The sequence below is a fragment of the Pseudorasbora parva genome, chromosome 16, assembly GCF_024679245.1.
Source record: "Pseudorasbora parva isolate DD20220531a chromosome 16, ASM2467924v1, whole genome shotgun sequence".
NCBI lineage: Eukaryota > Metazoa > Chordata > Actinopteri > Cypriniformes > Gobionidae > Pseudorasbora > Pseudorasbora parva.
The window spans coordinates 16,194,796-16,266,884 of record NC_090187.1 but is presented as its reverse complement, the minus strand read 5'-3'; the positions used below and the strand labels follow the sequence as shown (position 1 = coordinate 16,266,884).

The 72,089-nt window shown below is 40.2% G+C and overlaps 2 protein-coding genes across 2 annotated transcripts; one reads left to right on the top strand and one right to left on the bottom strand.

Moving 5' to 3' along the window:
* Positions 1-28,167: 28,167 nt before the first annotated feature.
* Positions 28,168-32,309, top strand: LOC137043216 (extracellular calcium-sensing receptor-like). The gene is made up of 6 exons (XM_067419404.1): positions 28,168-28,388; positions 28,707-28,998; positions 29,890-30,717; positions 30,839-31,066; positions 31,202-31,325; positions 31,402-32,309. The coding sequence occupies exons 1-6, from the start codon at positions 28,168-28,170 to the stop codon at positions 32,307-32,309; spliced, it is 2,601 nt and encodes an 866-aa protein (XP_067275505.1).
* A 22,393-nt stretch (positions 32,310-54,702) lies between these two features.
* On the bottom strand, positions 54,703-58,168 carry LOC137043306 (extracellular calcium-sensing receptor-like). Its single transcript, XM_067419528.1, has 6 exons — positions 57,948-58,168; positions 57,408-57,699; positions 56,318-57,145; positions 55,961-56,188; positions 55,698-55,821; positions 54,703-55,616 (listed from the first exon to the last, which is right to left on the bottom strand). Exons 1-6 carry the CDS (start codon positions 58,166-58,168, stop codon positions 54,703-54,705), a joined length of 2,607 nt encoding a protein of 868 aa, XP_067275629.1.
* Positions 58,169-72,089: the final 13,921 nt, after the last annotated feature.

The following is a 72,089-nucleotide window of genomic DNA, read 5'->3' as shown; positions in this document are numbered from 1 at the left end:
TGGATGCAATGGTAATCTGAGTGAAACTTACAATCTATAGATGAGTATTGCCAGTACAATTTACTTGTGTATTTGACATAAAAAATAAGTGGTCCTAGTAAGTAAATATTACTTAGAATAGCCCGAGTAAATATTACAAGCACTTTTTGTGTGGAAAAAGTTGCCTAGCTTTTTTTAAGTAAATGTCACTCCAAATTTTTTTCAGTGTAGGAAATGTATGTTTTTTAAAGCTTTTTCACAGTTATGGTGCTACCTATAGTCCGATCTCTTTAAAAACTGCATGCTTCATCAGCATGTTATGCCACATATACTCAACAATTTTCGTGAAGTTTTGAGTTTCCCCTTAGGATTTATAGGCTTTTGAGTGTATTTTGCCATGCCTCTTTGTGAAATGGCCCTGTTATAGCCATTTAAATGCAAAAGTTCAACTTTTTTTGATAGTTATTGATCCAAAGAGTCCAAAGAAATGTCCTAGACTGGTTTGGTTCTGATAGGGAAAAAAACCAGGGACAAGTTCACAAAAGTAGGTTTTTAACATAATTACAAATATTTAATTAACGATTTGATTGACAGCAATGGCCCAAGAGGCAAAGTTGTTCAGCATGAGGAGACCTGTCATATGATATGCAATATTTTGCGGATGTGTGCAACACCACGTGATTACAGACCCATAAACATAATAGGTGCTCAAATTTCATTGGCCTATGGCGGCCATGTTTTTTGAGATACGCCAATGTCCTCATAGGTCTAAATGGTAGCTTGGGCCAAGACACCGCACACCAATTTTCAAGTCAATCGGACTAGCGGTCGTGTGGTTATAGCCGTTTTTGTGTTTTTTTCATGTTATAGCGCCACCAAGTGGACAATCATCACAATTTTTTTCAAGTGACCGAAGTATGAGCTCATAGACATGTGACCCAACTTTTGCGAAAATATCTCTTTCCATTCACAAGATATAGTAATTTTCGTAAAAGTGGCCCCCGACCAGTTGAACATTTTGGTTCCGCTTAGCGACCATGAATTGGAAAATTGAATTTTTTTCATAATTATTAAAAGTCTTTCTCCAAAGAACATTTCTGAAGTGGTTTGGTTCCAATCAGGGAAAATATGTGGGAGAAGTTTACAAAAGTAGGTTTTTCAAAAAACCCAAAATATCTCGAAATTGGCGCCTGAAAGGCGAGGCAATCAGAGGCATGCGTTTTGTCCGTCCCGAGCCAAGGATTCCAACAATATAAGACACTTGAGCCCACGCCTAACGGTTAAGGAGTTATGAGCCGTTTCGTACTTTTGCTCGATGTAGCGCCCCCGTCAGGCCGATCGGGGCGTGCCTCGGTGGCGTAGGTAGTCGGTGTGAGTACCACCAGCCCTGAAAGTTTCAAGTCTCTGCGACTTACGGTTTGGTCTGCCCGATCAGTTTTAGATGGAGAATGATGCATCATGGGAAAATTAACAATAACAATAGGGTTTCAGCCCTTCAGGCTTGAACCCCTAATAAAAAGGGCATAAAAAGAGCCTTAAAAAGCCTATAAAAAAACAACGATAGGGTCTGAGAACTTGATTTTCGGGCTGCTGTTTACAAAAACTTTATCAAGCGTTTTGACATGCCCATCGGGGGGGAAAAATGTCGATTTTCATATTTTCAGCTCATTTATCATGCGAATGTGGTGCTTTTTTTAACCTTTAAAACTGTAAAACCTCTACCGATGGCCCGATCTCTGTAAAAGTTTGCACGCTTCTTTGGGATAGTATGGCGCACGTCCTCAGCCGATTTGGTGAAGTTTTGCGCAGAGCAGACCCTTTTTCGGTCATTTAAAGGTCGTTTTGCACAGAATAATATGGAGCATTTTTCCCCTTTATAAGAGTTGAAGCACCATTAAAGTCTGCCAGCTTCTTAAGCATCACGTGACGCATGCGCACGCTTGATTTGGTGACGCTGTATGCAAATCAGGCAGGAAGAGGGCCGCTTTAAGCCATTGAATGGGATTTTCCATAGAAATGCATAATTTTGACAGCTTTTTAGTTGCTATAGCGCCACCGAGTGGCAGTCCACCGTGTCCTTTTTCACGCAGCCACAGAGTGAGCTCTTACATAGGCGTGCTGAGTTTGGTGACAATATCTCGTTCCGTTGACGAGTAATAGCCAATTGAGTAAAAGGGGCCCCTCCCACCTCAAACGTTTTGGCGGCCCTTAGGGACCGTGAACCCAAATTTGCACTTTTTTTTAATAATTATTGACATTCAGACTCCAGAGAATCTGGCTGCGCTGGTTTGGTTCCGGTCGGGCCAAAAACCAGGGACTAGTTCGCAAAAGTAGGTTTTTGGAAAATGCCAAAATTCCCGAAATTTTTCCCAGGGTGACGAGGCAATCCGAGGCATGCGTTTTGTCCGTCCCGAGCCAAGGATTCCAACGATATAAGACACTTGAGCCCACGCCTAACGGTTAAGGAGTTATGAGCCGTTTCGTACTTTTGCTCGATGTAGCGCCCCCGTCAGGCCGATCGGGGCGTGCCTCGGTGGCGTAGGTAGTCGGTGTGAGTACCACCAGCCCTGAAAGTTTCAAGTCTCTGCGACTTACGGTTTGGTCTGCCCGATCAGTTTTAGATGGAGAATGATGCATCATGGGAAAATTAACAATAACAATAGGGTTTCAGCCCTTCAGGCTTGAACCCCTAATAAAAAGGGCATAAAAAGAGCCTTAAAAAGCCTATAAAAAAACAACGATAGGGTCTGAGAACTTGATTTTCGGGCTGCTGTTTACAAAAACTTTATCAAGCGTTTTGACATGCCCATCGGGGGGGAAAAATGTCGATTTTCATATTTTCAGCTCATTTATCATGCGAATGTGGTGCTTTTTTTAACCTTTAAAACTGTAAAACCTCTACCGATGGCCCGATCTCTGTAAAAGTTTGCACGCTTCTTTGGGATAGTATGGCGCACGTCCTCAGCCGATTTGGTGAAGTTTTGCGCAGAGCAGACCCTTTTTCGGTCATTTAAAGGTCGTTTTGCACAGAATAATATGGAGCATTTTTCCCCTTTATAAGAGTTGAAGCACCATTAAAGTCTGCCAGCTTCTTAAGCATCACGTGACGCATGCGCACGCTTGATTTGGTGACGCTGTATGCAAATCAGGCAGGAAGAGGGCCGCTTTAAGCCATTGAATGGGATTTTCCATAGAAATGCATAATTTTGACAGCTTTTTAGTTGCTATAGCGCCACCGAGTGGCAGTCCACCGTGTCCTTTTTCACGCAGCCACAGAGTGAGCTCCTACATAGGCGTGCTGAGTTTGGTGACAATATCTCGTTCCGTTGACGAGTAATAGCCAATTGAGTAAAAGGGGCCCCTCCCACCTCAAACGTTTTGGCGGCCCTTAGGGACCGTGAACCCAAATTTGCACTTTTTTTTAATAATTATTGACATTCAGACTCCAGAGAATCTGGCTGCGCTGGTTTGGTTCCGGTCGGGCCAAAAACCAGGGACTAGTTCGCAAAAGTAGGTTTTTGGAAAATGCCAAAATTCCCGAAATTTTTCCCAGGGTGACGAGGCAATCCGAGGCATGCGTTTTGTCCGTCCCGAGCCAAGGATTCCAACGATATAAGACACTTGAGCCCACGCCTAACGGTTAAGGAGTTATGAGCCGTTTCGTACTTTTGCTCGATGTAGCGCCCCCGTCAGGCCGATCGGGGCGTGCCTCGGTGGCGTAGGTAGTCGGTGTGAGTACCACCAGCCCTGAAAGTTTCAAGTCTCTGCGACTTACGGTTTGGTCTGCCCGATCAGTTTTAGATGGAGAATGATGCATCATGGGAAAATTAACAATAACAATAGGGTTTCAGCCCTTCAGGCTTGAACCCCTAATCAGTACAATTACAATAGGGTTTCAGCACTTCGTGCTTGAACCCCTAATTAAAGCTGCAAGCAGCATTTAGCGGGGTTCAAGCCTTTAAGGCCTTTAAAGCACCTAGGCATTAAAGACATTAAGTTTTATTTAGCAAGATTTTAAACACTGAAATAATAGATGGAAAAGTCAATTCACAGCCAATATAGGCAATTTACCATAGGAAATGCATGGTTTTTAAAGCTTTTTAACAGTTATAGCGCCACCTATAGTCCGATCTCTTTAAAACTTTGCATGCTTCATCAGCATGTCATGCCACATATACCCAACAATTTTCGTTATTTTTTGAGCTTCCCTTTTTGGTTAGCGCCAACTAGTGGCCGATTTCTTTCAAAATTCTTACAGACCTCTAGGACCATGAGTCAAACATGCCCACCGAGTTTCGTTCCGATCGACCTCCGTTAACCCCATCTAATAGGTGCTCAAAATTCATTGGCTGATGGCGGCCATGTTTTTTGAGATACACCAATGTCCTCATAGACTTATATAGTAACTTGGGCCAAGACACTGCATACCAATTTTCAGGTCAATCGGACTAGCGGTCGTTGTTTTTTTCACATTATAGCGCCACCAACTGGTCAAACGTCGCAATTTTTTTATCGAGACCAAAAAATTAGCCCATGCACATGTGTACCAAGTTTGGTGAAGATATCTCATTTCCTTCTTAAGTTATAGCCTTTTTAGTAAAATAGGCTCCGCCCACAACATTCTTTTTCCACCCCTTAGCAACCGTGAATCGAAATTTCTACTTTTCTCAATGAATATTGATATTCAGACTACAGAGAACATTTTGGCACTGGTTTGGTTCCGATTGGGCAAAAAACCAGGGACTAGTTTGCAAAAGTAGGTATTTAAAGCATTTGACGCCTTTTGCATGAAAGGTTTTTAAGCACTGAATGAATTTGAGAGATATCAGGTGAAATGAAGTGATAAACTGACAAAATGTGATTTTTAAATGTTATAATAGTGACTTTACAAAGTCTAAATATGAATTATAGAACAAAATGACTAATTTAACCAGTAGGGTGGCAGCAGAGAAACATTCATTGGCTCAGTTTCATTTACCATGATTCTATTATGATTTACCATAGTTTACCACAATTTACCACATTCTAGTATGATTAACCATGATTATTTTGTGATTTACTATAGTTTACCACAATCTAGTATGATTTACCATGATTTTATTGTGATTTACCATAGTTTACCATGTTGTATTATGATTTACCATGATTCTAGCATATTTTACCATGATTTACCATGTTCTAGCATGGTTTACCATGATTTACCACGTTTTAGTATGATTTACTATGATTCTATTGTGATTTACCATAGTTTACCATGATTTACCACGTTCTAGAATGATGTACCATGATTCTATTGTGATTTACCATAGTTTACCATGATTTACCACGTTGTATTATGATTTACCATGATTCTAGCATATATTACCATGATTTACCACATTATAGCATGGTTTACCATGATTTACCACGTTCTAGAATGATGTACTATGATTCTATTGTGATTTACCATAGTTTACCATGATTTACCATGATTTTATTGTGATTTACCATAGTTTACCATGGTGTATTATGATTTACCATGATTCTAGCATATTTTACCATGATTTACCATGTTCTAGCATGGTTTACCGTGATTTACCATAGTTTACCATGATTTACCATGATTTTATTGTGATTTACCATAGTTTACCATGATTTACCATGATTTTATTGTGATTTACCATAGTTTACCATGATTTACCATGATTTTATTGTGATTTACCATAGTTTACCATGGTGTATTATGATTTACCATGATTCTAGCATATTTTACCATGATTTACCATGTTCTAGCATGGTTTACCGTGATTTACCATAGTTTACCATGATTTACCACGTTGTATTATGATTTACCATGATTCTAGCATATATTACCATGATTTACCATGTTTTATTATGATTTACCATGATTCTAGAATATATTACCATGATTTACCACATTCTAGAATGATTTCCCATGATTCTATTGTGATTTACCATAGTTTACCATGATTTACCACGTTCTAGAATGATTTACCATGATTCTAGCATATATTACTATGATTTACCATGTTCTAGTATGATTTACCATCATTCTAGCATATATTACCATGATTTACCACGTTCTAGTATGATTTACCATGATTCTAGCATATATTACTATGATTTACCATGTTCTAGTATGATTTACCATGATTCTAGCATGGTTTACCATAGTTTAACATGATTTACCATGTTCTGGCACGGTTTACCATGATTTACCACATTGTAGTATGATTTACCATGATTCTATTGTGATTTACCACGTTCTAGTATGAACAAATTAATTGGTCAACATTGTCAAAATGTCATTTGCAATGTAGTTATAATGATTTTCTAAACTGGCTTACTGACCAGAATGAACCAATGAGTGGTCTTCTGCTGCCCTCTGGTGGCCGTTTATTATAGCAATTTTTGGGAACACACCATTTAAAGCAATGGTACCTCATCACATTTCTCACTTTTATAGAGGCATATATTGCCCGATCTCCATGAAATTTTTCATGCTTCTTTAGAGTAATATTCTGCACGTGCCCACCTATTTTTGTGAAGTTTGTAGTTTTCATTCAGGATTAATAGGTTTTTGAGCATGCTTTGCCAGGCCCCCTCTTTTTAAATGACCCTGTTATAGTCATCCAAATTCAAAAGTTCAACTTTTTTTTCAATGAATATTTATCGAGAGAGTCAAGAGAATTGTCCTAGATTGGTTTGGTTCCGATCGGGGAAAAAACCAGGGACTAGTTTGCAAAAGTATGTTTTTAACATAGTTGCAAATATTTAATTAATGATATGATTGACAGCAATAGTTCTAGAGGCAAAGTTGTTCAACATGAGGAGATCTATCAGGTGATATGCATATTTTGTGGATGGGTGCCACACCACGTGATTACAGCGCCATAAAACTCGTTAGCGCCAACTAGTGGCCGATTTCTTTCAAAATTCTTACAGACCTCTAGGGCCATGAGTCAAACATGCCCATCAAGTTTTGTTCCGATCAGCCTTCGTTACCCTTGTCTTATAGGTGCTCAAATTTCATTGGCCGAGAGCGGCCATATTTTTTGAGATACGCCAATGTCCTCATAGACATACATGGTACCTTGGGCCAAGACACTGCATACCAATTTTCAGGTCAATCAGACTAGCGACCGTGTGGTTATAGCTATTTTCATGTTTTTTTAACATTATAGCGCCACCAAGTGGTCAATCGTCGCGATTTTTTTATCGAGACCAGAGAATGAGCCCATACACATGTGATCCAAGTTTGGTGAAGATATCTCATTTCATTTTTGAGTTATAGTCTTTTTAGTAAAATAGGCTCCGCCCTCAGCGTCCATTTTGATCCCCTTATCTTCCGTGAATCGAAATTTCAACTTTTTCTCAATGAATGTTCATATTCAGACTATAGACAACATTTTGGCACTGGTTTGGTTCTGATCGGTCAAAAAACCAGGGACTAGTTCGTAAAAGTAGGTTTTCAACAAAATTCAAAATGGCGGAAAATTTTTAATGACGGAAATGAAATCGGAGATATACGTTTTGTTTGCCAAGGTCTCAGCTTTCCAATGATATAAGACACTTGAGTGTGGACCAAACGGTTTAGGAGTTATGAGCCATTTTGCGCAATTGATTGCTATAGCGCCACCTATAGGCCAATCTGGCTCATAATTTGATAACCTTTCCTCGATTTTTGTACTACCTATTGACAAAGTTTCAAGTTTCCAGCCCTTACGGTTTGGTCTGCACGATGCGTTTTTCGGCTGAATAATAATAATAATAAAAATCAGTACAAATACAATAGGTGTTCAGCACTTCGTGCTTGAACCCCTAATAAAAATCCTTACAATAACAATAGGTTTTCAAGCACTTCGTGCTTGAACCCCTAATAAAGAGATAAGATAGGGTGCGATCAGTGGGACATACAGTGCTCAGAGCTCATTCAGTAAACGCACAGCTGAACAGATGTGTTTTTAGTCTGGATTTGAATGTGGCTACTGTTGGAGCACATCTGATCTGTTCAGGAAGTTGGTTCCAACTGCGGCTGGCATAATAGCTAAAGGCAGACTCTCCTTGCTTTGAGTGAACTCTTGGTATTTCTAACTGACTTGATCCTGCTGATCTGAGTGATCTGTTGGGTTTGTATTTAATCAGCATATCTGCGATGTATTGAGGTCCTAGCTCATTGAGTGATTTATAAACAAGTAATAGTACTTTAAAGTCGATCCTAAATGTAACTGGAAGCCAGTGTAAAGACCTGAGGACTGGTGTGATATGGTCATATTTTCTGTTTCTGCTCACAATCCTGGCAGCAGCGTTCTGTATGAGATGCAGCTGTCTAATGGTCTTTTTAGGAAGGCCGATGAGAAGGCCATTACAATAGTCCACCCTACTGGTGATGAAAGCATGAACGAGTTTCTCTAAGTCTTGCCTGGAGACAAAACATCTAATCCTTGCAATATTTTTCAGATGATAGTATGCTGATTTGGTTATTGCTTTGACATGACTACTGAAACTCAGGTCTGACTCCAAAATCACTCCAAGATTCCTGACTTGATTTTTTGTTATCAGGCCTTTAGCCTCAAGATATGCGTTCATCTTGAGAATTTCATCTTTGTTTCCAAATGTAATGATTTCAGTTTTGTCTTTGTTTAACTGAAGATAGTTTTGGCACATCCAGTTGTTAACTTCATCAATGCATTTGCACAGGGAGTCAATGGGGCTGTAGTCATTAGGTGATAGTGCTAAGTAGAGCTGGGTGTCATCAGCATAGCTGTGGTAAGCAATATTGTTCTTTTTCATTATTTGGCTCAGTGGCAGCATATACAGGTTAAACAGGAGTGGTGCAAGAATGGACCCTTGTGGGACTCCGCATGTCATGGATGTCCACTCAGACTTATGGTCTCCTATACTCACATAATAACCTCTCCCTTCTAAGTATGATCTGAACCATTTGAGGACCATTCCAGAAAGCCCAACCTAGTTTTCCAGCCTGTCTAGAAGTATGGTGTGTGTCGAATGCGGCACTGAGATCCAGTTGTACCAGAATTGATGTTTTGCCTGTATCAGTGTTTAAGCGAATATCATTTATAATCTTTATGAGCGCTGTCTCTGTACTGTGATGTGGACGGAAACCAGATTGAAAATTGTCAAAGTATCCATTTGAGTGTAAGAATTTGTTCAACTGATTGAAAACAACTTTTTCAATGATTTTGCCTATGAAGGGGAGATTTGAGATTGGTCTGTAGTTGCTCAGTATGGAGTTATCCAGATTTCTCTTTTTCAGAAGAGGCTTAACTATTGCAGTTTTAAGGGCGGTTGGAAAAGTCCCATAGAGAAGTGAGGAGTTTACCACTTCTAGGAGATCTGCTTCTAAACAGTTAAACACACTTTTGAAGAAAGAAGTGGGGAGTGTGTCTAGGGCACAGGTTGATGTTTTAAGATGCTGTACTGTGTCTTCTAAAATTTTGCAGTCAATAGCGTCGAAATCTGACATGGTAATTTTCCGAGGGTTTGGTATGATCTGACTGACCCCAGAGCAACTAGAGGATGTGCTGATCACCTTTCTGATATTATTGATTTTCTCTGAGAAGTAGGAAGCAAACTCACTGCACTTACTGTCTGAGAGCATTTCACTAGGAGTCTGACTCGGGGGGTTTGTTAGTCTCTCGACAGTAGCAAAAAGAGTGCGCGTGTTGTTTATGTTTCTGTTTATAATATTTGAGAAGAAGGTCTGTCTAGCTTTGCCTAGTTCAACATTGAAAGCATGAAGGGTGTCTTTATAGATGTTATAATGGACTACAAGTTTTGTCTTCCGCCACATGCGTTCAGATTTTCTGCATTGTCTTTTCATTATTTGAACTGCTGTTGAGTTTCTCCATGGTGCTTTTTGTTTGGTACTCTTTTTCCTGACTTTTAGAGTAGCAATATCATCAATTACACTCTTAACTTTTGAGTTAAAGGAGTCAAGGAGAAAATCAACAGAGTCTGCAGATATGCTTGGTGTTAGAGATAAAGCCTTCATAAACAGCACAATAGTGTTCTCATTTAAAGGGGGGGTGAAACACTCAGTTTCAGTCAATCTCATGTCAATCTTGAGTACCTATAGAGTAGTATTGCATCCTTCATATCTCCGAAAAGTCTTTAGTTTTATCATATTTATAAAAGAAATATAGGCTGTACCGAGTCTTTCCAGAAAAAACCGAGCGCCTGGAGAAGTATCGTGTGGGCGGAGCTAAAGAATGACAAGCGCGCAAAGCGGTGACGTCATCAAGCGTGGAGAAACCCATCTATCTCAGCTAATACAGATAATGATCCACAATCAAATCTGAGGGAGAAATAAATTGAACAGGAGAAATGGCAACAGCAGGACGTCCGTCTCTGTGGTATGTAAGTTACTGTATTTAATGGCCTCTCCACATTTCTGTGTGTTTACTCGCAGAGTATGAGGACATGATTCGGTTTATGGACTATTGTATGCGACTAGACCTTAGAAGTAGCAAGCAAAACGGTTTTGCACGTCAGAATACTGTAACGTTATACAGAGAACAACAATGGAGTAACCGTTAGCGCATTTGAATGACGAAGCACGCGATCGTGTCGTTTACTGATGTTTACTCATGCGACGGTAGCCAATAGCAGAGACATTTGAAGCAGTTTAAGTTAACTCACCGTCGAAGCTTTATCGCTGGGACCGCTCCGTCAGAAACACACTTCTTTGGTATGATTTGGTAAAGTCCTGTGACAGCAGTGGCGTGTAAATCCATTTTGAGACGCAACTGAAACGATGTTGCCAAGCTTCCCGTCATTTCTGCGTTCAAATCGGTTCAAATGCAGCGCTGCCTTCCCGGAATGCTGTGCTGAAGAGTTGAAGTCGCTCGACGTCACCCATAGGAATAAAGTGGAGCGCGGCGCCGTTCACGGACGACTGGATCTGCAGCTGAGAGACTGTTTACAGCGTGCTCTAGTCACGCGCGCGCGCACCCTACCGGGAGAAGAGCCCGTACGGCCCATACAAGGACCTTCCGCTCTTATTAACGTCAAATAGACCCATACTCGAAAAAAACTCGCCGAAACTTGTGAGAAACCGGAAGGAGTATTTTTGACACAGAAATACTCCATCAAACGTCCAACATTAGTTTTTGAAACTTTGTCTATGTTTAGGATGGGAATCCAAGTCTTTAACAGTGTAAAAAGCTCAGTATGCATGAAACAGCATTTCACCCCCCCTTTAAGCATCTCTTTTTGACAGAGACAGATCTAGCTTCAATGGCAGGAGAGATTGATATGTCAAAGAAAATACAGAAATGATCAGACAGTGCCACATCCTTAATAACAATTGATGAAATGTTTAGACCCTTACTGATAAGTAAATCTAGAGTGTGTCCACGATTGTGTGTGGGTCCATTTACATGCTGTGTCAAATCAAAAGTGTTAAGAACAGTCATGAGCTCTTTTGTTTTACTGGATTCAATATTGTCTATGTGAATGTTAAAATCCCCAGCAATAGCAAAACAGTCAAACTCTGAGGAAATTATTGATAACAGTTCTGTAAAGTCCTCAGTGAAGCCTGCAGAGTATTTCGGAGGCCTATAAATAATGATAAGCAGGATGCGTGGAGAACCTTTTAACACAATACCCAGATATTCTAGAGACAAATAGTCACCAAATGATACTTGCTTACATTGATAGAAATCTTTAAAAAGAGCAGCAACACCCCCACCTCTCCTAACAGATCTGCAAACACTCATAAAAGTAAAGTTAGGAGGGGCTGCTTCATTGAGGACTGTTGCACTACAGTTTTCTTCTAGCCACGTTTCATTTAGAAGCAGAAAATCTAGGTTGTTAGTGGTTATTAAGTCATTGACTAGAAATGATTTGTTCTTAAGTGAACGGATGTTTAAAAGCGCTAACTTAACAGTAATAATTTTTTTCTCCACATTAATCCTATTTTGGCAGGTAACAGGCAGCAGATTATATTGGTTTATTAAACGGCCTAACAAGGCCTTAGACTTTCTTTCACGTAACAGAACAGAGATAGAGAAAGAGGCAGGCACACTGGGTTCCCCCTTGTTTTGTAAACATTTGATAAAGTTACTGTTATCATAGCGGGGACCCAAAACACATCACTGAGAGCTGGAATCAGTTGTTTTTGGTTCACCTACAACAGATGGAGGCGGGTGTGGGCCCTGACGTTGTGACCGAAGAAATCTCACAGGAGGAGGGCGAGGACGAGCTGGGCCCACAGGCTTTGGTGTTTGTGGGGCTCCACGATTTTTGGTCGATATTTGGGGGCTCATAGCGATCGAGTGTGATAGTCTGATTCCAGCATGAACCAAGTCCTCCATTTTCTCTGAGAAGCTCAGATGCGGGGATGCTGGAGAGAGGAATGACATGTCTGGTGAGAGGGGCTGTTTCTCTGGTGTTATCGGAAGTTGAAATATGTTGTCCTGGCTTCCCTGTCCATTTTCCAGAAAATCATCCTTGGGTGCTGAATCTTGGAGCAGATCTAATCCTTCACAGTCAGTCTGTGGTGAGCTCTGTGGGCAGGGCTCAGCTGGGAGTGTGTCCGTGAGCAATTGTTGTTGTGGGGGCGTGGTCTTATCATTGTCCTTGTGGGATGTGTCAGCCACATGTCCATTCAGCTGCTGAAATGAAGTCCTGTGGTCATCCATACTCTGTATCAGGTTGAGTGGGTTAAAACACACAGCTGAAGGATGATGAAGGGAAAAATAAATATTGTCCTTTAACACTCTTGCCCCAAGTTTGTTTGGGTGGTGGCCATTTGATGTAAACAATTGTCTCTGGCTCCAGAAGAGATTAAAGTTGTCGATGAAATTCACTCCCTTCATCATGCAGGTTTTTTGCAGCCATGTATTAAGCCCAAGCAACCGTGAGAATCTATTTGTTCCTCTTGCTGGCAGTGGTCCACTGATGAACGGCTGAACTTTCAGTTTGCTAAGTGTTTCAAAAAGTTCATTGAAATCCCTTTTAATGAGTTCTGACTGCTCTCTCTGAATATCGTTCTTTCCTACATGAATGATAAGTCGATTTGCGGTCTTATGTTTTATCAGGATGTTCTGAATTTCCCTGTTTACATCAGAAATGGTTGCTTGTGGAAGGCAGCATGTAGTTGTATCTCTGCTGCTAATGTTTCTGACTGTGGAATCACCCACTATCAGAGTCCTTGGCTCGGCTGCGCTCTGAGCTGAGGGCCGCTGTCAGCTCGACCTTGAGCGCCTGTTAGCATTAGTGTTAGCTGTGGGCTGATGCAATCCGTGTTCGATCACATTCATCACGTTTGGGGATTCATCACCCTCATTCATTAATACTTCAAATCTGTTTTCGAGATGTATCGATCGTGGTCGGAAAGTAGTGTTTGCAATTCTTGTGTCTGGGGTAGAGCATGCTACTGCAGCAATATATGAAGCTCGACGACAATCTGACGTCTCGAGTGCGTTTGGGTCTTGCCCCCTGTTTGTGCCATCGATTAATGTGTTGATCAGTTTCTTGTTTCTCTATCTGTTGAGTAGCACTAAATTTATGGGACTCACCAGCTGTGTGCAGAGGACGTTCGTGATGAAGCTCTGCTGTGTGATTCGTCCGGTTCGGCAGTTCCGCAAATAACTTTGTTTCAAGAACTGCAATCCGTTGTGAAAGTCTGTGGCAGTTTGTGCAGCAAGTAGATTCTTGAACTAAAAGAGGCATTTTCTTATCCTTTCGATAGTAGGCAGCTGTGTTTTCCCTTCCGGAATGTAAGCTGATGGCAGGGAGAGGCTGGTCAGATGAAGTGTTCGCTTTTTTGTAGTAATCCAGTCTCCAGAGTTTCAAGTTTTATCAAAAAAGTTAAGCTTTGTTGTTTGAGCGCTGTGTTGATTTGTTGAAGTTATGAGATAAAATATAGAAGCGATAGAGCAAAGCGCGGAGCAGTAAGCAAGAGCGTCCGAACAGTAGCGAAGCAGGAAGCAGCAGGAAGCAGGAAGCATACTAACAACAAAGATTTCATCTCAACAGGCAATGCGAGAGCAGACGCAGAGGCAACAAAGCCAAAAGAGCCAGAGTGTCTTTTGGTATCTGAAGTAAAAACAAATGCTTTGTCTTCCTTACAGAGTATGCAGACTTTCGCCACGACAGCGGAAAAACAACTGTCCGCACCGCCCAAAATGATGTGTGGTTGAGTGAAGATGGCAAGCCTTGTTTACCTCGACATTTCTTTCGTCATTATTTTAAGTGGCTACATGGGAACGACCATGCAGCCAAAGGGGGGATGATATTGCAAATGAAAGACATGTGGTTCACAAAGGGGTTTACAATGTACGCTGTGAATTTTTGTAACAGATGCGTGATTTGTAACACACACAATGTGGCAAGGGGAGTAAAATGCCTTTGGCATCACACCCACCGACAGAAGAGCCATTCGAGTACCTAATGATGGATTTCATTGAGTTGAGTCCGTGTGAAGGTAAGAAATACTGCCTGGTAATAGTTGACATGTGGTCAAAATGAGTAGTGGTATTCCCAACCTCCAAACAAGACGCAGCAGCAGTGGCAAAGGCCTTGCTGACTGAGATCATTCCCATATGGGGAATTCCAAAAAAGATCAGCTCAGATAACAGAACACATTTCTTGAATGAGGCAATAAAACAAGTGGGTCAGTTTTTGGGAATAGACATGAGAACACACTGCAGTTACCATGCGGCCTCAGGGGGAGCCGTAGAATGAGAAAACGCAACGATAAAGAACAAATTGGCAAAATGTTGTGAGGACACTGGACTCACATGGGTTAAGGCTCTACCAATTGTGTTAATGTACATGAGAATGCGAAACAGCCCAAAGAAAATTTAAGTCCATTCGAAATTGTCTTTGGAAGACCGCCTTTTATGGGCATGGAAGGGGGTAAACAACAGCTTCCATCAACAGAAGTGTGTGAACATGACATGTTGAATTACTGCATGGAAATGTCGTCTCTGTTATCTAACATTTGTGTGCAGGTAAAGGCGACCCAAGGGAAGCCAGCAGAAACCTCTCTCCACAACATCAAACCAGGCAATTTCGTGGTGATACAAGACCTGAGGAGAAAGAGCTGGAAGGCTAAAAGGTGGCTAGGACCTTTTGTGGTACTGCTGACGACACACATTGCCGTCAAGGTCGCAGAAAGAGCTACGTGGGTACATGCAAGCCATTGCAGAAAGGTCCCTGTGGTGACCGAAGAGGAGGAATCGAGAGGAGAGTAGCATGAGCAACAGGAAGCACATGTCGGTGCAGGAGAGTAGGAGGGATATACGACCATCATTGTGCAATCAAGAGAGGGGTAGCGCCCGTTCATCAACAGAGCTGAAAAGACTATAAGCGCAGCAGAAACAAAACTGTGAGATTCGACACGCCAATTGAGCAAAGACCATGGCATCCATTTTGCATACCTGGGCTATGCGGATTAAGGGGAACCACGTTTATATTGACTTTATTGACAATACTGGTCTGCTCAATGATTTTCCTCATGACAGAGGAGATGCTGAGGACGAGAACACTTGATGCCAACTACACTGCAGATTTCACATCCAACGAAACTACCTCCGACGAAGGTACCTCTAACCAGATCACCTCGAACGAAACTACTGTGCTAAGCGTAAGGAGAACAACGCTGAAAAGGGTGGTGGCAACGTGCGGACTAGAGGCGGACATCATGTCAGTGGTGAGAGGAGAAAGCATGGTTTTTGAATGCAACCCTTACAAAAAGAACTGTAAAAACTGTAATGATGGGAAATTAGAGGTAGGCGGTGCAGAGTTTGGACAAGCGTATTTATGTCAACACCCATGCAAAGGGGCACAAGTGAAAGCCTACACCAAACCTTTACTCTACGGGACAGATCCAAGATTCAGAGTGAGAAAGATAAGTGGTTATGGAAGCAACAACGATGGACTGAGCGTAGAAATGTGAGACATCAGGACGGATGCCAACGGCAGATACTACTGTGGCATCGACAGAGATGGAACAGACTGATACCAAGAAATTGACACAGTGGTAAGCGAACCAACAGCGCCACCACTGACGCAGACAACACAAGAACATTCTACTCCTGACTTCAGACCTGTTCCCGGCTGGGACGAAACGGCGTGGATGGAAAGGGAAGGAGTAGGAAAAGGGGGAGGGAACCCCAAGGTGAGAAAGGCGATGGGGAAGTGTCAGGGAAACAAAGCCTGCACTCTGGCCCTCCTTCAGAGACGAGAACCACAGATAAACACCAGCTGCTGGCTGTGTCTGCAAATGTCCCACAACTGGAAAGTAGTGCCATTGACTGTGGCAGTAGCGAAAAAGACTGAATGTTTGATTCCAGGACAAATGACGGGTGCTCAGAGCAGCAAGAGACCTTGAGAAAGGGAAGATTCCAGCAAAATATCAAGAGACTGATTGTAAAGAGACACTTCAGTACAATCACACTGAAATGCTGATTCCACCGTTGAAAGTGACATACGTGCAGGGAGGTGTGTGTGTGTGTGTGTGTGTGTGTGTGTGTGTGTGTGTGTGTGTGTGTGTGTGTGTGTGTGTGTATGTGTTTGTGCTCAAAGAGACAGAAATTAAGGGTCAGTACCTGATGGTCTGACTGTCGAATCAGAATTGACTATGATGACCAGTTAACAGAGAACTGTACTGCAACGATTAGGGGCATCACAACGAACTTTACTTGCCCATTCAGTAAACTAGTGGAAACCTAACCAGCAGCGGTTTGGGTTTGTGGTGATAAAGCGTATCACTACCTGCCAACTAGAGAGTGGGCAGGCTACTGTTACCCAGCTTTGATGAATGTGGGGACTTCTGTGTATTTACCAGGTGAAATTGAGAAAAGGGAGGCAGAAAAGAGATGTAGATTCAATGATAGGCACACTGCCAGATAGATACAAGGGATATGTGTTATCTGATCCATGGACATCACCTGGGGACCAACATGGGTTGGTCTCTTTTATTAGGGGCGGGAACAGCAGTAAGCATTAATAAGATCAATGGGTTAGCATGGACCATACTAGCCATAGCAAACATGCAATAACAATGATAAATGAGGAAGTAAAACAGATCAGAGAAGCGGTAATTCAGAACAGATTAGTCCTGGATATGTTAACAGCAGAGAAAGGAGGAGTATGCAAAATATTGGGATTGTCAGGTTGTTTTCACATTCCAGATTACAGCAGCAATGTAACAAGCATCATTGATCACATGAGAATGGCAGTGAGGGAGCCTGAGAAAGCCGATGACACATGGTTTGGGTGGATAGCAAGCCTAGGGGGATGGAAACACTGGTTAGAATACACGGTATTACCAGTTATGATTGTAATCATCCTGAAATTGATGTGTTTACCATGTGTTATTCAATGTGTAGCAGGACTGGTGAGGAGACTGGTGACATCAATAATATCACCTCAAATGGCTAAGGTGACGGTACATGACGAAATTGAGGAATTGAGGAACATGACTAATGACTTAGATAGGCCTAATGACAAGAACCCTAAGGATTAGGGAATTACTTAAATTAAGGGGGGGTGAAACACTCAGTTTCAGTCAATCTCATGTCAATCTTGAGTACCTATAGAGTAGTATTCTATCCTTCATATCTCCGAAAAGTCTTTAGTTTTATCATATTTATAAAAGAAATATAGGCTGTACCGAGTCTTTCCGGAAAAAAACGAGCGCCTGGAGGCGTATCGTGTGGGCGGAGCTAAAGAATGACGATCGCAAACAAAGCGGTGACGTCCTCAAGCGTGGAGAAACCATAGACCGTAAAAAAATATGGACGACTCGACATCATCCGTTTCCGCTTGCCATATTTGAAGCTTTCAGGTGGGGGTGCACGGCGCTGACATCTTGGGTCCGAGTCTGCGCAGTAGCGATTTCGGGACCGGAGTTGCGCAGTAGAGCGCAGGAAGTAGAGCAGGAAGTACAGCTGCGATATCAAAAGCCCGCCCACACTCTCGCAGATGCAGAACAATTAATTATGTTGGTGTGAAATAAACAGTTATGGAAATGTAGAAATTAAGGCTAAAGCACCAATCTGCTCCCAAAAATTTCGAAAAAAGTCAGTTAGTGCCTCAGTGACAACTTCACTCAGAGAAGCCGTCAGTCTCAGCTGTCAATCATGACGTCACACCCCCCGTTTTTATAGCATCAAATAACTAACTCAAACTAAACTTATTTTTAAAACGAACAACTGAAATGAAATCATCGTGATGATAACTGCCTTCAGTGACATAAACTAACTTTGGGGAAAAAAATTTAAAGTGTACTTTTATTATTTAGTTTGCCTCGCGTCCATTAGAAAACACAGAGGGGCGGCTATATTGGGACCGGTCACCGGGGGGCGATCGAGGCGCGAAAGCTTCAGTAAATGAGAGGGAGACTGCAGGCTTGGGAGAAACCCATCGCTATCTCAGCTAATACAGATAATGATCCAGAATAAAATCTGAGGCAGAAATAAATTGAACAGGAGAAACGGCAACTTCAGGACGTCCGTCTCTGTGGTATGTAACGTTACTGTATTTAGGGGCCTGTCAACATTTCTGTGTCTTTACAAGCAGTTTATGAGGACATGATTCAGTTTATGGACTATTGTGTGCGACTAAACCTTAGAAGTAGCAAGCAAAACGGTTTTGCACGTCAGAGTCAGACTAGTGTAACGTTATACAGAACAACAATGGAGTAACGTTAACCGTTAGCGCATTTGAATGACGAAGCACGCTATCGTGTCGTTTACTAATTTTAACTCACGCGACGAGCCAATAGCAGAGACATTTGAAGCAGATTTACTCACCGGCTGCTTCCAAAGCAGGACCGAACCTTTATCACTGGGACCGCTCTGTCAAAAACACACTTCTTTGGTATGATTTGTTGAAGTCCTGTGACAGCAGTGACCGTGGAAATCCACTTTGAGACGTGACTGAAGCGATGCTTTGAAGCTTCCCGTAATTTCTGCGTTCAAATCGGTTCAAATGTAGCACTGCCTTCCCGGAATGCTGTGCTGAAGTGTTGAAGTCGCTCGACGTCACCCATAGGAATAAAGTGGAGCACGGCGCGAGAGCAGTGTTTACGGCGTGCATATCCTCTCTCTCGCTCTAGTGACGCACGCGCGCACCCTACCGGGAGAAGAGCCCGTACGGCCCATACAAGGACCTTCCGTTTTATTAACGTCAAGTGGACCCATACTCGAAAAAAACTCTCCGAAAATTGTGAGAAACCGGAAGGAGTATTTTTAACACAGAAATACTCCATCAAACGTCCAACATTAGTTTTTGAAACTTTGTTTAGGATGGGAATCCAAGTCTTTAACAGTGTAAAAAGCTCAGTATGCATGAAACAGCATTTCACCCCCCCCCCCCTTTAAATTAATTTTTCTTCTGACTTTAGACTACACTATGCTTGCTACAATATAGAGACTATACCTCGCACTGGGCTGAAGAAAACAGAGTTAAGTGTTTGAAGCATTCCTTTTGAAGTAATTGTGTTGATATGTATTATTATTACCTTGAAGAGATTTTTTACACTGAGAAGTCACCGGAAACGTCACAGGGGCAGGCCCGGGGAAAGTTCGGGGGACTTCCGGGTGGAGCTTTCGGATCTCGAGCACCATCCAGGGGTGTGGAATCATCCGATCCCATCAAAGGGTACAACTAAATCTAAAAAAAAAATGGAAATTTTCTTACTTTTTTGTGGGGGTTTTGACCCAAGACACTCAAGTCCAAACAAGATACAACTCAGTTGTTAGTTCCAATTAGCCGTCGGGAAATGCTTTTCCAGGCAGCTCATTCTAATCCAATCTTATCCATTTGGGGCAAGCTGCAACACTAAATCTTTTAATGGTCCGGTTCTTTTGGCCGGGCATTCACGAGAACGTGTGCGGGTGGTGCGCGTCTTGTCGTGAATGTAAACTGGTAAATCCACCGGCCTGCCCAAAAGCGCCATTGCGCCCTCTACCGCTTATGCCTGTCCCCTTTGAGAGAATTGGCATGGCCCTAATCAGACCATTAGAGCGATCCGCACGAGGGCATCATTTTGCATTGTTATTGGCGGATTATGCAACACGATCCCCAGAAGCAATTGCCCTCCGTAGCATTTCAGCGAAGAGTGTTGTGGAGGCATTGTTTAGTTTAATCTCCCGAGTGGGGATCCCGAAAGAGATCCTCACTGATCAAGGCTGTTCATGTCATGGACTTTACATGCAGTTGTTGGGCATTAAATCAGTCCGCATCAGCGTCTATCACCCACAGACAGATGTTTTGGTGGAACAATTTAATCGCGCTTTGAAGACAGTGATCTGAAGTTTGTACATGAAGAAGCCAAAAATTGGGATAGATGGTTGGAACCCACTGGGTTTTCCCCGTTCAAGCTTCTCTATGGACGTCAGCCCCGTGGGGTGTTGGACGCTCTCAGATAGGCTTGGGAAGACGGACCTTCGCTAGGCAAAAACAAAATTCAGTGTGTAAGGGACCTGAGAGCAAAACTCGACACATTGGGGCGGCTATCCATGGAGAATTTTTTAAAGGCTCAAGACAAACAAAGCTGGCTGTACAATAGGGGAATAAAACTGCTTGAATTTACACCGGGAGATAAAGTGCTTGTATTACTCCCAACTTCTAGCTCAAAATTACTCAACAAGTGGCAAGGAACCAAAATTCCATCAGGGCATGATGGAGAAAAATATACCTTGGGAGAAACCAGACTCAGTCGGGGTACCAGTTCTCCTCTGGCCTATTATTAGACAGTGTACAGTCCCTGACAAAAGTCTTGTCGCTTGTGTACAAATTGACCTAAAGTGCCGCTGAAATATATTTCTAATCAAGATATTTTTAAAAGAAATGGCTTATTTTAATCCCACCAGCTTTTGTGATAATGTTTCAGTGAAAAACTAAACTTTCAAAAAGTATTCTAATATTCACAGCTTGGTAAAGCCCATTGAGTCAATTTTTGCAAAGACATAAGTGTTGCCACCTTGTCATATGAGCTTCACCTGTGACTAATAATGGATCAATTAGGTCTCAAGTGTGTATAAAAAGAACCCCAGTACGCTAGACCTTCACATCAACTGCAACTAGACCTCTGCAAACATGCCTAAGATTCACCCTGAGACTAAAGTTTTGATTATCAAGAGGCTGAAGACCAGATCCACTGCTGATGTGGCAGACACCTTCAATGTTTCTCAGCATCAAGTACAGAGAATTAAAAAAGATTTGAAGAGACTGGAGACGTTTTTGACAAGCCCAGGTCATGCAGACCCCGCAAGACAACTGCTCGAGAGGAGTTTGTTGGCTCGAAAATCTAAGGCCAGCCCATTTTCCACTGCAGCAGAGCTCCATGAGACCTGGTCACCTGAAGTCACTGTGTCAACCAGAAAAGTTTGTCGGATTCTGTCTCGAAATGGCCTCCATGGTCGAATCAGTGCGCAGAAGCCAGCACTAAATAAAAGACAATTGAAAAACCGTGTGGCATTTGCCAAGGCCCACAGCCTGCTAAAAGGATGGACGCTGGAAAAGTGGCAGAAGGTGTATTTTTCAGATGAATCTTCTGTTGAATTACACCACAGTCGCCGCAAATATTGCAGGAGACCTACTGGAGCCAGAATGGATCCGAGATTCACCCAGAAAACAGTGAAGTTTGGTGGTGGAAAAATCATCGTCTGGGGTTACATCCAGTATAGGGGTGTGCGAGAGATCTGCAGGGTGGAAGGCAACATCAATAGTCTAAAATACCAAGAAATCTTAGCTACCTCTTATTCCCAACCATAAAAGAGGCCAAATTCTGCAGCAGGACGGTGCTCCATCGCATACTTCCATCTCCACATCAAAGTCCCTCAGGCGAAGAAGATCAAGATGCTCCAGGATTGGCCAGCCCAGTCACCAGACATGAACATCATTGAGCATATGTGGGGTAGGATGAAAAAGGACGCATGGAAGACGAAACCAAAGAATATTGATGAACTCTGCAAGACTGCTTTCTTAGCTATTCGTGATGACTTCATCAATAAATTGTATGAATCCTTGCCAAACCGCATTGATGCAGTCCTTCAAGCTCATGGAAGTCATACAAGATATTAAATTTGGATCTCACAGCACCACAACTTAATTTGCTGACATATTTTTGTATTTGCAGTAAATTTGTTCCATTTCTGTATAGGCGACAAAACTTTTGTCTTGCCAAAATTTGACCTTTCTGTCTTAATTAAATGATAAATATTTTTTCTGTGAAAATAATTTATTTCAGTGCATTAAACATCATTTGGGAGGGTTTTAGCTTTTCATATGAGCTATTTCTAACACCAATTAATTAATTAAAAGTCAGGTTAATATCAGGTATTTCTAGAAAATAGATAAGCGACAAGACTTTTGTCAGGGACTGTATAATTATTATTCTGGCAACCTTGCAGGTCATAAATCATATTAGATAGGAATATTCAAAATTTTGTAAAAACCATACTAACAATATAAGTACACCTCAGGTAACATTATAAAATAATAAAACAATCCATGCCATGGGACCTTTAACTATAAAAAATTATGCAATCTTTGTTCATGGGCTTTTTTTTTATCTCCACGTTTCCTCAAAATTTAAATTTGTACTATTTTTTACAAAAATTTACTTTCATTCTGTTGGCAAGGGTCCAATTTTTTTTTTTTTTAATTCAAGATGATGCAATTTTTTTTCCAGGTTTGGCATATAAAGCAAATACTCACTTTGATCCTGTTTTGTTAAGAGTTTGGTGTGTATGTATGTAATAAAGAAAACTGTTTGTGCGTGTTTGGGCTTGTAATATTTGAGAGAGAGAAAAACAACTGCAAATAACAAATCCAAACACTGCATGTATCAGTGGAGTTTTGCTGGAATCTAATGGGGAAAAGTTGGCACTGTGCCCAAACAAAATCTTACAGAGAGCTTTTTTTTTATTGAGATATCAACCTCAAATTTGGAACAATGCTTTTTTAGATTTATGACAAAAAATTAATGACATCATGTATGACATTAAAAATATATGTTTTTATAAAATATTATTCATAAATCATTTTCATAAACTTATATTTATTTTTATATATTTATTATTTATTTACTTGTTTAACTTCAACAATAATTTGCCAAATGTCTTCTTTAAAATGAGAACAAACTTAAGTCTGTGAACCCAAGCTAATTTTTTATGACAGCTTTTCGACATGGACATTTTTGTCCTCTTTGGACCTATGTGTAACTTTTAAAAATTGATGCACAAGGGTTACCAACAACACAAACACCTAGCATATGATTATACTGCAATAATTTAGAATTGTTGTATAAATAGTAACAGTATTTTAAGTTGCTTGTGAGTGCCCATGATCACCACCAGACAAGTAGAGGTAACTGCAGACTGGAGCAATGGGCGTGCCATGAGGTCGGAAAGGAATGGGGCGTACCGCGAGGTATGGGGAGTGCCGTGAGGTCTTCTCGTCTTTTTACAGTCTATGACCAGGACGCGAAAAGCTTCCTGATCCGCATAAAAGCGAGCCATAAACTGAATCACTATAATTACACAAATAATTATACAAGACAAAATACATTTCTTTCACTCTAGAGAACTAGGGAGCTGATTGAAGTTGCAGGGTATGTTACCTTCGGAACCTTCTGTATGGCGGGGGTTACGTGACGCCATCACCGCCGCAACTTTTTTAGGATCAATCACTAAAAAAACATTCATACTGTTTGTGATAAATGCACTTTTTTAAGACATCACTTGAATATATTAAACATTTATTTTTGTATTGCCCTTTTTCCATTTCATTTTGGACTGACTTTAAAATAGATATTCCTAAAATAGAAATTCTTAGTATCAGAATTTAGAACTTCATGGCATCTTAATTTGTTTCAAAAACCCATATTTTTCTGAAAAACACTATATTACTTTTATAAGACTGATCTCACAGTATACTTTGAAACCCTTTCAAACATCACAAAACATCACAAGACAAAACATTTTCTACCTTGATTTATAAACTTAGATTTTTGTATTTATTTGTATTGTTCATTTTATACTTGTTATTGTTATTCTCTGATTTACACATTTTGAGCTGTATTTACAATGCTTTGTATTCATCGTTTTTTTTTTTATTGTATTATACTTGAAATGTCTGTACTTGAACTAAATAATAAAATAAAAAATAATTAAAAAACAAATTATTATTTTAAAGATAAAAATGTCTCCTGACACTATTAAAGTCATACTAATTTTGTACTTTCATTTAAAGTAGGCTACATACAAACTAAAAGAAATATTATTTTTATAATAATGGTACAGCAAATGTTTTTGCTGTATAAAGGCATACATATATATATACGTGTTTGATCAAACACTCATCATATAATATAAAATGAAGTAAAACCAGTTTAATAAACTACTTTTAAGTGACATTAATGAAGTAAGCAAAACAAACAACATTTTATCCAAAAAAAACCATTTATTCAATAGTCATTTTTACAATTAAGTTTTTTAAAACGTCACTTGAATTTGTCATCAAAGGCTTGTGTTCAAGTCAAACCCAAGCGGCAACCTCCCGCGATCTCTCTTGAAGCCAATACGGAAGTAATGTAAACTGTAATTCCTTAACTGGCCACTAGGGACAGGCTCCAGAAGGGAGCAGAATCTCATTGAGCCCCATGTTAATATTCTCAACTTTACAGCAGAAAAAAACATGTTTACAGCCTGGTACAAATTTTGGTTTTGGCCTATAAGGCTCATTTCGATCTTCATGACAACTGTGAGGGGGGTGAATTTTTTTATAACTCATTCGTTTACGTTATATAAAGGCTTAAAGTTCTGCATAATTAAGGGCGTGGTGGATAGCCATTTATCTGCCGTCTATAGTCATTGCGTCACCTCAGCTCCGCGCACATCCCGCCTTTTTGCCCATTTTCTGTTATCCGGGAGTGACACGGGATGACTTGCTCACAAGATGGCAACGCCCAGCTCGCCCCTACTTTACACTTCAGAATGGCTTATCGGAATCCTATGGGTGACGTCACGAACACTACGTCCATATTTTTTTACAGTCTATAGTCAAAACTCATTCCTCCACTGATTCATACGATAGTAAAACTAAGGTTACTACTGATTGGCCAACGGAGTCGCCAGGAGGAAGCACCTTTGACCAATGAGAAACCTCTCACCACGCCCCTACTGGGGACTCCACCCTGGACTGTCACTCCATCACAAACTACATTACACGTAATCCTCATTAGCACTCACTGTTTACACCTGTGTCTCATCACCTCATTACCTCTGCCTATATATACCTTGTTCACTAAGTAATTCAGGGCGAAGTCTTGTTTAGTGTCACAACTGCATTTTTGAGTGTTTCCCTGGTTTCATGTATCTTGGTCTTTGATTTCTTGCCTTCTCTGTGGATTACTCTTTTGCCTGTTCCTTCTGTTTTGTTTGCTTTTTCGGACTGCTTGCCTGCGTATGACCTTTTGCGTGTTTTATGGACTACGGCTTTGGCTTACCCTTCAATAAATACTGCGTTTGGATCTCCAACCTTTCTGTCTCAGAGCAGTTTGTTACAATACAAAACAAAGTTTGCCCTAACGAGCATTTCCTGTGTTGTGCAGAATTTTGACTCCTTTCCAGGTTATGACTCCACTTTTAGTGGTTTCTACCTCAATATCTGTTGGAAATTGACCCATTTTTATCCTTTTCTCCCCTTTAATTTTCTTATGTTTTTCACAAAGTAATTGACATTATCATATGGTGTACTACATTACCCATAATCCCCAATCAAGGTCTATAAATAGACCTCACTTCCTCCTTTTGTTCTTTTGCGTTGGTGAGGTGTGGGTGTTTGAAAGGACACCCAACCATGTCCTTTGAGTCCTTTCCTTAGGATGCGTTATGTAAGTTTGTTTGACAATTGTATGATTTGAATTTGTTTCTATTAATTGGGTTTAATAATTATTTGGATTGAATATATATATATTGTTTATTTATGAATTGGTTGTATGAGTCTGATCATCTTTTTGTATGGTTTGTAGTGACTAAAGACCATCACATTCATCCTATCCCTCCTGTTTATTCCATCCTGATAATCCTGTCCTATTAACATCCGTCATGTGCACTTGCTCCCAGTATCCCCATGTGCTTTGGGTTGTTTAAGGAATTCAAGATTTAAGCATCATGAACATAATAAACTAAAGACTAATGACAAGAACTTTTTCCAGTGTTTTAATCAGACACACCACCAAGTCTCTACAATTCTGACGAACTTTGGATACTCAACAACTGACATCCAACAATATCCGATCCTAACTCCACTCTAAAACTACACTCTAAAAAATAATTCAGTGGCTTAGTAAATATCACAGTAATAATTAACTTTATTAACTTAATAAAATCTCTCAATATCATTTACTTGATGGTTTTAGTTAAACATACCAAAATAATTGACTAAAAATCCAACAGTTAATTTTGTCTAAAATTTATAGTTATATTTAAGTTTTTTTCACTAAAATAATTTAGTATTCAAATAACCAATTATTTATTTTAAATATACTTAATACATTTGTGAAATTTATTTCAAAATATTTGAGAATGGAGAATTAAACCGATCTGTTTCAAGAACCACAAATATTACTTAATTAAAATCAAGATTATTAATGTTTAACACACACTGAAGAAATTGAGTAAATTTACTCGATTAAAACTATGCACCCCTCCCCCACCCTCTGACGCGACTACAGCTCGACGGTTGAGTGAGTGCGGATATTTGAATTCTCCTCAGTCACCAGAGCAGTTTCTTCTTCTCAGCGTCGCAGAATTGGGGCATTTCCTCTGTGAAATTCAGGTTTGTATGTTTTGTTTTATCTATATAATCATTACTGTGCTAAAAGGCATTTTGTTTAATTCAAAACAACATCTAGGGACGCAGTGTGAGTCACCTTAAGTTAACGTGTGGCGTTGGTCTTTGAAACGCCTGCTGTGTTGCTCAAAACACACAACTTTATTCGTAAAGATAATGAATATAATGAATTTGGATGATAAAATCTTATTAAAACTGGGCACTGTTTGTTTATTGTCAGGTTATGGAGTCTGGCGCCTCGCAGCATCTTTCAGCTACGAATGAAACCGGTCTCGAGTTCAAAGTCCACCAGTCCATCTCAGGCTGGAGAAACAGCGCTGATAAGGTGGAAATGGGGTAACAGACCGGTTGATTACACTTGAATTACTTTTAAATGTTTAATTTTTAATTCTAAAATGTTTGTTACATGAGTTTATATGTTGTAAAATAACTGTTATTCTTTACATGTCAAAACAGTAATATATGCTGTAACGTTATTGCTGTACTCGTCGACAATAAAGGCCATGTCATGTATAAGTGTGTTTGTGTGGACTGTGTATTTTACAAAGGTTTAGAGGAAATTAAAGTTATACTATACAAGTCAGTAATACTCATAAGTAAAAACAGTTCATATTAGTCATAAATATTGGTTTTTAAATGCTTTTTACCCAATTTTTTCTAGTCAATTGAATTTGTTAATGTAACAAATGCAGTTACTCAGATCTACTTAATTTTTTTACTTACATTTATTCAGTTCATATGGTGTCTATAATTGATTTCACTACTTTAAAATTTACTCAATTTTTTTAGTGTAAAAATGTTTCACCAAAAAAATTTAGTAAATCATAGTATTAGTTTTTAGAGTGTAACCATACAGGGTAATGAGGGGAACAGTTGATAAATAACATTCCTCAAACCTTAGTTAATTCATTAATCCATTAGAACTTGATAGCATCTCTATACCATGGCAACACCAGTGTATGTTTCTGGCACAGTCAAATGCATGACTGACATCTACAGAACATAAAATAAAACTAGTAAAAAAACTTAATTGATCCTTAGTATAAGCCTTTTTTTCATCTGGTCAGCATATATATATATATATATATATATATATATATATATATATATATATATATATATATATATATATATATAAAGCATTTAGACTGTTTATCTTAACAGTAGTTCTCTGTGCATGCATACGATTATTATTTATCCAAACATTTGTCTATGTTGGGAGGATGCCATCCTTTTTTTCTTTTTTTCTTTTTGGGGGATGCTCACTTGGCATCATCTGCTCTTTTAAGGCAACACCCCATACAACCTTCATCATAAATTTGTAGAGTGGGTCAGAGAGAGCGAGATATGTGGATCACTCTGTATATTACTCTTTACCTGTTCTTTAACTTTATCTCTGCAGCTTCAATCCTCAGATCAGGCACCTGTCAGCTCCAGGGACGCTTCAAATTAAATGGAATGTACCAGGATGGAGATGTTATACTTGGAGGCCTGTTTCATGTTCACTTTTTTACAGTGTTCCCAGAACTGAGCTTCAGAAATGAGCCAGAATCGCCATATTGTGAAAAGTGAGTCTTGGGACAGAATGACTACCTACCTACCTAAAATACACTAAATTATGTGAATGTTAAGTTCTCGTTGCCCTTTTCTACCTCAGCTATCTTGTTTACATGATGTTTTGACAGCAGTGATTCTGCTTTGTCAAAATAATTGACAATAATTTAAACCATTGTAAATTTACCCAGCATGCACAACAGGAGGGCTCCATGAGTGATGCTTGTGCCCAGATTAATTTTCTTTGCATTGATGCTTTTACTTAATCTTTTAATTATTAATCTCTTTAATATCACTTCATGTCATAATTAATCTTGTTTTTTTTCTTTCAGATTTAGTATGGAAATCTTCCAGCAGGCACAGACAATGGCTTTTGCAGTGAATGAGATAAATAATAATCCAAACCTGCTGCCTAACATCACTCTTGGTTATCATCTTTATGACAACTGTGTGAGACTGGGAATAGCGTTCCGGGCTGCCATATCCCTGGCTAGTGGGACAGAGGAGTCATTCTCAAACCTAAACTGCACTGGCCCTCCTCCAGTGATTGGGATTGTGGGGGATCCAAGTTCTACTCCTTCCATTGCAATTTCCAGTATTCTGGGGCTGTTCCAAGTACCACTAGTAAGATGGAGTGAAAAAAGGAAAAAAAATACACTGTGTATATTTTTGCACCTTTGGTTACATTTTGTATTGTTAACAATATGTCCTCAGTTTATTTTTTACAGAACTTTTTTCTCATTTGTGTCGGGAACTTTTTTTTTTTTTTTAATAATACAAACACTGTTAATTATGTATGTGGAGTTTGTATGATAAATTATATGAAATGAGGTAATACCATTGTGGTGTGGCAAGCAGCTGGCACTCGTGAACGTTAATCACCGGCCCGCTCTCGCGGTCCCTCACCCCGCTGCTTGCCACACCACAACCATTTATCGATATGTTATTAATTTTGAACAGGCTTCAGAATAACTGGTAAGATTTAATTACTGGTACAGTTTAAGCATCTTTCCCTGTCAGATGCTCTGATTGATAGCCTACATATATTCTCCATCTGTAAATGTTAGGAGGTCATGCAAATATATCCATTTTTGCTGTCAAGAGTAATATTGCATATTTACTTCAGTGAATGAGTGCTGATGCATGCCAAACAGACAGAGCCCATTAGAAAAGGAGGACAATAATTCTGACTAAAAATATACCAACTTTTTGTTAAAATATTAGTTTTTTGGCATTAAATATGCCATATGTTGAATGTGTCAGTATTATTTATGATCAGTATTGTAATGAGGTAATAAAATGTGAGCTAATATTATTAATAAGCTCAGATGAGTAAATGTGTTTTCCTTTTGTTTTTATTTATTTTCAATTTTGTTTAGTAAATTTAACATCTGCTTTAAAAGCATAAAGTGCATTACCATTAAGCCAAAAAAAAAAAAAAAAAAATATAAGGTTTATATTGTCCAGCCCTACTTCACTCTGTCTCCTCTCTCTCCATTTTCCTTGACTAATTAGGTTAGTCACTACGCCACCTGCTCCTGTTTGAGTGACAGGAAAAAGTACCCCTCTTTCTTCAGAACTATCCCTAGTGATGCCTTCCAGGTACAGGCTATGGTTCAGATCTTGAGGCATTTTGGATGGACCTGGGTTGGTCTTGTCTACAGTGATGATGACTATGGCATCAATGCTGCTCAGTCCTTCCAGCAGGAAATGCAGTTGTTTGGACATTGTGTTGCTTTTTCTGAAATCCTTCCAAATGATAACAACCACAGAGACATTCAACGTATAACTAGAGTGATCCAGGCCTCTACAGCTAGAGTGGTGGTTGTTTTTCCCACTGCATCCTTTCTGATACCTTTGATGGATGAGGTGGTGTTGCAGAACATAACAGACAGACAGTGGATTGCGAGTGAAGCTTGGGCAACCTCACCTGTATACCATACTCCACGTTTCCTGCCCTTCCTGGGGGGCACACTAGGCATTGCTATAAGGCGTGGAGAAATTAAGGGGCTTCATGATTTTCTGCTACGTCTCCGTCCTAACAATGATGAAAGAAATAATATAGTGAGGATTTTCTGGGAAAACATGTTCAGGTGTAGTTTTGGAAATGGGGGAAGAGTGATAGATGGAGAGCAAGTGAAAAGGGTATGTACAGGACAGGAGGATCTGAGCACCACAAACACAGCATACACTGATGTTTCAGGTTTGAGAGCAGGTTATAATGTCTATAAGGCAGTTTATGCCCTTGCACATGCACTTCATGACTTGATGCAGTGTGAGGAGGGGAGCGGTCCATTCGATGGGAACAGATGTGGTGACATAATCAACCTGAAACCCTGGCAGGTAAGAAATACAGGTATATTGCAAATTCTCTTCAGGAGTATAAAAAAAAAAACCTGAGATGGAAAATCGAAATAAATGCTGTATATTAATGCAATACACTCTCTGTCTACAAACTGTACAGCTGGTTCACTACCTACAGAAAGTGAACTTCACCACGGGCTTTGGGGATCATGTGTCATTCGACAAGAATGGAGATGCTCTGCCTATCTATGATGTGCTAAACTGGCAGCCGAGCTCTGATGGATCAATAAGGATTTACACTGTTGGTGTAGTAGATAAAGGGGCAGCAACAGAGGTGGTGCTTACATTAGATGAGGATGCAATATATTGGAACTTTGAGACAAAAAAAGTAATAAACATTGCATGTTAATGTCATCTTTTTTTTTGCCTATATGCAAAAATTTTGAATGCTAGTCAAAGCTATGCTAAAACAAATCAATAAATAAATGGAAAGGCTGAAAATAGCCGATAATAACTCTTTCAGCCTCCAAGGTCTGTGTGCAGTGAGAGTTGCCCTCCAGGCACGAGGCAAGCCCGGAGGAAGGGTCTTCCTGTCTGCTGTTTTGACTGCCTGCCATGCAGAGATGGAGAGATTTCTAATACAACAGGTCAGTAGATTATTGTTAGTAAAAATCTGAATATAATTTCCTCTTTAGTTTGCAACTCTCTTATTCTTATTTACAGATGCTATTGAGTGCACAGTGTGTCCAGATGAGTTCTGGTCCAATCCAGATAAGGATCAGTGTGTGCCCAAAGAAGTTGAGTTTCTGTCCTATGATGATCCTTTAGGCATCTCTCTGACCACTGCGTCTCTGATTGGCACCTGCTTCTGTGCTCTTGTGATGGTCATTTTCTCTCTTCACCGAAACACTCCCATAGTACGCGCCAACAATTCAGAGCTTAGCTTCCTGCTGCTGTTGTCATTGAAAATGTGTTTCTTGTGTGTGCTGCTTTTCATTGGCCGGCCTCAGCTGTGGACTTGTCAGTTAAGACATGCTGTGTTTGGCATAAGCTTTGTCCTATGCATCTCCAGCATCCTGGTCAAGACTGTGGTGGTAATAGCTGTGTTCAAAGCATCTCGACCAGAGGGCAAAGGAGCAATGAAATGGTTTGGAGCAGTTCAACAAAGATGCACAGTTCTGGTCCTAACAGCCCTCCAGGTTGTAATATGTGCAGTCTGGCTCTCAACTGCCTCTCCAACACCCCATAAAAATAACCAGTATATCCGTTCTAAAATAGTCTATGAATGTGCTATTGGCTCAGTGGCTGGTTTTTCTATGCTGCTGGGATACATTGGCATGTTGGCAGCAGTAAGTTTCTTGCTAGCCTTCCTGGCAAGAAATCTTCCAGATAATTTTAATGAAGCGAAGTTCATAACTTTTAGCATGCTGATCTTCTGTGCTGTGTGGATTGCATTTGTTCCAGCATATGTCAGCTCACCAGGGAAATATGCAGTGGCTGTGGAGATATTTGCCATTTTAGCTTCTAGTTTTGGTTTACTGGTATCCATATTTGCCCCAAAGTGCTACATCATTATTTTACATCCAGAGAGAAACACTAAAAATGCCATAATGGGAAGAGAATCTAAATAAAGTAAATGTGAATAGTTTTACATTATGGTTTAAAATTGTGAATGCACATTTGACACAACTTCATAATTTTGAGATTTAACTTTGTAATCATATCATCATCATCATCATCATCATCCATATGTTTGTACTGAGGTAGCACTGTTTATTAATTTATTTGTCATGAATTTTACTTTCCAGATTTACCTCCTTTACATGTTTATGTTTGTGAAATTGTTTAAGGAAATAAAGAATAAGAAGTAAATACAGTTTGTCAGAGCTTTTTAGACATTTTTACATGATAATTTGCTAGTTGCCTAGGGCCTTGTCTTGGCTGATCTCTGGTGTACGATCAAGTCAAGGTCAAGTTTATTTATATAGCCCTATAAAACAGCATAAATGCTGACCAAAGTGCTGCACAATATACCAAACAAAAAACCCTCATGCAATACAATTTAAGCACTAATAATAAAATATCAAAAGAAACAAAACAAAAGTAATACAATTAAGACAAGAACATCATACAATATAAAACAATATTTAAAACTTAAATATAAGTATCAAATTAAACATATGCCTGAGACAAAAATATGTTTTGAGAGAAGATTTAAAATGTAGAAAGAGTAGGGGAAAGTCTAATAGACACCGGTAGGGAATTCCAGAGCTTAGGACCATGAACTGAGAAAGCTCTGTCACCTTTAGATTTAAGTCTGGATTTTGGAATATTTAATATCATCTGGGTGGAAGATCTGAGCGTTCTCACTGGGGAATATGAATGTATAAGTTCTGAAATATAAGAATGCGCAAGACCATGAATGGATTTAAATACAAATACTAAAACCTTAAAATCAACTCTGAAATGAGCGGGTAGCCAATGAAGTGATGGCAGCACAGGTTTAATCCCAGATAGCATTGTGACATTGAGTCAATGTTGAAATTACATCAGAATTATCATTTTGGTTGAGGTTGAAATTTCAATGCTAAGTAATATTGGATCAATGCAGGGTTGCAAATTCTCTCACACATTTGGCGTGTCACACGCTTTCGTTTTGTGTCACGCTGCCCAACTTCATCTCACGCCAAATTGCCAAACCTGCTTTTGATATTAAACAAAGCTAGGCCTCTAGATTTTTTATTATTATTATTATTAAGTTTTAATGCGAAATTTCAAAAAAAATAAATAGCGTTTTGGCATTAATGTTCAAGCCAGAGGCGTTGAAAAGCAGGTTGCAACATGCTCTCATCTCCCGGCGGCGCACAGTGACGTGGCTCATAAGCGGTCAATACTTCTAGTGCTGTGCCAATGTATTTGAATGGCTTAAAAGGATACACAACAGTTTCACTATACAAATGTTTGCAGCAAGTTTTAGTAAACAGTACAGCTTGTACATTGACTATTAAGTCAGCCATATTTACAGGATTGTTTTATTATGGAGAGTGATAGAGATGCAACATTGTTAACATTAACTTTATTCTTGTATTTAGCCCTCAGGTATTCCTTACTAATTGGTCACACTAATACTCATTGATGGTCAAATGTGACCATACACCGTTACTATTTTTCAATTAAATAAGTGTTCTACATTTTAGTTTAATAATATTTATTGAATATTTTGAAGAGTTTTGGTACTAAATACTATTTGTGGAATAATTATTGTCAAGTAATGACCACTTAAAATATATTTCTTCTAATATTTTTATTATTTATATTACAATTTGTGTAGTATTTAAGGTTAAAATAGAGAATTCCAATTCAAATAGGTAAATTAGAGTAATTTTGTGGCTAAAAAATAATAATGTTAATTTGTAATGCCATTACCTAGTAGGTGCCTTATAGCTCTTTAATAAGTATACATGTATCTAATCTAGTTGCTCAAAAAAAGTCTTGCATTTTAATAAATATTTAGATATGATCAAACACTAGATTTCTTTAAATGTGAAATTTTAAAATGTTAATAACTTATGCATCATATTTAGCATCCTAATATTTGTTATAGGGCTGTCAAAGTTAACGCGTTAATAACGCATTAACGCAAATTCATTTTAACGGCACTAAATGTATTAACGCACGTTAACACTCTAAATAATGCTGGGTTGTTTTTTAACCCAAAATGCTGGGTTGAGAATGTTGGGCAATTGTCGTTGGTTTATTTTGATCACATTTTAAACACTATTGGGTAGTTTCAAATTTTCAGATGCTGGGTTAAATCTGCTGGGTCGCAACATTTGGTTGTTTCTACCCAGCGCTAGTTGTTTCTACCCAGTGGTTGGTTGTTTCACGTGCCTTGAAGATATTTAAATTCGCTCCCAAACTGTCATTTTGAAAGGACAAAGGGGCAAGCCACTGGTTGCAGATATTTGAAGGTGAGTTCATATAATTTTTCATTATTAATCATTTTATTTAGCATAATTGTTGGTGTATTTTTGTTTGTTTGTTTTTTGCGGCAGCTTAAGCTTACACTAAAGTAGCCTAATGCGTTAAACACATTTTTTTTTTACCTCAGAATCTGATATTGACTCGCATTACCCTAACACACAGTCGTCTTCATTTAAAAATAGCGAAACTAAATGATCACCAGTGCTGATTCCGATCTCACTTTCTCGCATTGCGGTCTTTGACCTCGATATGAGCTGAAAACAAAAGTTAAAGAACGACACACACTCATTGCGTTTTATCGTGATATGAGAGTTCCGCGTCTTTATTAAAATCAACACATTAATAATTTCTCTCATCCACCCGCATTTTTTGGGATGTTTACCCACCTGACCCCACTGGATATAACCGCAATCAGCTCATATTCCGAGTCCTTACACAAAAATGTCTTTCTGCAACATCCGTGTGTCGTTAAATGGACTAAAAGTAGCATCGAGGCAGATGATTTTGCCTCAAGGATTTTTTGAATTTGAGTAACTCGAGTTACTCAATGAATTGTTTCAGCCCTAGTTGACATGTTGTGTTTTGGCCTGAAGCTCCACCCTCCACCTATCGACCAATCACAAAGTCACAGAAACACAGAAGTGTTTCGGTATCCGGGTTGCCAGATCTGCACTAGTTACCACAGCTTCAGCTACAAATGTTCCTGCAGCCTATCTGGCAACTTTGAGTCAGGGAGGGGGAGAGGGGATACACCGCTCTACAGTCAATTGAAAGTGACTGCAGTACAGGTTTTGGCCACAATCTTACATACACTTCCTTTAAATATTTGTATTTTCCCATGCACACCTATTGTTTTGCTTCAGAAGACATCGAATCACCAACTGGGGTCAAATAGATTACCACCATGTTCATTTTGTGTGGTTTACAATGCGTCAATTTTGAGGGGCCCATCCACTTGTGTTATTTGGACTCAGAGAAACTAAATGTTTTAAACAAACTCCCATTTGTGTTACACTAGTCATATTTAGCACCTTGATTTACTTCTAATAATACAGGAATGCCATTTTTTAATTCTGCCTGGAGCAGCTTGACAATTCTGGTCGCTGTATACCTTATAATTTAGCAGAATATCAAGATTGCTCTTTTCCATATATTTTGTTCCATGCAAGGGTGAGTAAATTATGGCAGAAATTGTATTTTTGTAAAAACAATCCTTTCCTAAAAAAAGTGTTTATTTTGTGATTTTTCAGAGGAGGAAATTGATGAGGCTGCCATTGTAAATCTCATACCAAAAATTGGTCTTCGGTAGCCTAGAAATCTAGACGCACCCTAGCGGCAGCAAATTTAATCTGCCCGCAAGTGTCGTCTAGGAACTCTCAAAACCCTTCTGAGCTGTATTCCTCTCAATCTGGATGGGCCAATCACATCGTGTATAGAGTCAGCGGGCAGGGCCATAATGACGACGGCCGAGTTGCGTTTGCATGCTTCTAGTAAACAAAGAAACTGGCGAACGACGGCGGACTTTCGAAACAGCTTTGACTGCGATTCTGGAAGACTTGGAGTTAAGCTTTTCTCTGAGAAAAGAACAAAGAACGGCAATGAAGTTATTCTTGAAAAGGGAAGATGTGTTCGGAGTTTAACCGACCGGATACGGTGAATGTTTAATCTATCAACAAGCTCTGTTTCACCTTCGTTGCTCTGGTTGGTGTAGCGCTATCCTATCGCGTGCAGAGGGAGTTTGAAAGACAACCATTTATCCCGCCCCTCGGATTGAGCCCTGTGTATGGTGAGTTTCCAGACCAAACATCTTGATGTGGGTCTGGCTTGTCAGGCTAGGTCTGCGGCTGAAGTTTCTGAAATACTACGAAGAGCTCATTAACAAACACGGGGTACACATTTTAAATGTGAATTACTCGTACACGGTGATTTAAAAAGTCTTTTCACAGATTTGAGGGCAGTGCATAACATTACCTCAGCATCTACACATTTTAAGTGTTGTGAGCATGGGTGCAGAAGGACATTTTTTTACTTGAGATCGTATAAAAGACATCTTTTGAAACATGAGCCTTGTAGGGAGAAAGATAGGCCTAGTGCTCCTGAAAACGAACAGCCCAGAACTACTGCTGAACAGGCTCTTTTGCACCCAACTGGGGATGTTCCAAATGATGATTGGGATGACCTTGGCCCTGAGGGGGTCATGAACAGGGTTGCTACATTCCTGGCCTGTTTGAGGTCCAGATCAACTCAGACCTTTAGTTCTGTCAATTATGTGGTTCAGGAAACTTCGTCTTTGATTCACGACATTGTGACAGATCTACAAAACAAAACGATGTTGATTTTTCAAAGATTAGGCCAGGAAGATTTTCCAGAGGTAAAAGTCCTGAGAGAAGAATTTAATATTGCCTCTGAACCATTTAAAGGCCTTGAGTCTCATGTAAAACAAATGGCATACTTCACTCAGTCGGGAAACTACATTGAGCCAATTGAAGAAGTGTTTCCTGGTGTGTCATATATGTCACAAAGGGGCTCAGTCACAGGCGTAGTTAGACAGGTTGCGGTCCAGGATACTTTTCAAAGAGTGCCACTCAGGCCTCTTTTGACAAAAATACTTGAATGTACTCCAGACAGCACTCCAGTGGCAGCAAAGGGATAATACAGATGTCCTAGAGGATTTTTGTGATGGGGAGATTTGGCATGAACATGCGCTTTTTTCTAAAGAGTTCACCATTCCCTTGGTTTTATACAATGATGACTGTGAGACAGTAAATCCTTTAGGATCCAAAACTGTTGTGCACAAACGTGGCTTCCTTTACTTCACTATCAAAAGCTTGCGTCCAGAGTTGTTATCAAGTTTGAATTCACATTTTCTGCTGGCAGTGAATAAAACCGATGATGCTAAGACTCATAGTCTTAGTGCAGTCCTGAATCCCATCATTGATGAGCTGAAGTTGCTAGAACTGGAAGACATCTCCATAGATACGCCTCATTTCCAAGGCACAGTAAAGTTTGGAGTTGATCAGGTGTGTGGAGACAATTTGGGCTTGAATGCCATTCTTGGCTATACACAGAGCTTTTCAGTCAACTATGTATGCCGGTGGTGCTGGGCACACCGAGATGTGTTACAGGCACAGACAAGTGAGGATCAGTCTCTACTTCGTGATACAGACAATTACCATGCTGATCTCTGTGAAAATAATCCTTCAGGGTCAGGTGTGAGAGAGGAAAGTGTATTAAACGACTTGCACTTCTTTCATGTGACTGATAATGTTGCCCCTGACATTATGCATGACATTTTGGAAGGAGTAGGATCAGTTGAGGTTAAGCTAATTATATATTCTCTAATTGAGGAAAACCATCTCTCCCTAGATACTCTGAACTACAGAATAACTAGCTTTGATTACGGCTTTTGCGATAAGCGCAATCAACCTACCCCTATCAGAAGTTATCTACGTAAACTTGATGGGGGTGTGTGCCATCAATCCCAGATGTGGTGCTTGTTAAGACTGCTACCGTTAATGATTGGTGATCTTATTCCAAGCTGCAACCAGTACTGGAATCTGCTGCTCCTGCTTTTACAGTGTATGGAGCTCATCTTTTCTCCATCTATTACACCAGGAGTTACAATCTTTCTAGCCTACATTATCGAAGAGCATCATAGCCTCTATTTAGAGCTGTACCCACATCTCCACCTACGCCCCAAGCATCACTTCATGGTACACTACCATGAAACTGGGACCACTGGTTCACTTTTGGGCAATGTGTTTTGAAGCAAAACATGGATTTTTCAAGCGTATTAGCCGAATCACTTGCAACTTTAAGAACATATGCAAGACCATGGCATTTCGGCACCAAATGATGCAGTGCTACACGTTCCTCTCAGGTTCTGTGTTTGTACAAAACACTGAAGTTGGACCAGGTCATTGTGCTTTTCTTGCAACTTTGGATGGTTTCAGAGATATTCAAAGTGGTCTTGAAGGTGTTCCACCTCACACTGAAGTGTTTTTGCCAGCCTGGGTTAAGGTCAGAGGTACTGAATATAGACCTGGAATGACAGTCTCTATGTCCTATAGCCAAGATGGTGAGCCTGAGTTTGGGCTTGTACGAACCATCAAAGCTATTAACACAGTGGTCAAGCTTATTATTCAGAGGTGGGACACAGTTGGGTTTGAGCGGCATTTTTTTTTTGCATACGGAGTTCAGCCTACACATTTTGTTGAAGCAGTAGACATCAAAGCTCTTCGGGATTACCATCCCCTCCATGCAGAAAATTCATTTGAAGTAACAGATGGCAACTTCAGAATCAGAATCAGAATCAGAAATCAGAAAGAGCTTTATTGCCAAGTGTGCTTTCACACACAAGTTTGAAAGAATTTTTTTTTGGTGCTGAAGCTTCCAGTGCACATAAACAATACAATACAACACGGTAATAAAAAATTCTAAGAATAAAAATATGAAGAAAAATATGAACAGTACAAGGTCATGGTTACGTTTAGTCAGAAGACGTAGATTATGAGCATTTACAGTATTTGGGTGGAGAGAATAAATATAAATAATAAATAATATAAGTAATATAAGTAATCCCCTGAGTTTAGGAGATATTGCACTAAAAAGTGGGAATAATTGCACTTACAGGCATTTGCCTTGGGGGGGGGGGGGGGGGGGGGTTAACTGTTCAAGAGGGATATGGCCTGTGGGAAGAAACTGTTCCTATGCCTAGATGTTCTAGTGGCCAGTGATCGGAGTCGCCGTCCTGACGGTAACAGTTCAAACAAGAGGTGTCCGGGGTGAGTGGAGTCTGTGATGATTTTACCCGCTCTCTTCCTCACTCTGGAAGAGTACAGGTCCTGGAGGGTTGGCAGTTTGGCACCAATAATCCTCTCTGCAGTCCGGATGGTACGTTGCAGTCTCCTGATGTCTGATTTGGTAGCTGAACCAAACCAGACAGTGATGGAGGTGCATATAACCGACTCAATGACAGCTGAGTAGAACTGAATCATTAGGTCCTGTGGCAGGTTGAACTTCCTCAGCTGACGAAGGAAGTACAGTCTCTGCTGAGCCTTTTTCACATTGGAGTCAATGTGATTGTCCCACTTCAGGTCCTGAGAGATGGTAGTTCCCAGGAACCTGAATGACTCCACTGCGTCCACAGTGCTGTTCATGATGGTGAGTGGGGGGAGTGCTGGGATGTTCCTCCTGAAGTCCACTATCATCTCCACCGTTTTGAGCGCATTCAGCTCAAGGTTGTTATAACTGCACCAGACAGCCAGCTGTTCAACCTCCAGTCTGTAAGCAGACTCGTCACCGTTCTGGATAAGGCCGATGACAGTGGTGTCATCTGCAAATTTCAGAAGCTTGACAGAGGAGTCTTTAGAAGTGCAGTCATTGGTGTACAGGGAGAAGAGCAGTGGGGAGAGAACGCACCCCTGGGGGGCACCAGTGCTGATGGTAAGAGTGCTGGATGTGAGTTTACCCAGTCTCACTCGCTGCTGCCGGTCTGTCAGGAAGCTAGAGATCCATTGACAGATTGAGGATGGTATGGAGAGCTGGGTCAGTTTGGCTGTGAGGAGATCAGGCATGATGGTATTAAAGGCCGAACTGAAGTCCACAAATAGGATCCTTGCATAGGTCCCAGGTCTGTCGAGATGTTGCAGGATACCTGGGACCTATGCAAGGATCCTATTTGTGGACTTCAACTTGTATATTTTCTTGCAATACAGAGTGTTTAAAACACTCTAGGACAGTTTATGTTGTAAATATTAGTAAATGGTAGTTTTACAATTTTATTTTTCCTCAAGATATTATTTTGGATCAGTTCCTTTTTATTTTGACACAAATTTAAGCACGCCCATTCGACTTTTAGGCTAGAGTCAAGTAAGTACTCTCAAGTAATTTAGTATACCAACTTAAAATGGAAAGAGAAATTGTTTTGCCCTGTTCATGGTATTCTGCACCATTGCCTATTTATAGAGATGATTGCAAAATTTCCAATAATGTAATAGTACCCCTAAGAGAACCCAACTAAGGATGCAATGCAGTATTTCAGTAATTGTTTTACTATTATTGTTTTTCATGTATAAATGTTTGAAAAAGGCATAGAAAATAACAACTGAAAACTTGTAATTAAATATTGTTTTAGAACTTTGATGGATAAGTGTTGAAACTAAAGTTTAAAACTTTGAATAAGCCTTTCAAAGTTTTACAAAGACCTGTATAGCCAAATTTGATGACAGTACTATGCATGTGTCACAATTCACCAGTGTGAGTGCCCATGATCACCAACAGAGGGCACTCCACGCCGGACTGTCACTCCATCACAAACTACATTACCCATAATCTTTTCCCCGGACTCATTAGCACTCAATGTTTACACCTGTCTCTCATCACCTCATTACCTCTGCCTATATAAGCCTGGTTATCTCTGTCATTATTTGCAAAGTCTTGTTTAGTGTCAACTGCATTTCTGAGCGTTTCTATGGTCTCATGTTTCTTGGTTCTTTGGATTTATTGCCTGTCTCGAATTACCCTTTTGCCTCTGTCCCTTGTTTTATTTGCCTGATTGAACTGCCTACCTGTGTATGACCTTTTGCCTGTTTTATGGACTACAACTTTGGACTACCCTTTAATAAATACTGCGTTTGGATCTTCAACTTTCTGTCTCAGAGCAGTTCGTAACAGAAGACTTCGCCACCATGGATTCAGCGGTATGTTTCGTCTGTCTGTGCCAGGGAACTCACTCACTCGAGGACCACATCATAGACTTTCTGAACATTGCAAACTTCACCAACCTCCCCGACTTTATGTTGATTGACTTTTTTTGCTATGGACTCAACAAACAGTTACAAAGCAAACTCGTCCGTGATGGTCCTCGAGGGTCCCTGAGTGAGTTTCTTGATTATGCCCTTCAGATAAGCGGCTCTGCTTTCACAGTGGGTGTCATGGAGGACGATCGTGACATTTCCACTGCATCTGCCGAACCTGTGTCCTCGGGCAAGATGGCCGCCGAACCTGTGTCCTCGGGCAAGATGGCCGCCGAGCCAGTGTCCTCTGACAAAATGGCAGCCGAAACTGTGTCTTTGGACAAGATGGCCGCTAAGCCTGTGTCCCCGGACAAGATGGCCACCGAGCCTGTGTCTTTCAACAAGATGGCCGTCGAACCGGTGTCATGGGACACGATGACCGCAGAGCAGGTGTATTCTGACAAGATGGCCGCTGAGCCTGTGTCTTTGGACAAGACAGCAGACCTTCCAGAGTCTCGTGTCGTCTCAGCAGACCTTCCAGAGCCTCGTGTCGTCTCAGCAGACCTTCCAGAGCCTCGTGTCGTCTCAGCAGACCTTCCAGAGCCTCGTGAGGTCTTCAACCTCACCTGCGCTGCTGTGGGGGTCATCTGCGCCGCCGTGGGGGTCTTCAACCTCACCTGCGCTGCTGTGGTGATCATCTGTGCTGCCGTGGGAGTCTTCAACCTCACCTGCGCTGCTGTGGTGGTCGTCTGCTCCGCCGTGGGAGTCTTCAAGATCGTCTGCTCTGTTGTGGTGGTCGTCTGCTCCGCCGTGGGGGTCTTCAAGACCGCCGGCTCCGCTCCAGTCACCTGCGCCACCCTGGTCATCTGCCGGGGCAGCTCCATTCTGGCCTCCTGCTCTGCCTGAATCTCCAGGCTCTCTTCCACTACATGGGCCTGGCCCTCCATCCTGCCCCGTGTCCGCCTCCGCTCCACCTCCCTCCTGGACAATTTTAGGAGCGTCTGGAAGCCGCTCCTTTGAGGGGGGGCTATGTCACAATTCACCAGTGTGAGTGCCCGTGATCACCACCAGAGGGCACTCCACCCCGAACTGTCACTCCATCACAAACTACATTAACCATAATCTTTTCCCCGGACTCATTAGCACTCAATGTTTACACCTGTCTCTCATCACCTCATTACCTTTGCCTATATAAGCCTGGTTATCTCTGTCATTCTTTGCAAAGTCTTGTTTAGTGTCAACTGCATTTCTGTTCTCATGTTTCTTGGTTCTTTGGATTTATTGCCTGTCTCGGATTACCCTTTTGCCTCTGTCCCTTGTTTTGTTTGCCTGATTGAACTGCCTACCTGCGTATGACCTTTTGCCTGTTTTATGGACTACGACTTTGGATTACCCTTTAATAAATACTGCGTTTGGATCTTCAACCTTCTGTCTCAGAGCAGTTCGTAACAGCATGTCATGTATCAAAATAAACTTTGCTATGTTGTCTGCAGGTTGGAAATGCCACTCCAGCCGTTCACATTAATGACACAGAAGAAACCACTGTTGCAGCAGAAGATATTGCAGAAGAGCCAGCAATCAAACCACTGCCATTCATTCAAATAATACCAATTTTTGTAATTTCACCAATCACCATTAATTATTCATGGAATGTTTCTGCCTTCAAAATTAAGTTTTGTCTTTGAAATAATTAAAGCTGCACTCTGCAACTTTTGGGGCTTTAGTGGTTAATAAACAGATCTGCAATGCGGAAGAACATTGTAGTTGGAACTACTTCTCTGTTTATGTCTATGGCGAGTAACGCAGGGACTGTGCTACTCTGCAGAGGTTCCAACCTGAGCCAGTCTAAAATAGTCCCAATATAAACACTTACTATAGGTGTACCGTATTAATTCAGGATGAGACAAAAACACAGTTTGGAAAATGGATTCATAATGTACTCTCATTATTTACATTTTGTACATTAGGAACACAAAAAAAGTTATGGACTGCAGCTTTAATAGTCAAAATCATGAGAAACCTAGTTTTATATATGCTTCTCTACTTAATGTTTGCAGGATATCAAAGAGATTTTCATGGCTTCCCATGAGGGAAGAGAACTGGGGTCCGGGGACCCCTAGGGGTCCTCCAGACGGTTCTAAGGGAGGCCCAAGAAAATTTGAGAGAATAAAAAGACAAAAGCCAAAATGGATAAAATCTAGCTAACATTCAGTTTCATTTAAAAAAAATCCTCTCCTTTCTTGCCATTTACATACTTTCCAGAATTGTTACCTGTATCTTAAGTAAGTTATTCTTACTACAGTCTCTTTTATCTTGCTCACTGGGGTTGTAAGGCAGTATTCTCAATGCAGTACATAAACTGCTTACATACATTTATTGTGAAAGTTGCTGATCATTTTTAATTGAAAATGTTCTTCAGGTTTATACATCCAACATTAACTATAGCTAATTTAAGTTTAGAAACAATATGTTGTATTTAAAATGCCACGCTTACTATTTATCTAACAGTTTAAATGTTTTTTTTTCATACAAATATACAGATGGATTTTAGGAAGGGGGTCCCTCATAAAATCCCATCATATTTGGGGGTCCTTGGCATCATAAAGTTTGAAAACCCCTGGCCTATTTAATTGAAAAGTTTGGTGAAACGTGAGTGACAACTTTATTCTAACTACACAAGGATAATTTTTTGATTTACATAAATATTGAAGTCTTGTGTTTAATGAGTAGGCCAACCTCTGAAACCAAGACAGCTATGGCAATGGCTTTAATTGAAGAGTTTCCCTCTCTTAAAGACACCAGAGGAAATGGATATGTAAGAACCCAATACATTTTATTATTTTGTGCTTTAACATAGTTTTAAGCCACATTTTATGTCAGTAAAATTGTGTGTCAGTAAAATGTGCTCTGTTTTTTAAATACTTTTAAGGAGGCATTTTACATACCAGGTCGGAACCACCGACCAGCCACAGGCTTCATTGAGGAACGCCTACGGAACATTAGAAAGAGAATGAGAAAACTTTCCAGACCCCAAAGACATGTAGAGGACAGATCACAAAGGATGGTAATTCCCGGTGAGTCGTGAAATAATGAAATCCTTTTCGAAACATAATCATAACTTCTGATTATACAACAATTACTTCTGGTCATCTTATCTGATTGACTAAGCAGATTTAATTTTAGTGCAACAGCATTGTGATGCTTAACAATTTATTTGTTCTGCTTGTCATTGCAGCTTTTCAACAAAAAAAAAAAAGTTGGGGATTTTGGTTCAATGCTCATTTTGATTTCAGTCGCTGAACAAATCAGATTTGATTTCTGATTTTGATATTTCATCTTTGTACCATTAGATGACAGATGAGCTCTTTTTAATCAGAATCGTTGCGTGCATTATTCGTTTTTATATACTTAAAAACGTGTGTGTGTGTCATTTTAAAGGGATAGTTTAGCCAAAAATGACAATTCTGTAATTCTGTCATTACTCAGCCTCATGTCATTCCAAACCTTTGGTTAATCTTTAAAACAAAAATATGTTGTTTTTTTTTAATGAAAATAAGGCGATGATCGAAACATTTTATGGTTTTGAAATGAGTTAAAGTGTTAGTTCACCCAAAAATGAAAATTATTTCATTAATTACTCACCCTCATGTCGTTGGACACCCGTAAGCCCTTCGTTCATCTTCGGAACACAAAAGAAGATATTTTTGTTGAAAGCTGAGAAAGGCTTCAGATAGGCCTCCATTGGCATTCAGTACATTTCCTCTCTCAAGACCCAAAAGGCACTAAAAACGTTGTTACAAAGTCCATCTCACTACAGCGGCTGTACAATAATTCGACGAAGCGACGAGAATAGTTTTTGTGCACAAAAAAAATCAAAATAATGACTTTATCCGCCAAGTTATTGTCTTCCGTGTAGGTCTCGGACGTGAACTTGCGCGATAGTGGCGCTCCTCCTCTTCCGGGTCATGTATCTGAATGGAGGATCTGTGTAATATTCTCGCACATGCGTCGAGTTCACATCAATAACTTGGTGGATACATTTGTTATTTTGATTTTTGTGCGCACAATAACTATTTTCGTTGCATTGTAAAATTATTGTACAGCCACTGTAGTGAGATGGACTTTGTATCAATGTTTTTAGTGCCTTTTAGGCCATCCTTAAAAATATTTTGGTTTGCAGTTACAGTTTAAAAAAAAAAAAAAAAAAAAAAAAAAAGGGGTAGTAGGTAGGTCTATTTTTTTTTTCAAATTTGATTATGTAGGTATGAATTAAAACAAATTATCATCTTGTGACGTCACTGACTGGGTCTTCAAGCCATGCCTTCGGGTGCATAGGCTAATTGCAGGCTATATAGACCACCAATCGATTGAAATATTTGTCAAAAACATGTTTATTGCATAAATTTCAGGTGCATTCTTTAAGAAAAGGTTCCAACCACCAGCTAGCTGTCATTGACTCATAGCTGTCAACCCTCCCTTTTTTTCCTGGTTTCTCACGTATTTTAGCTCTTTTCCCGCTGTCTTCCCGTTTTAGGATTTTCCTGTGATATGTTTCGTATTCTTATGCTCGATTGTGTTAACTCAGAACACGCAACTATCTGTGTCTTTGAAGTGGCTTGCACTTCTTGCTAGACCAATGCATCTGGTGATATAGACTAGTGTATCTGAATATTAAAAAGCAAAAAGTTGTTTTTTATGAATTAAATTAATTAAGTAACTATAACCTACTCTTTACTGGTAAATATTACAGTAAACAAACATCACAGACAATGGCAGACCATTTTTTTCAGACGTTATTTTATTTTTGTAATATTATGTATTGTCTCTCAGTTTTTTTGAATAGACACTGCCCCTCTTTCCTCCTTCTTGACAGCCTACATTTAGAATAATAGCTTTGATTAACGTTAATGATGAAAAAGGTTTAAAAATCGTGATTGTTTGGATTGCTTTTCCTGCCCAGGGTATATACAGGAATCCTGAAGTTAATTTCAATACCTTTTTAAGACTTTTTAAAGACCTTCTCAAAATATTTTAAGACCTCATCGCACTTCAAGTTCTAATCGGCAACAAACCTTTAATAAACAGTTGTAGTCGAATGTAGACTTAAAATCTCTATCTTAGGCCAATTTTGTATTGTTTATATTGCATATCTGTTTTACAACGTATGGAGGGCGACACATTACCTAACTGCGCATTTCGCAAAATACGTGACGTCACCCGTAGACAGCGCGCGCCAGGGATGGAAATTAACTTTTTTCAAAGTCTACCACTCAATGTTTTTACCAGCCACTTTTTTGTTTTTAACAAATTAATACTACAAGCTCTACAATTCTTAAGCAGTTTATTTAATCTCAAGTCTCAATGAAATACTGACATTTTCACGATGATTTGTGGTCTTTTATGGCTTCCAGTTTTATGGTTTTTAGTCCCAAGAATGAAACTATTCGTGTTGGCATCTTTGAAGCGTGTTGACAACACACCGAGCAGAACATTGTCAGTAGGGATGCACAGAAATCAAAATTCTTGGCCGAAACAAAAAAAGAAGAAACCAAAGCCGAAAACCGAAAAATAAAATTCAAAATAGAATGTTTAACTCGACTTCACTCATGTGTACATTAAATGACAATGTATACAGGCCTACTGGCCTGTAGAAAGGTACAGAACTTGAATAAAGTAATCAAATGTAAAATAACTGCATATTTAACTGTTTAAATGAAAGATTAATCCTTATTAAACTTACAAAAGCTATTCAATCAAGAGCATTGTTTAATGTCAAACTGAATATAAGGACATCAATCAGCAGCAGTAAAGGCTACTGCGCCTTTAAGACCTGAGGCAGGGATATGCTCAGCTTTCTCGACTGTGCATACTATAGAGTTCACTTAAGGCATATTCAGAGTATGTCTGCTAGGATATTCATCAAGATGGACATGTTGACATACTTCTTGTGTGAGTTTGTCCGTTTAAGCACAAGACTTGAAAGAGAACTCAGTATTTGCTCGCTGTGAGACGAGCGCGCGCTCTCGGATGATGCACAGCGTCAGATCTTCTCTCAGCGCGCGTGAGTCTCACAGCGCGTCTTCACGCGAGTGATGACGGAGAAAACTACTGGTCATATGCGAACATACGGCAGCACTCGCATGCACTGAACAAAGTTTACAAAGAGGTGAAACAGCTCGGTAGGTGAAGCGAGTTTACCCGCCACAACTCTAAATCAGTCGCATTTGGCTGGTTGCGGTGCTAATTTCCATCCCTGGCGCGCGCGCTCCGAGCCGATCTCAGACTGAGCGCCCCGTTGTTTTTTAATACTTATGGGGATGAAAAGAAATATATTCATAAATACTTTTTGGAGTCAAACTCTTGACAAAGCTTGAACAAAATACTTTCAAAATTTAAGACTTTATGAAGCCGTGATAAGACTTTTTAATACTTTATAAGGGTCTTAATTTTCCCAAAATTGATTTATCACCTTTTAAGACTTTTCAAGACCCCGCGGATACCCTGCTGCCGTCGAGCCACAGCCGTTCACTAAATCAGTGTTTCCCAACCTTTTTTCAGTCATGGCACCCTTTGAAAATGTTCTAATTTTGTGGCACCCCGATACATATGTTACGCTAGGGTTGTAACAGTATAGATTGCTCACGGTTCGGTTTGTATCACGGTTTTAGGTTCATGGTTTCAGTACTTTTTGGTATTTGCCATGCTCAGGGAAAGAAAGAACTACTGTCAAATAAAAATAAAGACAATAAGAACAAAAAACTTAAATACAAGCAGCAGCACAAATAAATAATATTGAGCAAAGATACTAATAAAATAAACAATGCTTTTCAGATTTTTCAGGTAGGTCTAACATTAGTTCCCTTTCAGTCGGTCACGTTCGACGTACGTCAGAACTGAACCGGCGAATGGGATCTGACTTTAGAGACCAATCCTACTTCGAGTGTTTAAAAACGAGCCAATGAAATTTGGCATGCGATCCATGCATTCCACACTCCGCCCCACAGCGCGGGTATAAAACAGGAAGTGGAATGGTAGATCAGCAGGTGTATGCCCCAGTTTTCCCCCATGCCTCCCCCCAGCTATGACACGACGCCGATCAAGTAGCATGACAGCAGGGGCACGTTCAAGCTCAAACCGGTGCACAACGTTTTGCTACGGTTTCCGGGTTAAACGACATGTTTTCCGGAAATGGTGTGCAATAGGGTTTTTCTCTTGTTTAGTGGGTGTGTCAAAAATGTCAGCCCAATCAGCAGGAAAACCCATGCGGTGATATAGAGTAATGTATTCGCACAGCGGATCCAACTTGTAAAGTTGTTTACAAATGTGTACGCGACAGCACGGTATACGGAACAATTAAAGATATTTAATGTTTCATCCATATAAAACTTTTCATCCAGAAACGCGAGGCAGATGTTTGATCACAATAATTAGGTACCACAGTTTCCAAAACCCCTTCACTCGATTGGGATGTTCTCTTTTATTCTGGACGGCAAGGGCAGTGACTGTAACATTGAGCGTATTTTTCAGTATTAAACACACTTATACCAATTAAAAAGAAACCTAGGTCTGCGTTCATCCCCAACAAAACGTTGCAAATTGTTGTTTTTTTTAAACGGAAACAGTGATCTGTGTGATCACAGTGAACAGTGATTTAAACGTTGAACACCCTGTTCTGATGACGCAAGAGTTGCAACTATGGCAGCTGAGAAGGCCATTCTTTGGATTGTTTTTGAAGAATTTTCGGAGCCTGATTAAATTGGTATAAATGTGTTTAATACTGCAAAATATGCTCTAAAAATACAGTCACTACACTTTCCATCTAGAATAAAAGAGAACATTCCAATCGAGTGAAGGAATTTGTGGAAACAGTGATCTCTACCCAGCAGGCACAGGACGTCAGAGTGACGTCTACATCTAACGTCGGACATACATTCTGCCGTGCAAAGGCAAAAGGCCGTAACTTCGTTTTTGGTCGAAAATGAGTTATTGACATTTTTGGGACATTCAAGACCTCCTTTATCATGTGGATAAATATCGTTAGTCAATTATGTTGTTTTTTCGAGAAAATTATGGATTGTCTTAACAGTAACTTCCAAAAGCCCAGGAGAAACCAAGGCAGAACGGCAGAACACCGTAACAGCAGTTACCGCTCTTTGCCTTTGTTTTGGACCGCTCAAACTGAGTTACGGTACTCTGCCTTTGTTTAGCCATGCGTCTAAATTAAGTTACAGTACCGACATGCTGTTATGGTGTGTGTTTTACTGTCTATTAAAGTTTGCCGTGTTTAAGTTACGGTGTAGCCTGTGTACTGTCATACATGTTTTCATAATGCAGAATATTCACTCAGCGCGCTGTCAGGCAGTCTGGGGCTGCCCACTGCACGTGTGTGTAGGCTACTCGAATGCAGTGACAGCGTGCGATCACGCATACAATCAGTAGTAAAAGTTCGCAATTATATCCATATATCTTACCTTTTCTTGTAAACCCGATAAAATCCATGGCAATGAACGTCATCGGAGATGTTTAATCCACAAGCATTCTGAGAATTATTCCTACTTGTCGTTCACATCAATCTAAAAGTTGTCCTTTTAGGCTAGGCGATTTTCATTCAAAGATGTAAAAGTATAAGCTATGTAGCCTATTGTATCTTTTTTTTACTAGATAAAAACATTAAAAACATATTGCAATAAATAATTACTCTGTTTAGCCTATGAATGGGCAATCCGATCCAGTCAGCGCTGTCATTAGAGTGTGATAGCCAAACTTAACCCTTGATTAACCAGCGGCACTATTTGCTATTTATCTTATTCCAATCCCATGCATTTTTACAAGATTTTTTATTTGTTCTATTTTTTATATCTTTGCATTATATATGCAAATGTTTACTCATTAGAAATAATCTTATCTTGTTCATATAATTCAGTGTCACCTATCAACCTGTAAGTTTTGCTGCACACCAATGAAGATACTCTTTACTAGAGGTATTGTTTCCTTAATAATAAGAAGATGGCTATAATTAATTGTAAATCATCCAAAATAAATGCCATGATCATTAGATTTTATAAAGGTGTTACTATATTGATTTTGCAAATGGTGATCAGCAACCAAATATTGATAATATGGAAGTTACTGCCTTTTGCCTTGGCATGACTCCACATTTTTTGCAGACAATACAAAGGCAGAGTGCCGTAACTTCAAAATAGGGGTCAAAAGTCAAGTTTGAGTAAAAAAAAAGTGTATGTAGATAATTGTCATTACTAAAACATCTAAATGCCAGATTTCCAGTGTCCTACCTATAACTAATTTGGCTGGACAACAAAAAATCTTTAAAGTCATTTTTCTCAGTTCCACACTCCAGTGAGTTAAGGTCTTTTGCCTTTGTAGGGCAGCATTGTATTTTGGTTGAAAATGAAAATCGGGTTGATGTCAGAACCCAACGTCAGAGTGAGGGCATTATCAGATACCTTATCTGCTGGGCATTATCAGATACCTACACGTGAAGAGATTCTTAGCGAAATGTCCGGTGCCACAATTTTTAGTAAATTAGATGCATCTCATGTTTTCTGGCAGATTCGATTGAATTCTGAGAGTAGCAAATATTGCACTTTTAATACTCCCTTTGGAAGATATTGTTTTCTGCGTCTTCCATTTGGAATTATATCAGCTCCTGAAATTTTTCATCGAGCAATGGAAACCCTGATTGAAGGTCTTGATGGTGTCCCTGTATATATAGTGACGATCTAGTTGTGTGGGGTTCTACCCTTGAACAACATAATCAGCGACTATTACAACTGATGGAAAGAATTCGAGTCTATGATTTAAAGTTAAACAAAAGCAAGTGTCAGTTTGGAGTCACAGAAATAACCTGCTTGGGTGACAAGCTGTCTGCCAAAGGCGTAGAACCAGATCCGGCTAAAGTAAAAGCCTTGCTGGATATGCCTCCACCTAGAGACAAAAAGTTCTTCATGCTTTAGGTATGGTCAATTTTCTGGGAAAATTCCTGCCAAATTTATCAGTCAAGACCAAACACATGAGAGCATTGTTACAAAATGACAAAGAGTTTGAGTGGTCTTCATTACATGATCAAGAATGGAAGAAGTTAAAGGAGATATTGACTACTGAACCTGTCTTGTTTTTTTGTTTTTTTTGATCACACTCATCCACTTAAGATCTCTACAGATGCCTCACAGGATGGACTAGGAGCTGTGCTGCTTCAGGCCATGGGAGAGTCCTGGAGACCTGTTGCATATGCTTCTCGATCTATGACAAAAACTGAAAAATGTTACTCTCAGATTGAAAAAGAAACTTTGGGGTTACTATTTGGTTGTGAGAAATTCCACAGATATGTTTATGGATTACATACTTTTACAGTAGAGACAGATCATAAACCATTGATTCTTCATCTAGTGTATACACCTGGGAAGTCTCTCATTGTGGCTGATGCACTGTCTCGAGCACCGGTTATTTCAGAGAGCAGTCCCACCATGGACGAACTGAAAGGACATGTGAGTACTGTGGTTTCCTCTTTGCCCTTTTCGAATGAGATATTGAAACGTTTTGTGGAGGAAACTGCTAAAGATGTTGAGTTGCAGAAGGTGATGGTTCTTCTTCAGCAAGGATGGAGCAAAGGCAAGTGTCTGCAGTATTTTCCAATGAGGGCAGAACTTAGTGTATGTAGTGGCATGTTGCTGCAAAAAAATCGAATTGTCATTCCAAGGTCTATGCATCCAGATATGCTTCATCGCATACATGAAGGGCATCTCGGCATTGAAAAATGCAAGCGAAGAGCAAGACAAGCTGTTTATTGGCCTGGAATTAGTAGGCACATTGAAGAATTGATCAATAAATGTGACATCTGTTTGAGTCATCATTATAAACAAGCAAAAGAACCCATGCTAATAGCTGATGTGCCTACTCAAGCATGGGAAAAGGTTGGAACTGATTTGTTCCAGTTGAATGGCAAAGTTTTTTGGTGATTATTGATTACTATTCCAACTATCCAGAAATTAAACAGTTACGTTCTACAACAACAACTGATGTGATTCATCACATGAAACAGATTTTTTCAAGACATGGAATTCCCCTCATTGTTCATAGTGACAACGGTCCTCAGTACAGTAGTCGTGAATTCAGACTGTTTGCGGAGCAGTATGACTTCAAGCATACAACGTCTAGCCCGCTGTATCCAAAGGCAAATGGACAAGCAGAGAAAGGGGTGTAAATTGTAAAAAAGACTATTGAAAAAAGCAACAGCAAGCAATTCAGATGAGTGGTTGGCTTTGTTAAGTTATCGTGCTTCCCCACTTGGTTCTGGATTGTCTCCTGCAGAATTACTGATGAACCATAAATTGCGGGACACTTTGCCAAAATTGACTCTAAAAAAGGAAAACGTCTCGGTTACGTATGTAACCCTAGTTCCCTGAGGGAACGAGACGCTGTGTCGAAACGCTGTGAGAACGCCTCTGCGTTAATGCGTCGTGAAGCGCCTGTAGAACCATTCCATCGGAAAATCGATCGATCGTCGGCGTGATGACGTCATCAACCGGAAGCTATAAAGCATCGGTGAAAACAAACAGGAACTAGCTTCTGATAAAGCCTGAAATAAGTGATCACGGGCACGCCGGGAGTATGGCAGAGCGACGCAGCGCCTCGTTCCCTCAGGGAACTAGGGTTACATACGTAACCGAGACGTTCCCTTTCGGGGAACTCGAGCTGCGTCGAAACGCTGTGAGAATGCTTATACCCACATCGCCATAGGACGCCATAGAAGTGTCTCGTATGTGTGAAGCCGAAGCGCACATGATTACGAGAGTACCTGCGCCCCAACAGTAGATGCCAGATCTAGTTCGTAGAACCTGACAAAAGTTAGCAGAGACGACCAGCCTGCCGCGTTACAAAAGTTTGCGCACCGGAGAGAGAGAGTTGTCGGCGATTCTTCCTCTTGTTCAGTCATGCAGTGTGAACTCCTCTGTCGTCAAACCATCGCGCAGCGTGAACACAGCAGTGACTGAATGATACCCCAGATAGTCATGCAGTGTGAAAAGAGCAGTGACCCGACGAGTTTGAAAATCGTGCAGTCTGAACTAGGCTTAACACAAAACCAGGAAACACGGGAAAAACCACAACAGACAGACTAGACATGTCACACCTATATATGGCCTAGATTTTTTAAATATATAATCAGCCATCATGGATTCCAAAAGAAAACCGAACTGGCAGGAGGAAGAAGCAATTGCTACTGCTTGCTGAATTAGTCGAACACTAGTCGATGTTCCACAGAGGCATCTATCTTTGTAAAATCTGCGCCACCGTCACTGCACTATCATCGTGGTGTAAAGTCTGCCCCAACATTTCTGATTGGTGCACCGATTTCTACGGATTAGAAATGGGTTTGAAGCTCTTTGCCAGACTACTTGCAGAGCAAATCTAAATTTGCCGGAAGTTGTAGTCAGAGTATGTGTGTTTGGGAAGCTTTTCAATTTGGCTAGGCCAAATCCAGGCAGAAATGGTACCAGAGTAATTTAGTGCAAATACATTACTCTTACATTACTTTTTCTAAAACAAATAACAAAGTGATGCATATCACCAGAAAGGAGAGTTTAGAGCTCCTCCACAGACATTTATTATTGAAAGTATCTACATGATGATGTCATTCCCTGTACAGAGTCCACAGAGTTTAAGGTATACTGTATGACAAAATATTTAGCAAGCCTGATAATAAATAAATATTTCTCCGAATATGCGCACTTTTGAACTAAGAGCTGAATTAAATGCTGTTCAGTGCAGCTGTGTGGACACAACTGAACTGCAGCAGACAAGAGATAATTAATTTCCGTGTGATATTCGATTCAAAATTCAAAATTTGTTACAGGTCTATTAGTTTGCACCCCAGACATAAATTAAGAAATTAATGTCATTGTAACCCAGTTTTATCTCAAAAAGTGTTTAAATATCAAATATGGAGTCTTTAATCTGTATAATAATACTGAGTTTGTGCAGATAAAGTAAGACTGTAATGTTTTAATTTGCAGTGAATGTTGAACAAGAGTAATCTGGGACACTAAACAGTTAAATTTGTATCATTGTGTTATGCACTTCTGGACCACCACATTTCTCCTAAAAATGACACAAATAAGCCATCAGACACATTTTTATTGTTGCATTTCTGTAACCAAGTTGTTCTGGCAAACATTCTTTTCTCACAATTTGACAAGTGGATGAAGATGAAAAGGATAAATTATCAAATTATATTTTTACATCATGGTAATTCTGTTAAATTCTATAATAATATTATTCAGTTAAACTATTTATTTTGTGTCTGTCTTCCCATTATGGAACTTTTAGTGTTTCTCTCTGGATGCAAAAGGATGATATAGCACTTTGGAGCAAATATGGCCATGAGTAATCCAAAACTTGAAGCTAAAATAGCAAATATCTCCACAGCCACTGCATATTTCCCTGGTGAGCTGACATATGCTGGAACAAATGCAATCCACACAGCACAGAAGATCAACATACTGAAAGTAATAAACTTTGCTTCATTAAAATTATCTGGAAGATTTCTTGCTAGGAAGGCTAACAGGAAGCTCACTGCGGCCAACAGTCCAATGTATGCCAGCAACATAGAAAAACCAGCCACTGAGCCAATAGCACATTCGTATACTATTTTAGAGCGGACATACTGGTTGTTTTTATAGGGTGTTGGAGAGGCAGTTGATAGCCAGACTGCACATATCACAACCTGTAGGGCTGTTAGTACCAGAACTGTGCATCTTTGTTGAACTGCTCCAAACCATTTCATTGCTCCTTTGCCCTCTGGTCGAGATGACTTAAAGACGGCTATTACCACCATAGTCTTGACCAGGATACTAGAGACACACAGGACAAAGCTTACGCCAAACACTGCATGTCTTAACTGACATGTCCACAACTGAGGCCGGCCAATGAAGAGTAGCACACACAGGAAACACAGTTTGAGTGAAAACAGCAGCAGGAAGCTGAGCTCTGAATTGTTGGCACGTACTATGGGAGTGTTACGGTGAAGAGCGAAAATAACCATCACAAGAACACAGACACAGGTGCCTAGCAAGGAAGCAGTGGTCAGAGAGATGCCCAGAGGTTCCTCATAGGATAGAAACTCTACTTCTTTAGACACACACTGATCATTATCTGGATTGGACCAGAACTCATCTGGACACACCGTGCACTCAATAGCATCTGTCATAAATTGAAAAGAAGAAAAAAAGCTTTTTAAAATTATGCTTTCAAGTTATATTAACATTTTTGAATATGATTTACCTGTTATATTAGAAATTTCCCCATCTCTGCATGGCAGGCAGTCAAAACAGCAGACAGGTAGGCCTTTCCTTGTGGCTCGCCTAGTGCCTGGGGAGCAGCTCTCGCTGCACACAGACCGTGGGGGCTTAAAGAGACACCTTCTGTTAGTAATCGTGTTTATCTCATTTTCATGATGACAAATTACATTTGTCTTATTTTAATGCTTTCACTAGTATTCTGACTAGATATCTGCAAAAAAGACATTAACATGCAATGTTAGTTACTTTTTTTGTCTCAAAGTTCCAGTAAATTGCTTCCTCATCCAGTGTGAGCATCATCCCTGTTGTTGCCCCTTCATTTACTACACCGATCTTGTGGATTGTTATTGATCCATCAGAGCTCGGCTGCCAGTTCAACACATCATAGATGGCCAGAGCATCTCCATTCTTATCAAATGATACATCATCCCCAAAGCCTGTGGTGAAGTTCACTTTCTGGAGATAGTGAACCAGCTGTGCATTTTGTAGACAGGACAGGATTTATGTGTTTATCTTGAATTTTAATTAATGTAAAGTACACATTTTCAACCTTCAGCTCTTCAAAATGCCTTAAGAGACTGTTACTATACCTGTGGCACTTACCTGCCAGGGTTTCAAGTTGATTATATTGGCACAACTGTTCTCACTGAATGGCCCTCTCCCTTCCTCACACTGCATCAGGTCATGAAGTGCATGTGCCAGGGCATAAACTGCCTTATAGACATTATAAGATGCCCTTAATCCTAAAACATCTGTGTATGATGTGTCTGTGGTTGTTAGATCCTCCTGTCCCGTACAGACCTTTTTCACTTTCTCTCCATCTGTCTGTTTAACCCCAGATTCAAAACTGCACTCAAACATGTTCTCCCAGAAGATCTTCAACATATTATTTCTTGGATCATTGCTGGGACGGAGACGTAACAGATAGTCATGAAGCCCCTGAATCTCTCCACGTCTGATAGCGATGCCCAGTGTGCCCCCCAAGAAGGGCAGGAAACGTGGAGTGTGGTATTCAAGAGAGGTGGCCCAAGCTTCACTAGCAATCCACTGTCTGCCTGTCATGTTGTGCAACACCACCTCATCCATTAAAGGTATCAGATAGGATGAAAGAGCAAAAACAACCACCACTCTAGCTGTAGAGGCCTGAATCACTCCCATTATATACTGAATATCACTGGGGTTGTGATCATTTGGCAGGATTTGAGAAAAAGCAACACAATGCCCAAACAACTGCATTTCCTGCTGGAAGGACTGAGCAGCATTGATGCCATAGTCATCATCACTGTAGAGGAGTCCAACCCAGTTCCATCCAAAATGCCTCAAGATTTGAACCATAGCCCGCACCTGGAAGGCATCACTTGGGATAGTTCTGAAGAAAGAGGGGTACTTTTTCCTGTCACTCAAACAGGAGCAGGTGGCATAGTGACTAACCTAATAAGGGAAGGGGGATTGGAAATCATGAGACAGAGAAATAGATTGATGATCAAAAATCACACACATATATATATATATATATATATATATATATATATATATATATATATATATATATATATATATATATATATATATATAACTAATTTTTAAATATAGTGAATTCTGGAAAGGTACAAATATAACTAATCTGAAAAAAAATGAAAAGTGCTAAAATAATGCAGAAAGTTTATTTTTACTTTTTTTCATCCCATCTTACTATAGGTACTCGAAACAGCCCCAGAACATTGGAAATCGCAATGGAAGGAGTTGAACTTGCATCCCCCACAATCCCGACCACCGGAGGAGGGCCAGTGCAGTTGAGGTTGAAGTAGGACTCTTCTGTCCCACTAGCCAGGGATATGGCAGCCCGGAATGCCATTCCTAGCATCACACAGTTGTCATAAAGATGATAACCAAGAGTGATGTTAGGCAGTAGATTAGGATTCTTATTAATCTCGTTTATTGCAAAAGCCATGGTCTGTGCATGCTGGAAGCCTTCCATATTAAATCTAAAAAAATATATAATAATAATTCATGTTGACATTTAGTGACATTAAAGAGATTAATAACTAAAAGACAAATGAATACAAGCATTAATACATAGAAAATACATTCAAGTTTACACATCACTTCCTATTCTGCACAAATGGAAAGTTTTGGCTAAGGTAGCATTACTGTTTGCTCTTAGTAATCTGAATATTGTTAATCATTTTACATTTTTATTTACTTTTATAATTATGTAGTCAGTCTGACTCACTTTTCACAGTATGGTCTTTCTGGTTTCATTCTGAAGCTCAGATCTGGGAACACTGTAAAAAAATGAACATGAAACAGGCCTCCAAGTATAACATCTCCATCCTGGTACATTCCATTCAATTTGAAATGTCCCTGGAGTTGACAGATGCCTGATCTGAGGACAGAATCTGCAGAGATAAAATTAAAGAACAGGTAAAGAGAAATACACAGAGTGATCCACATCTTTCTGTCTTTCTGATCCACTCACCCACTTGGCTCACTAATTTATGGTGATGGTTGTGTGGGGTGTTGCTTTAAATTAGCAGTTGCCAAGTGGGTATCCCTGGAAATCAGAACGTCACCCTCCCTATTACTCCTAACAAAAGCAAGCCAAGAAAACAGCTGATGGAAGAATGGACATTTGCATGCACAGTGAATTGCTGCTCAGAGGGAATTGGCTGAATTCTTATTGGTAACACTTTACAATAACAGGACATGAATAATCATGTATTAATACATGAATTAATAGTTAATTCAACATGAACTCATGAGTAGTTAAGATATGAACTAATCATGAACAAATGAAGAGCTATCCTTAATTAAGACATGAGTCACAATGATTCATGCATGAATAACAGCAGCTCGAACAGTTCGTACGTTTGGTAATTAATGCATTAATGCATATGGGCAAACTAAATTAAACAAGCTCTCTAAGAAGGCATAACAAATATTTTAACTTTGAAATACATTTTCAAATGAATTATTGTCATAATTTAAACCATTTTTATCAGACGCTTCATCGTAAATATTACTGAAAGCCAAGATTAGTTTTTTTTTTTATTACTTTCACTGATCATCTAAATCTGCTATATTTTATCTCAAAAGGTCTCAGTCTGTTTTGTGATCTCTTGCCCATCAAACTAAACCTACTGTGACTTATAACATTTTCTGAGGAATCAGTCCCCAAAAAATAACCAAACAGGAAACAAGCAAATAAGTCCGGAAGTTAGGGAACGTCTGCTATAAGTTAGGGATCCATACAATTCTTTCTCCACCCAGACATAGGCCATGATGATACGGTACCTCCGTTCTCTTAACTGGGCTGACTACTAGTTATACTAGTTACATGTGATTTTATAATAAGTTTATGATAAATTGTGAGCTGAATTTGCTTATTTATAGGCTTATTTCCATTGTGGTTCTCAGAGTTCAAAATAGACGAGCAGTTCATAATGGGAATGAGATCAACACAACACACAACCACATACACATATAATACCTCAACATCATTAAAAATACATTTTTTAACTTCTCTTCTAAAAGGACCTTCTTCTTGAATTTGTTTTAAGCAATCAGGCAATTTATTCCAAGCAACTGCACTGGAATATAAAAACGAATTCTTCCCATTTATACTCTTATACCGACACACACATACACACACACACACACATATATATATATATATATATATATATATATATATATATATATATATATATATATATATATATATATACAGTCTTGTTCAAAATAATAGCAGTACAATGTGACTAACCAGAATAATCAAGGTTTTTAGTATATTTTTTATTGCTACGTGGCAAACAAGTTACCAGTAGGTTCAGTAGATTGTCAGAAAACAAACAAGACCCAGCATTCATGATATGCACGCTCTTAAGGCTGTGCAATTGGGCAATTAGTTGAAAGGGGTGTGTTCAAAAAAATAGCAGTGTCTACCTTTGACTGTACAAACTCAAAACTATTTTGTACAAACTTTTTTTTTTCTGGGATTTAGCAATCCTGTGAATCACTAAACTAATATTTAGTTGTATGACCACAGTTTTTTAAAACTGCTTGACCTCTGTGTGGCATGGAGTCAACCAACTTGTGGCACCTCTCAGCTGTTATTCCACTCCATGATTCTTTAACAACATTCCACAATTCATTCACATTTCTTGGTTTTGCTTCAGAAACAGCATTTTTGATATCACCCCACAAGTTCTCAATTGGATTAAGGTCTGGAGATTGGGCTGGCCACTCCATAACATTAATTTTGTTGGTTTGGAACCAAGACTTTGCCCGTTTACTAGTGTGTTTTGGGTCATTGTCTTGTTGAAACAACCGTTTCAAGGGCATGTCCTCTTCAGCATAGGGCAACATGACCTCTTCAAGTATTTTAACATATGCAAACTGATCCATGATCCCTGGTATGCGATAAATAGGCCCAACACCATAGTAGGAGAAACATGCCCATATCATGATGCTTGCACCTCCATGCTTCACTGTCTTCACTGTGTTCTGTGGCTTGAATTCAGAGTTTGGGGGTCGTCTCACAAACTGCCTGTGGCCCTTGGACCCAAAAAGAACAATTTTACTCTCATCAGTCCACAAAATGTTCCTCCATTTCTCTTTAGGCCAGTTGATGTGTTCTTTGGCAAATTGTAACCTCTTCTGCACATGCCTTTTTTTTAACAGAGGGACTTTGCGGGGGATTCTTGAAAATAGATTAGCTTCACACAGACGTCTTCTAACTGTCACAGTACTTACAGGTAACTCCAGACTGTCTTTGATCATCCTGGAGGTGATCATTGGCTGAGCCTTTGCCATTCTGGTTATTCTTCTATCCATTTTGATGGTTGTCTTCCGTTTTCTTCCACGTCTCTCTGGTTTTGCTCTCCATTTTAAGGCATTGGAGATCATTTTAGCTGAACAGCCTATCATTTTTTGCACCTCTTTATAGGTTTTCCCCTCTCTAATCAACTTTTTAATCAAAGTACGCTGTTCTTCTGAACAATGTCTTGAACGACCCATTTTCCTCAGCTTTCAACTGCATGTTCAACAAGTGTTGGCTTCATCCTTAAATAGGGGCCACCTGATTCACACCTGTTTCTTCACAAAATTGATGACCTCAGTGATTGAATGCCACACTGCTATTTTTTTGAACACACCCCTTTCAACTAATTCAACTAATTGCCCAATTGCACAGCCTTAAGAGCGTGCATATCATGAATGCTGGGTCTTGTTTGTTTTCTGACAATCTACTGAACCTACTGGTAACTTGTTTGCCACGTAGCAATAAAAAATATACTAAAAACCTTGATTATTCTGGTTAGTCACATTGTACGGCTATTATTTTGAACAAGACTGTATATATATATATATATATATATATATATATATATATATATATATATATATATATATATTATTATTATTATTATTATTATTATCATTATTAATCCTTGACCTTGTAGAAAAACAATGAACATCTCTTATGAAAACATAGGACCATTTCTCTGTAATATTTTATACACCATCATCAGCTTAAGAAATATTACCCTCTTGTCCACTTTTAAAAACCCTATTTCCCTAAAATGATTAATATTTAAATGCATTAGTGGATGAAGGCCTAGAATAATTCTACACAACTTGTTCTGAGCAGTCTGTAATTTAATTTTCACTCGTTTAGTAGAGCCACTATACCAAAAAGTTGCTGCATAATCAAAATGTGTTTGTAATAATGCACCAGCTAAGGTGCATTATATAAAGGTAAAGCACTTTTAAGGTTTGTGTATTTAGGTAAGCAGCCTGTCTTGCTAACAATTTAATTTGTTTACAGTTAAATTCCGTTTAACAGCCATACTATTTCCAGTCAGTTTATGATCCAAAGTACATCCTAAATATTTCACTTCTTGCTTAGCATTAATCGTCAAATCTCCAACCTTCACTTCTAAATTGGAACATTTTCTCAATTTAACCGCAGAACCAAATAAAATAGCTTCTGTTTTACCTAAATGTAAAAACAGCTTATTTTGAAAAAAACAATTGGATACTTCCTCGATCCCTCTACTTAATTCACTTTCTATTATTTCCTTCTTCTCATCAGTGACAATTATTGCTGCATTATCAGCGTATAATAGAAGGTGGCTAGAACAGGCAATTTTTAGATCATTTATATAAAGTAAAAAAGCAAGGGTCCCAATACACTACCTTGTGGTACTCCATAAGAGATGGGCAAATTATCTGAAAACACTCCATTTAATCTATCATTTGAAAGCTATTTGAAAGATATGAGTTAAACCATTTACATGCTTTAGTGTCAAAACCCATAGCATTTAATTTTAATAACAGGATATATTGGTCAACTGTGTCAAAGGCTTTCTGTAAATCTAACAATACCAGCCCAATTAATTTACCTTTATCCAATTCTTTCTTAATAAAATCTGTCAAATACAAAATTGTTGTCTCATTAGAGTGCATCTTCCTAAAGCCAGACTGAAGTTCATACAAAATATTAAATTTAGAAATATATTCTACAATTTGGTCAAAAAATCTTTTCAAACACCTTGGACAAGGAAGATAAAATAGACACAGGCCTATAATTGTTACAACCTACTCCCTTTTTAAAAAGGGGGAAACTCTTGCTTGTTTTAATTCATCAGGTACATTACCTTTGCCTATAGAGAGATTTAAAATGTGAGTAACCATAGGGGTTATAAAATTAGCTGAATCTTTAATATAACCTTACTGGAATATTATCTAAACCTGACGCTTTATTGCATTTCAAATCTGTTAATTTCTTATAAACTGTTGTCTTATTCACCTTATTAAATGAAAAACCTCCTAAAGTGACACCACAATTAGCATAATAGTCCTTAACTAAATTGTCATTATATAATTCGGTCTGAACTGGTAATTCCTTTATCAACTTGTCAGCAACAGTAGTAAAGAATCTATTAAAACAATTGGTTATTTCTTTCTGGTCTGTCAATAATTGATCATTAACTTTAAGACTGATTCTGGAACCTTTACTTTTATTCCTTTTTCGACATCCTAAATCATTTAAAACTCGCCATAACTTTTGATAATCCTGCTTTACCTCACTAATCTTATACTTTAAAAAAAAGTATTTTTTGCATCTTTAATAAGATTACATCTTATCTCATTCCTTTTGTGTTTAAAATTGTCATAGACATCATTATTTCCATTCCTTCTAAATGCTCTTAAACTATCATTGTGTTCCTTAATATCCTTCAAAATACTATCCGTCATCCACGGTTCTGTTCTTTGTTTAATTCTTACCTCCTTGAAAGGCGCAACTCTGTTCAAAACTTGTAAGAAATTGTCCTTAAACTTATCCCAAGCTATATCCACCTCATCACACTGCATCAACTCGATCCAATTTATCTTCATAATTTCTTCAACAAATACTTGTGGACTATACCTTTTAAGCAATCTGATTTTTAAAGTATTATGTTGCCTTATGACCTCTTTCTTTAATTTCCTAGTTACATAAAACATATTATGATCACTTAATCCAGCCTCCAAACACCACTTCTAAAAATCTTGCAATCGTCTGAAACTAATGTACAATCAATAATTGTTCTACTTTTAGGAGTGATTCTAGTAGAATCAACAAACATTTGTTTCAATGCATAAGACTTACAAAATTAACTACTAAACTATTTAAACATTGACGAATCCTTCTTCAGCATGTCTGTATTTAAATCACCCAAAATGATAAACTCTTGACCTAAAACATAATTTGACACATTTAAAATCTCTTCAAGACTCTCATAAAAGTCACTTTGATCAGGAGGATGATAGCAAATACCAACTAAAATCGGTTTACTCTTTGGCAGCAGAACATCCAGCCAAACCGCCTCGACTGCAGTATTTGTAAGTCTTTTCTCTCTTTAAACATTAAATCTGACCTTATGTATACACATACACCACCTCATTTTCGATTTTGATCTTTTCTCAGTAAGCAATAATTGTCTATATGAATCTCTGCATCCAGTATCGAGTCATCAAGCCAAGTTTTGCTACAGCTGAACAACACCACATTAGATTTATGGCATCAGTAACAAAGTTCACTTATCTTTGGAAGCAAACTCCTGACATTGAGATATGAACCATGTGGAGACCTTTCAGTGACCCAATAGACTGAAAATCGCTGATTTTGCACTTTGATAAATTAGGAAGAAGCTGTTCATCAATGACTTAGGTGAACGACTCCATCCAGAAAAGCTACACTCCTTGCTGACACAATTTTAGGAGTAGTTCCTCCCAACGTCACACATCCTAGAACTTCAGTGCTCATCAAACTTAGTGATGAAACTCCTTTTAAACATCAAGCTAGGCCCATTCACCCACAGGATGTTGACGCTGTTCGTAAACACCTTCAAGACCTGTTGGCTGCTGGAATTATAAGAGAATCTGAGTCTCCCTTTGCCTCCCCATAGTGGTGGTGAGGAAGAAGGATAATTCTGTACGCCTCTGCATCCACTTCAGAAAACTTAACTCCCAAACTTTAAAGGACACCTATGCGCTTCACAACTTGGTGTTTTCCGTGTTAAACGGCTCAAAGTGGTTCTCCGTTTTGGATTAGAAGTTGGGCTACTACCAAATCGAGATTGAGGAAGTGGATAAACACAAGACCTTTGTGTGCCCACAAGGATTCTGGGAGTTTAATAGGATGCCGCAAGGGATCACAAATGCTCCCAGTACCTTTCAACGGCTCATGGAGCGCTGTATGGGTCATCTGAACCGGAAATAGGTGCTAGTATTCATAGACAACCTTATAGTTTTTTCTGAGACACTCAAGAAACACGAACACCGCCTATTGCAGGTGCTTACCCGTCTCAAGGAATATGGATTAAAACTCTCGCCTGAGAAATGTAAATTTTTTCAGACCTCAGTACAATATTTGGGACATATTGTTTCTGAACGGGGTGTGGAAACGGATCCAGCAAAAATTGAGGCCATTAAAACCTGGCCAAGGCCGCAGACTCTCAAACAGCTGAAATCCTTCCTGGGATTTGCGGGTATTATAGGAGGTTTGTTCAGGACTTCTCCAAAATAGTCAAGCCACTCAACACTCTTACAGCTGGATATCCCCCAATTGACCCTTCGCTAAGCCACGCCCGAATACCACCACAGGCCAATCGTGGCTTAGCAAACGTAACTAGGCACGGAAGGTCTGTCAAGCTTTCAAAATAAATGCAGTCCATTTTCGAGCGAGGGAAACATGCCGATGCAAATCTGTGCGTATGGATTGTGCAAATCTGATGCCTATCCTAAAAGTGTGGACAGATGGTGTATTTTTTTCTCCTTCCCCAAAACGTAACTAACTAAGAGCGAATCCAGATGACTTGAGTTTCTGGCCCTCAAGTGGGCAGTAACCTTAAAGTTCAGCGACTATCTGTACGGGGCGGAATTTACTGTTGTCACCGACAGTAACCCTTTAACTTACCTCCTGACTTCTGCCAAATTGGACTCCACCAGCTATAGATGGCTGTCTGGGTTGTCAGTGTATAATTTCAAGATCCAATATAGAGCGGGAGCCCAAAACCAGGATGCCGATGGGTTGTCCAGACGTCCAAATGGTCAGCTTTTGAATGATCTAGAGTCTCAAAAAGAACAGCAGAGGATTAAACAGTTCACTCTGAATCATCTTGCTGAGACCAACAAAAGATCTGTCTATGATCCTGCCAGAAGCAGTAAAGGCTGTGTGTGAGAAGCATCGGGTTGACCAGTCACAAGATGGACATCGCCTTGTCTCGATGGCATTAGTGAAGTCCATGACGATGGATGCGGGTGCATTACCCCAAGGATTCCAGGAAGAGTATGAGCATGGCTTACCTGTAGGGCTGGGATAAACGATTATTTTTTAAACGATTAATCTAGCGATTATTTTTTCGATGCATCGATTAATCTAACGATTAATTTTTCCTGTCCGATTCGGTTACGATTCGATTCGCTTACCGATTATCTCCCCATTAATTGCCTAATAGCAATTTATACATGTTGATTTAATTATCTGAATGAAAAAACGAATTCCTTAACATTGCAATATATGTTTATTGCTCTTAAAATTCCAAAGTAAGACTATACAAGAGCAATGCATTCAATAAAACCTTGAAAACATAAAGTAGGCTACACACACACACACACGCACACACACACACACACGCACACACACGCACACGCACACGCACACACACACAAATAAATAAGTATTAACCTACAACAAAGAAACATATTATACGATTTTTCTCTGTATGCAACTCAGCCTACAGGCTATGCCCATCGATTAAATATCAACAAGTTGGTTAATCAAATCCGGGGACACACTGCAAGCGTGAGCGTCTCGGCTGCGTGGCGTGTCCGTTTTTGTTTCGGCTCACATGTTAACAGGTTGGAGTTTGCACACTGCCTGTGACGCGCGGAAAACGCGTGCATAGAAAAGCGCCTATTTTTCACGTGTGTTGGGAGCGTCTCCTCCGGGCCAAATAGATTAGGAAAAGATGTTTATATATCATTTTGACACGAATACATATTATTAAATTACATTTTCATGTTTGAAAGTCTGTTAGTTTACATAAATGCAGATATAGGCCTAATTGTAATAATAAAAAAACGTCAATTATCGATTTTGAAATATTGCAACTGTCAATACAGAACGAAATATTCTGTAGCCTATTTTGCCGTCAATACCATAGATATGTGGCTACTCCGACGTTGTCTTTGCTGTATCAGTAGGCTATTTATGTTTAACATTAGGAATAGGGCTTCCCTCCGCATCAATAGCAGCAGCAGCGCCGCGTCAGACACGCTTCTAGTGTGCAAAGGCAGAGAAAACGCCACGCAGCCCCGGGGATGATCCGCAACAGAAACGCCACGCGCATCCGCGGCATGACAGTGAAAAAAGTTACATGTAGAGTGCATTACGGGCGCCAATATTCCGTTTAAAACCGGAATAGTCCTGGGATGAAACTGCTCACTTAGAGGATGGATACCCTCGGTCACATCAGCGCGATTAGACATTGAACATTTTAAATTTAAAACAGCTTATTATGTAGGTAACGTAGCCAATGTGTCCGATGCTTTCACTTGATGCAAACGTTTGTTTTTGTGATTAAAATACATCAAATATTACCAAAACATCTGTCTTCCTGTGTGCAGAAATTTGTTTATGTAGCCGTGACAACAAAACGCGTGCGCGCATGCCCGTGCGCACCGCGCGCCAACCCCATAGACTGTGGCCAACCCGCAAGCCTTGCACTTCTGAAAGTCTGAGGAGCCACTCGTGTTGCTACCATAGATATACATAATAAATAATATACTTAATTACATAATATACTTTATTATGTACATCTATGGTTGCTACTACTCTCCGGCACCGCCATCTTTATTTTGAGTCTGACGAATCGACGCGCATATTTTGTGTCAGCGTATTTTTTGCGTCGACGTCATCGATGACGTCGACGCGTTGTCCCAGCCCTACTTACCTGTGATCCCTAAGCTCTCTGAGGAAGATTTAGCAGACCAACAGCGAGCAGATCCTGAATTTTAAGACGTCCTGGAGTACTTAGAGTCTGGTGAAAAACCTCTTGGAAGGACATCCCAGTCACCTACAATGCTTATTTGGATGAGAGAGTAGAATAAGCTTGAAGTCAATAATGGAGTGTTGTATAGGAAAAGAATGGATCATGGTAGAGCATTGAGTCAACTAGTGTTACCCAAGGATCTCCGACAGATGGTACTCACCAGTTTACATGATGACATGGGTCATTTGGGGCTGGAGCGAACTCTTAAATGGCTGAGTCTGTGGAAAGAAAAAGAAAAATCTGTGAGCGCTGTATTCGGAGGAAAGCTCCACCACAGAGGGCAGCTCCCTTAGTGTACATACAGACCAGTAGGCCCTTAGAGCTGGTCTGTATGGATTTCTTGTCGGTAGAGCCAGACAGTAGCAACGCAAAGGATATATTGGTCATTACTGACCATTTTACAAAATATGCCATTGCGATACCTACCAAAGATCAAAAGGCTCGGACTGTGGCCAGATTTTTCTTGGATCATTTCTTACTGCACTATGGGTTTCCTGAAAAAATGCATAGTGATCAGGATCCAGATTTCGAACCATTCGAGAGGTGTGCAGAGTTCGCCGGTATCCGTAAGGTGAGGACGACCCCTATCATCCCAGACGGAACCCAGTGGAGCAGTTCAACAGGACCCTGCTGCAAATGTTACGAACCCTGGAGAACGATAAGAAGGGCCACTGGAAGGAATTTGTTAAACCGCTTGTGCATGCATACAATTGCACAAAGAATGATGTTACAGGTTACTCACCTTATGAAATGATGTTCTGGCTGAGAAATGTCTGGCTGAGAGGAAAACACAAAATAGCGGCTAGATGGGAACATGATGTCTATGTTGTGTTAAAGAAAAGCAGTGGCAACCCTGTGTATACAGTTCGGCCAGAAGGAAAGGAAAGTCCAGTGCGTACTTTGCATCGTGATTTACTTCTACCCTGTGGGTTCTTGCCTAATACTGAAATTAAAGACCTTGTCCAGCCAAAAGAACATTGTAGGCATCGGACAAGAGCTCAGAGTAGAGGATGCTGCTGAAGCACAGACGAGTCATTCTGAATCTGAGAGTGAATCTCTTCACTCTGATGTACCTGGAGAGTCCTTGGAGTTCACTACTAGTGCTATTCCTGAAGAGAGACCAAATCATGAGTCAGAGAGTACATTGAGTATAAGAAACTTACCTGTAGTTGATTCCGTAAGTCCATCATCAATTGTCCTGTAGCAGTTAGGAGATGATTCACCTGCTGAACAAAACTCAGTTAGTGATGGAGTCCAGATTAACCTCTTACGCATCATGCAGAACCAGACGCCTCTGGAGTTGAACTTGGAAGTAATAGAGAAGAAAGAATAGCAAAAGTAATCTCAGAAAAAGAATTTGGTGAATCAAGTAATCAACCAGATGAGTCATATGAGGTGGTCAATGAAACTGGGCCAGATGCACATAAAGAGAGAGTTATTCCTTATTCTGACTCACCCCTTGTCAGACATCCGTCAGACATTCCAGCTGTGCCAAAGGATGCAGGAGATATGGGTCCAAGATTCTGAATCAGTAGAAGAGTCTGAATATGTTAAATATCCTCACAATACTTGACCCAATGCAGTTCCACCTGTGTGACTTCACCACTCCAAAGCATAGGGACGTGCTATAATTCAGGAGGGGGAAGTGTAACCAGGGTAAAATAAGAATAAATAATGTAATTAATATAACTACTTAATAATGTGGAATACTACTGAAAACAACTTATATATATATGAGTATATATATATGATATATATATGAGATGAGTCAATGAGCAGAATGTGGCACAGCGGAAAAAATTATTTCCGGGTTTTGCACAAGGTTTCCTCGTGAAGTCAGATGAGTAGCTCTATCTATCAGGCACAGATGATGAAAGAGCGCGGTGTTCACTGACGCTCCGCGCTATAGAAACACAGAGGTTCGTGTTCCAGTGGTCCCAGTTCCGGTGGACTCCATTCCGTTGGATCGTGTTCTGGTGGTCCCAGTTCCAGTGGATAGTGTACCGGTGGATCGTGTGCCGGTGGTCCCTGTTCCAGTGGACTCTATTTCAGTGGATAGTGTTCCGGTGAATAGTGTGCCGGTGGATAGTGTGCCATTGAATAGTGTGCCGGTGGATAGTGTGCCGGTGATCCCTGTTCCAGTGGATCGTGTTCCTCGGTGTTTGCAGAGGTTCCAGGCATGCCGCCTGGGCTCATGGTTCTGCCTGTGCTGCCGAGGCGTCTTGCGCTGTGATCAATGATTGCCTGGAAATAATCAGACTCAACTGCCGACAACGGCACCATGTCCTAAACTATATATCTAGTTATTTTGGTAAATTCTGTCTAATAAGAGTTTGCGGTGAAGAGAAACCTAGTTTTGGTTAATTTAAAGTGTTCTGGTGGTCCCTGTGCCGGTGGATTGTGTTCCGACGGTCCCTGTGCTGGTGGATCCTGTTCCGGTGGTCCCTGTGCCAGTGGATCGTGTTCTGGTGGTCCCTGTGCCAGTGGATCGTGTTCCGGTGGTCCCAGTTCCGGTGGATCGTGTTCCGGTGATCCCAATTCTGGTGGTCCCGAGTCCAGACACAGCCTGGAGGGCTGTAATGGGATGCTTCGTGGTGGCAGTCCTTCATGCTTGGGAGAAGCATAGGGTGTCATCCAAAACTCCGGTGGTCCCTGTGCCGGTGGTCCCTGTGCTGGTGGATCATGTGCCGGTGGTCCCAGTGCCGATGGACTCTGTGCCGGTGGACTCGGTGCCGGTGGAATCTTTGTCTCCTCCTGCACCACCCAGGCATCTTGCTCTGCTCCCGCCCTGGCCGCTTGAACTCTGCAGGCCATCATGGCCCCTTGAACTTTTTATTTTCCCTATTCCTCCCTTGTTTACCCCTCCCTTGTCTGTTCCTTCCTTGTCTGTTTTCCCTGTCCCTCCCGTCCCACCCTGGTCTGTCTACGTCTCCTGGTTTCCCCTGTGATTCTGTTTGGTATGTTTTGAGTTTTATGTTACAGTCTGATTATCTTTTCCCCCTCGTGGGTTTTTGGTTTTGAGTTTGTTGTCTTTTTGTTAATAAATTATCATCTTCTCCTGCACTTGAGACCTTGCACCATTTTCCTTTGTGTTGAACGTGACATCTTTAGATTTGTTGGCCCATATTGATAGGATAGCATCTTGTAGTTGATGGAGATTTGTGGGATGCACATCCAGTGCACGAATCTCCCGTTCCACCACATCCCAAAGATGCTCTATTGAATTGATATCTGGTGACTGTGGGGGCCATTTTAGTACAGTGAACTCATTGTCATGTTTAAACCAATTTGAAATGATTTGAACTTTGTGACATGGTGCATTATCCAGCTGGAAGTGGCCATCAGAGGATGAGTACATGGTGGTCATAAAGGGATGGACATGATCAGAACCAATGCTCAGGCAGGCTGTGGCATTTAAACAATGCCCAATTGGCACTAAGGGACCTAAAGTGTGCCAAGAAAACATCCCTACACAATTACACCTCCACCAGCCTGCACTGTGGTTAAAAGGTATGATGGATCCATGTTCTCCTTCTGTTTATGACAAATTCTGACTCTAGCATCTCAATATCTCAACAGAAATTAAGACTCATGAGACCAGGCAACATTTTTCCAGTTTTCAACTGTCCAATTTTGGTGAGCTCATGCAAATTGTAGCCTCTGTTTCCTATTTGTAGTGGAAAGAGTGGTACCCAGTGGGGTCTTCTGTTGTTGTAGCCCATCCGCCTCAAGGTTATGCGTGTTGTGGCTTCACAAATGCATTGCTGCATACCTTGGTTGTAACGAGGGGTTATTTCAGTCAAAGTTGCTCTTCTATCAGCTTGAATCAGTCGGCCCACTCTCCTCTGACTTCTAGCAAATCGTATTCCGGTGGTCCCAGTGCCGGTGGTCTCCAGACGGAGGAGGAGAAGGAAGGCTCCCTCCGTGCCTGTTCCAGTGGTCTCTGTGCTGGTGAATCGTGTTCCGGTGGTCCCAGTGCCGGTGGATCGTGTTCCGGTGGTCCCGATGCCGGTGGTCCCAGTACCGGTGGATTGTATTCCGGTGGTCCCAATGCCGGTGGACACTGCTGGACCAGAGAAGTTTCCCAGGTGCCCTGCCCTGCCTGCGCCACTGAGGCACCCTGCTCTGACTGCGCCACTGAGGTGCCCTGCTCTGCCTGCGCCGCTGAGGCATCCTGCTCTGCCTGCGCCGCCTGGTCGCAGGGGGCGGCACTGGCCACTTGAACTTTGTGGACCACCATGGCATCCTGAATTTTTTGTTTTCCCCCTGTTTCCCCTGTCCCCCCCATCCCTCCCTGGGCTGTCCCTCCTGTCCCTCCCTGGGCTGTCCCTCCTGTCCCGCCCTGGTCTGTCTCTCCTGTCCCTCCCTGGTCTGTCCCTCCTGTCCCGCCCTGGTCTGTCCCCCCCATCCCGCCCTGGTCTGTCCCCCCCATCCCGCCCTGGTCTGTCCCCCCGTCACGCCCTGGTCTGTCCCCCCATCACGCCCTGGTCTGTCCCTCCCGTCCTTAGTGGAGCGTCTAGTAGCCGCTCCTTAAGGAGGGGGTAGTGTCACATGCCTGTCCTGTCTTGTGTGCACATGTGGGTTTGTTGTTCTGAGCATGTGCTCATGTATTGTCTGATCCCTCCCCTCTTGTTATCTGATTAGTGTTTGATTTCTCCCACCTGTTCCCTCTTGATTTCTTCCCTTTATAAGCTCCTTGTGTTTGTCAGTCTGTTGTTGGATCCTTGTATGTCTACGTCTCCCATTTCCCCACTGGTAAGTTTTTTGAGTTTATT

Bases quoted from the DNA above. Each gene is read 5' to 3' on its own strand.
- LOC137043216 (XM_067419404.1), top strand. From the start codon at position 28,168: ATGTGGATCACTCTGTATATTACTCTTTACCTGTTCTTTAACTTTATC. The intron at 28,999-29,889 runs GTAAGATGGAGT...TTGACTAATTAG, and splicing joins GGCTGTTCCAAGTACCACTA to GTTAGTCACTACGCCACCTG. The intron at 30,718-30,838 runs GTAAGAAATACA...CAAACTGTACAG, and splicing joins TCAACCTGAAACCCTGGCAG to CTGGTTCACTACCTACAGAA.
- LOC137043306 (XM_067419528.1), bottom strand. From the start codon at position 58,168: ATGTGGATCACTCTGTGTATTTCTCTTTACCTGTTCTTTAATTTTATC. The intron at 56,189-56,317 runs GTAAGTGCCACA...CAAAATGCACAG, and splicing joins TCAACTTGAAACCCTGGCAG to CTGGTTCACTATCTCCAGAA. The intron at 55,822-55,960 runs GTAACTAACATT...TGTCTCTTTAAG, and splicing joins GGAACTTTGAGACAAAAAAA to CCCCCACGGTCTGTGTGCAG.